This window comes from Bufo gargarizans, unplaced genomic scaffold (genome assembly GCF_014858855.1).
Source record: "Bufo gargarizans isolate SCDJY-AF-19 unplaced genomic scaffold, ASM1485885v1 original_scaffold_1959_pilon, whole genome shotgun sequence".
Lineage (NCBI taxonomy): Eukaryota > Metazoa > Chordata > Amphibia > Anura > Bufonidae > Bufo > Bufo gargarizans.
Genome location: NW_025334584.1, coordinates 138,647 through 210,717, shown reverse-complemented (window position 1 = coordinate 210,717; position 72,071 = coordinate 138,647). Strand labels below are relative to the sequence as shown.

General features: G+C 48.5%; 1 protein-coding gene across 1 annotated transcript; it reads right to left on the bottom strand.

Moving 5' to 3' along the window:
- Positions 1 to 12,448: 12,448 nt before the first annotated feature.
- On the bottom strand, positions 12,449 to 60,192 carry LOC122923814 (inter-alpha-trypsin inhibitor-like). The gene is made up of 6 exons (XM_044274661.1): positions 59,960 to 60,192; positions 22,141 to 22,332; positions 16,378 to 16,557; positions 14,326 to 14,388; positions 14,146 to 14,224; positions 12,449 to 12,656 (listed from the first exon to the last, which is right to left on the bottom strand). Exons 1-6 carry the CDS (start codon positions 60,015 to 60,017, stop codon positions 12,602 to 12,604), a joined length of 627 nt encoding a protein of 208 aa, XP_044130596.1. The 5' UTR covers positions 60,018 to 60,192; the 3' UTR covers positions 12,449 to 12,601.
- Positions 60,193 to 72,071: the final 11,879 nt, after the last annotated feature.

Sequence of the window (72,071 nt, the reverse complement as noted above, 5' to 3'; positions counted from 1 at the left end):
GTACTATCATATCCCCCTGTAAGAGATCAGGGCTGCCAGGCAGCAGGGGGCAGACCCCCCCCCCCCCCCTCCCCAGTTTGAATATCATTGTGCGGCCCCCCCCCTCCCCTGTTGTTAACTCGTTGGTGGCCAGTGTGCGCACCCCCCTCCCTCCCTCCCTCTATTGTTTTAATACATTGGGGCCAGTGTGCGCGCGCCCCCAACCCCCCCCCCTCCCTCCCTCTATTGTTTTAATACATTGGGGCCAGTGTGCGCACCCCCCAACCCCCCCCCCTCCCTCCCTCTATTGTAATAATAGCATTGGGGCCAGTGTGCGCACAACCCCCCCCCCCACAGCCCCCCCCCCCCCGATCATCGGTGGCAGCGGAGTAGAAGATTTTCATACTTACCTGGCTGCTTGCTGCTGCGATGTCTGCGTCCGGCCGGGAGCTCCTCCTACTGGTAAGTGACAGCAATGCGCCGCACAGACCTGTCACTTACCAGTAGGAGGAGCTCCCGGCCGGACACAGAGATCGCAGCAGCCAGCAGCCAGGTAAGTATGAATCTTCTACTCCGCTGCCACCGATGATCGGGGGGGGGCACACTGGCCCCAATGCTATTATTACAATAGAGGGAGGGAGGGGGGGGGGGGTTGGGGGGGCGCGCACACTGGCCCCAATGCTATTATTACAATAGAGGGAGGGAGGGGGGGGGGTGGGGGGGCGCGCACACTGGCCCCAATGCTATTATTACAATAGAGGGAGGGAGGGGGGTGCGCACACTGGCCACCAACGAGTTAACAATAGGGGAGGGGGGGCCCACTGGCCACCAATGAGTTAAAAACAGGGGGGGGGGGTCTGCCCCCTGCTGCCTGGCAGCACCTGCTAGGCAGCAGGGGGCAGTCATGTACACAGTTTTTTTGTATATTCTAACCTGAAGCGTCTCCATCACCATGGGAACGCCTCTGTGTTAGAATATACTGTCGGAAATGAGTTTCACGATGTAGCTCATATCCGACAGTATATTCTAACATAGAGGCGTTCCCATGGTGATGGGGACGCTACAAGTTAAAATATACCATCGGATTGGAGAAAACTCCAATCCGATGGTATAACAGAACTCCAGACTTTACATTGAAAGTCAACGGGGACGGATCCGTTTGAAATGGCACCATATTGTGTCAACTTCAAACGGATCCGTCCCCATTGACTTGCATTGTAATTCAGGACGGATCCGTTTGGCTCCGCACGGCCAGGCGGACACCAAAATGACTTTTTTTTCATGTCCGTGGATCCTCCAAAAATCAAGTAAGACCCACGGACGGAAAAACGGTCACGGATCACGGACCTACGGACCCCGTTTTTGCGGACCGTGTAAAAAAACGTTCGTGTGCAGGAGGCCTTAGGGAAAGGTTCCGGATCAGGGCGGATTGCTCTGCGGTTAATAGCCCCCTCTCTATTTTCAGTAATGGCTCCTCTACGACCTTGTTGTCAGTAGAGTTAGAGCTTGTTCACAACCGCCTTCGGCCATCTGTTCTCATCCATCAGGAGCAGAGACCTTTCCATTTTATGTCCCGTTTGTTTTAGTATAAGGCCTCTTTCACACGACCGTTTTTTTTTTCCGTTTTGCGGGCCGTTTTTTGCGGTCCGTATACGGTCCGTATACGGAACCATTCATTTCAATGGTTCCGCAAAAAAAACGGAATGTACTCCGTGTGCATTCCGTTTCCGTATTTCCGTTTTTCCGTTCCGTTTAAAGATAGAACATGTCCTATATTTGGCCGCAAATCACGTTCCGTGGCTCCATTAAAGTCTATGGGTCCGCAAAAAAAACGGAATGCATACGGAAATGCATCCGTATGTCTTCCGTATCCGTTCCGTTTTTTGCGGAACCATCTATTGAAAAAGTTATGCCCAGCCCAATTTTTTATATGAAATTACTGTATACTGTATTTGCCATACGGAAAAACGGAACGGAACAACGGAACGGAAACGGAACCACAACGGAAGCAAAAAACGGAACAACGGATCCGTGAAAAACGGACCGCAAAACACTGAAATGGACATACTGTCGTGTGAAAGAGGCCTAAAAGTAATAGCCAGAGGCATCCGGCATGCCTTGGAAGGAACGCTCTGCGCAGATGTGAACAAGCACTTAGGCTACATGCACGCAGCCATTCAGAACCTCTGCCGTCTATGGTTCTGTTCACACGGTGTTTTCAGAACCTCTGCGGTCTATGGTTCTGTTCACATTGTGTTTTCAGAACCTCTGCCGTCTATGGTTCTGTTCACACAGTGTTTTCAGAACCTCTGCCGTCTATGGTTCTGTTCACACGGTGTTTTCAGAACCTCTGCCGTCTATGGTTCTGTTCACACGGTGTTTTCAGAACCTCTGCCGTCTATGGTTCTGTTCACACTGTGTTTTCAGAACCTCTGCCGTCTATGGTTCTGTTCACACTGTGTTTTCAGAACCTCTGCCGTCTATGGTTCTGTTCACACGGTGTTTTCAGAACCTCTGCCGTCTATGGTTCTGTTCACATGGTGTTTTCAGAACCTCTGCCGTCTATGGTTCTGTTCACACTGTGTTTTCAGAACCTCTGCCGTCTATGGTTCTGTTCACACAGTGTTTTCAGTGTGAGATTGTGAAACAGCTATTTCTGCATAATGTCTGTACTTGAACTGTCATTTGGCATTCCGGGCACTAGAGGCCACTGTTTTGCAGCTACAGCAGCACACTCTGAGATTTGAATATGCAAAACAGATGATGACTCATGCTGCTGCCTGTGAGTGAACCAGGAAGTGCTGACCTGGCATGGTGGAAGGATTGTGCTGTGAGGGACTGAATCCGATTCCATCCTGGCTTGCAGATGTCTGGCAGTTAATGGACACTCAGAAGAAGGAGAGTAGCTGTTATATCCTTTCTGTATCCAGCTCTTTTGAAAGAGAGGTTGTCCCTGGAAGACCAGTTCAGTGTGTGGACAGAAAACCTCATCATCAAGCAAGGCCGCACGGTTGCTAAGAGGTTGGTGGCCATCCCTGGTAGGCTGCATCCTCGGGCCCAGAACGGACGCAGGGCAGTACACCTGGTTACTGATTGTTATATTGTGTGGCGCCTGAAGTTACAGAGACTAGCTTAGGCCTAGCATTAGTTAGTTAGGATTAGATCGTTTTGCTAGGCTGTACTGTACTGGACTGCAGCGCAGTTATTGACTTGCAGGCTCTGCTGCGTTTGCCATCGGCTAGGGGTGTCCTCTGTAGCGGCACAGCATGACTTGCAGGGTCTGCTGTGTCCATCATCGGCTAGGCCTGTCCAGTGGGCAGGGACATTGACTGTGGGTCCGGGGATATAGCGTTTTCTATGCATGTTTGTATTGTTTTGGTGATGCTTATGTTATTACTCGTTGTCTAAGTAAAGTTTCTGTTCTTGCATATTAAGCTGGTGGCAGTGTCGCTTTCCTTGTCTGTAACTTCGCCGTATCCTGAGGAGCCCACCCCGGTACACGGCTTACAACTTGGCATACTCGGCAGGATACAGCGACCAATATGGACAGGAACGCGGTGTGAGATCGTCCCCCGGCGCCAGTGGTGCCGGATCAGGACCCAGCCCAGGGTGCACAGGCGTAAGTCCAGCTTGCCCCTAACAATATGGCTACCCAGTAGGATGCATCCCTGTAGGGGCACTGCTGCGTCATCTGCCAAAGTATGACAGTAACAACATAACATTGCAGGACTGGACTGAAAGGGTGCGAAGTGCGGTTAAAATGTGTAACCTGACCCCCGAACTGCGGGCCAAGGTTGCATTAGGAGCCCTAGAGGGTGACATCAGGCGTACAGTGATGGTAAGGCCTGACTCTGAGAGAGATACCCTAGAGAAGATATTCTCCCTGCTAGAGAGAGCCCAAGCGGGGCGGGCCAAAGTGGTACAGTTACGGAGTCACTTCTTTAACCGACCCCAGCGAGAGGACAAGACCCTGATGCCATATTTCAATGCTCTACAGGAGACACTGAATGAGATATAACGACGAGACCCTGAGGCTATGGGCGCCTTCCGGAAGGTGGACCGGCTTCTACGAGATCAGTTCATAGTGGGGCTCTCCAATAAATTCTATACAAGATAAATTACAAGAGATGACCCGAGCAATGGCCGATGACATTCTACAGCGTTTATTTAGCCACCGTAGAGAGGGAGGAAGAGCCCATACCTGTGGCAGCGAGAGTGGTGAATAGCGTGCATGTTACAAGGGACCGGCCGGGATCTGAAGAATCGGAGTCCTTAAAGGATGTGGTCCAGGACCTACGGGCGGAATTGAAAGAGCTTCTGCTGGAAGTGTCCCAGATGAAAGTAGAACCGTCCCGGCCTCCGGAACCTGTCCACGCACCTCGTGGCACTCCACCCGGAACAACCCCGGTGAGGGGGCCGGGCAGAAGAGAGCCCCTCTGTTGGGTTTGCCGAAAGTACGGCCATATGGCCAGAGAGTGCCCAGAACAGGTAGCGTCAGAGCCGACGTTAAACTTTCCACCGCTGCAGTAGCTGGGCATCCTTCGGCGGTGCACCAGAAGTTAAGCCCTCTGCGTGAAGAACGTGATCTGTATGCCAGCAGCCCCATATTGGAAGCCGAGCTGGAAGGCCGAAAGGTTTGCTGCATAGTTGATACAGGGTCAGAGTGCACTCTAATGCCTTTGGAGTTCTTTGAGAGGCACTTCGGGCATATGATGGAGCCCGAAGATGGGAGCGTCATCAGGCTGACGGCTGCTGATAATAGAGAGATGGATGTTCGAGGGATAGTCTGGATGCGGGTCCGACTGTTTGGGCAAGACATCGGCAAGAAAGGGGTCGTGCTGGTGGACCATTCGTCCCGGAAAGGAATGGACGTGACCCTGGGCATGAATATACTGAGAGACCTAGATCATCAACTCTATGCCAAGGAAGGGCCGAAGTACTGGCAACGGGCCACCGCACACCGGCCTACCCAGAAGGTCTTACAACAAATGGTGAGGAGCTGTAGCCTGCAAAAGAGTAACCTGTCCGGACGGGCCATTGGAGACGTGAGGGTGCTACGGAGGACTCCGTTGAAGATCCCACCTCGACAGGAGCGAATATTGATGCTGCCAGTGGGGGCTGGACGACGACTGAATGGACTGGAGGTCCTGATCGAGCCCGCTTATCAAGAAGAAACGCAGATTCGCCCACTGGTAGCCCGGGCCCTTGCCGTTGTGAAAGACGGATGTGTGCCTATACGCTGCTGTAATGTTGAGGACTGCGAGTTAACCGTCCCTGCAAACACCCTGCTGGCCAAAGTTTATGTGTCCGAAGGGGGTATCGCTCGACGAAGGGGCTTTACGCTGCAGCCGGATAGGAGATCAGCCTGGACCTATGCTGTGGAGGTCCATTCAAGGGAAACCCTGACAGCGGAGTGGAATGGTCAAGTGATCATGGCCCGTATGGGGGTGGACTGCAGAACCCTGACCCCGGGGGAACAAAAGCTGCTGGAAGACACCCTTGGTGAATTTCAGGAGGCCTTCTGAAGACATGATGAGGACTTTGGGTGTGCTACTGCCATTGAACATGAAATCCCAACCGGCAATGCTGCGCCGATCAGGGAACACTACCGGCAGATCCCACCTAAGATGTATCAGGAGGTGAAAGATATGGTGGCCAGCATGTTGGAGAACTGGGTGATCCAGGAAAGTCAAAGTCTGTGGGCTGCTCCGGTAGTCTTGGTGCGGAAGAAAGACGGGAGTCTCCGGTTCTGCGTGGATTATCGGAAGCTGAATGCTCAGACCGTCCGGGATGCCTACCGCCTTCCGCGGATTGAAGAGTCATTATCAGCCCTAAGCCAAGCTAAGTTCTTCTCAACTCTTGACTTGGCTAGTGGGTACTGGCAGGTGCCGGTGGCCAAGAAGGACAAAGCCAAGACGGCCTTCATTCTACCAAAAGGACTCTACGAGTTCAACCGGAGGCCCTTCGGCCTCTCCAATGCTCCGGGGACATTCCAGCGATTGATGGAACACTGTCTGGGGGACCTCAACTTCGAATCAGTATTGATATACCTGGATGACATAGTGTTCGGGGCCTCCTTTAAAGATCACCTCCAGAAGCTGCGACAAGTCTTGGGACGGCTACGAGACCATGGGGTCAAGATCAAGCCAAAGAAATGCCAGCTGTTCCGACAGCAGATAGCGTACTTAGGACATGTGGTCACCCAGGAGAGGGTAAAACCGGTCTTCAGCAAGGTGGAGGCTGTTCAGAAGTGGCCCCGGCCAAGTACGCTACGTAGGACTGGCCGGCTACTACAGGAGGTTTATACCCAAATTCGCTCATCTGGTGGGCCCGTTAAACGAGTTGCTAAGAGGCACGGCTGGGGGCCCAAAGAAACTCCCCGTCAACTGGGGGCCCCGGCAACAAGAGGCCTTTGAAGCGGTGAAAGAGGCCCTGACCAATCCTGGCTTACGCACGGTTTGATACCCCATTCCTTCTGTATACTGATGGAAGCCTACACCTACATGGTCTGGGGGCTGTCTTGTCCAAAGTCCAGGATGGACGGGAGAGAGTCATTGCCTATGGGAGCCGGTCCCTAAGAGAGTCAGAACGCAACCCTGATAACTATAGCTCCTTTAAACTGGAACTACTGGCATTGGTGTGGGCCATGACCGAATAGTTTGCAGAATACCTGACTGGTGCAGAAGTGATCGTGTTGACGGACAACAACCCGTTGGCACACCTGGAGAATGCCAAGCTCTGCGCACTCGAGCAAAGATGGTTGGCCCGCCTCTCTAAGTACCAATACCGCATCAAGTTCTGGTCCGGTAGGGAGAACGGCAACGCCGATACACTCTCTCGAGTTCCAGTAGGACAGTCGACTCAGAGAGCAGATGAGGAGTTAGAGCAGGCATCTTCAAACTGCGGCCCTCCAGCTGTTGTAAAACTACAACTCCCACAATGCCCTGCTATAGGCTGATACCTGTAGGCTGTTCCGGCATGCTGGGAGTTGTAGTTTTGCAACAGCTGGAGGGCCGCAGTTTGAGGATGCCTGAGTTAGAGGATACTGAAACTCCTGACCTTGGTCGCTTACCTCTGTTCCCGGATGTGGCACATTCAAGTGGGGTGGCGTCTGGAATGACGCTGGTGCTGGGGAAAACGTTGACTGATTGGGAGAGAGTCCAGGATAGTTGCTGGGATTTGTGGAAGGTGAAAGAATGGGTTCGGAGCAAGATCTGGCCTCGGCCAGAAGAACGAGCCCTCTTGACCCCGGAGGGTCAGAAGTTAAGGCAGTGGGACAAGCTGACAATTACTCAGGGCCTCCTGTGCCAGATCACTTACTTACAGTCAGAGCTGCAGTACCGGCAACAGATTGTCATTCCCATGTCGTTGGGACCGGAGGCCGCCAGAGAAGCTCATGAAAAGTGAGCTCATTTCGGGAGCGACAAAACGTTCAAGTGGCTCCAACGGCTGGTGTACTGTCCAGATCTGGCAGACATGGTGGCCGCGGCATGTCTTAAGTGTCGATCCTGTGGGTTGAGTAAGAGTACTGAACAGCGGGCTCCTGTGCAGACCATCCGCACCTCAGCGCCTCTAGAACTTCTGATGATCGATTATGTACAGTTCGGATATTCTACCTCGGGACACTCGTACTATCTAGTTATGACAGATCACTTTACCAAGTATGCGGTGGCTGTGCCCACCAGAGACCAAACCGCAGAGTCGGACGCCAAAGTTGTCTGTAAACACTTTATACAGGTGTTCGGGTGTCCACGGAGGATACATTCTGACCAGGGAGCATGCTTTCAGGGTACTCTATCGAATGAACTGTACCAACTGTATGGGATTAAACGCTCCCGAAACACTCCATATTACCCACAAGGAAACGGGGCGTGCGAACGCTTCAATCGCACCTTGCTTCAGATGCTGCAGACTCTGGAAGACAGTCAAAAAGCCCAGTGGCCTGCATACCTACCTGACTTGATGTGGGCCTATAATAACAGAGTACACAGTACCACTGGATACTCTCCACATATGCTCATGTTTGGATGAGCTGGATAGGAGATTGAAGATCTCTACATGCCTAACCCGATGGAGCCCCCACCGAGAAGTACCACCGCATGGGTGCAGGAGCACCGCCGCCGACTGAGAGCTGTACACAAAGTTGTGGGGGAGCGCCTGGGACAGATGGTACACCCTAACCCAAGACCAGTGCAGAAAGATGGGTATGTCCCAGGTGATCGGGTGATCCTCAAAGCCAAACGGCTTTCAGGAAAGTTGGATGGACGGTGGGAGGCAGTTCCATACACGGTGAAGAGAAGGATAGATGGTGTGTTCAGAACCGCTGCGGTCTATGGTTCTGTTCACACTGTGTTATCAGAACCTCTGCGGTCTATGGTTCTGTTCACACAATTGTGACGAAACCAACCTTGCCACGGTGTTTTGGAGGGGGCTGGTTGCCAGCCTCCTGCCTCAGGATTATGGCCCAGACTAACTTTAAAGAAGACAGGCCGGCCGCACAGCTTAAATCTGTCTTTGGAATTGTATTTTGTTATGTGAGGGTACCCAGATGGCTAGTTTAATTGTATTCGTGTGGTCTGAGTGCCATTCACCTAATGATATGCACTCAGACTTGAGCTATCTGGGAATATATTAAATGTCTGTGGTTGCTGGGAGGGTGTGACATTGTGTGTTTAAATGGTGATTTCTGTCCTGTTGTCCCCGCATGTGTATTGGCGATCTCCCCTTTGTCCTGAGAGATAATTGGATTATCCCTCGGTTGTCTCTGGGGCAGAGAGGAGGAAACCATGATGCATTGTGGGGACGTGTTGTATCTGTTCGGTGTGTCGCAGTCTCCATTCTGGTCCCCTGGGGGCGTGTCCACCAGATGGGGACCTGCATAAATACGGGCGGGTAGCCCTCAATAAAGTGTTCCTGTTTTATCCTTCATCATGTTGAGACTGGTGTTTGGATAACTGATCAAACTGGGGGATTGCTATACGCTGAAGATTTGCTATACTCCCCCTGCATAACTACTAGCTCTTGTAAGAGCTGTTCCTGCTCTCTGGCTGTAGGAGAGGTTCACCCACTGGAGCCTTGTCGTAGGTCCAGCGTGGGTGGAGGACGGTGAGACCCCAACCAAGCTGCGGCGGTTCGTGGGGTCTGCCCTGCGTACGGTGTCAAGTGGAGTGCTTGGAGTCCTCGGAAAGCACTAGGAGCATCTATCGACGGAGGTACCCGGTCGGGGTGCTAGGCGTTCCGTTACATTGGTGGCAAGCAGTGGGATGGCGTCCTAGTGTGAGGAGAAGCAGCTCGGAGACACCGTTCGTGGAGTATATTGAGGGCAACGCTAGTATCCGTACAGCGCCCCTGGCTACAGCAGGATGGAATCGGCTAGTCTTCGGACAGCGTTCTATGACGAGGAGGAGGAGGCAGCCGCGGACTACAGGGATGCAGACAGAAAGGAAGTCTGGTATGATGCCCTGGAAAATGCCCAGTGGCGGCGAGGTGAGAGTCTCCCCAGTTATGAGCAGCGGCTACAAAAGCGTGTGGCGATGCGGATGGGTCTCTTGGGAGAGCAGCCCCTGGATGACTGGGTAACAGAGCTCCAGAACCTGGTATGTAAGGAGCTTTGGCTAGAGGACGCTTACCAGGCCCTAAGGTGGCATGTCATTCAACATTCCCCCTGGATGGCTGAGCATGACAGACCCGAGGGTGAGGATTATGATGGACCTGGGTTACTATGGGATGCCTTGGAGGAGGACATTGATCTTGGCAGCACGGAGGAGTCTAGGTTTTGGGACATCTACGACTACCGGATGGGCATGCATGATTATGCTGACGGAAGGGAGGTGAGCAAAGACATGATCCACCTGGTAACAAGGGAGTGGGAGCTGGAGCAGACCTACCAACACCTGCTCAACTCCGTTCATCCCCAACCTACTCGACAAGTAGAGCCAGATCTGCCCTCCTACAACTGGGAAGACTTGCCGGCGATACCCCCTGCTTCCCTACCAACTCCCAAAGTAGGGAACTTCATCGACTGGTTCTGGGAAGACCTCCCGACGGCAGGTAGAGATGAGACCAAAGTCTCTCCACCGACCCTACAGGGATGCTGGGTAGCCGGCCCAGATCCCCAACTACAGCCAGCATTACCTGGAGTTGAGACAGTCGGTCTGACTCCCCAGCAGCAGTGTGTTGTAAAGAGAGAAGAGACAACCGGTCTCTATCCCCAACCACAGGGGGACAGCACCCCTAACTTCGATGGTGCAGATGGGACCGCGGTCTCTGCAACAGGCCTACCGGGATGCTGGACGGCCGGTTCAGATCCCCCACCAACCCCGCAGGAATGCCAGGAGGAGGAGGTAAGCGATTCCTCCTCTCCACAGCCGATCTGCAACAAGGTCCTGGGGATAGGATTTCCTGACCCCATCCCAGCGGAAGAGCTGGCATCTGGGCAGAGCGCAGTCGGCCTCTGCCCTCCCCTAACCTCTACTCCAGAGCCGGACTTCCCACAGGCTACCCCAGCGGAAGAGCTGGCATCTGGGCAGAGCGCAGTCAGCCTCTGCCCTCCCCTATCCTCTACTCCAGAGCCGGACTTCCCACAGGCTACCCCAGCGGAAGAGCTGGCATCTGGGCAGAGCGCAGTCGGCCTCTGCCCTCCCCTATCCTCTTCTCCAGAGCCGGGCTTCCCACAGGCTACCCCAGTGGAAGAGCTGGCATCTGGGCAGAGCGCAGTCGGCCTCTGCCCACCAAGTACCTACAGCTCCAAGCTGGAGAACCACAAGGCAGCAAGGAGTCGCAGATGCCCACTCAACAGCTGGGGACATACAGAACGGAGCCAGGCCCCAAAATTCAACAGGTCCAGTATGGGGTTGTGGTTGGACTGCCAGACTAACTCAGGTACTGACCGTGAGGTCAGGTATCTGGTTAGTCTTCCCTGGAAGGGGGAGATGTGTGACGAAACCAACCTCGCCACGGTGTTTTGGAGGGGGCTGGTTGCTAGCCTCTTGCCTCAGGATTATGGCCCATACTAACTTTAAAGAAAACAGACCGGCCGCACAGCTTACATCTGTCTTGGGAATTGTATTTTGTTATGTGAGGGTACCCAGATGGCTAGTTTAATTGTATTCGTGTGGTCTGAGTGCCATTCACCTAATGATATGCACTCAGACTTGAGCTATCTGGGAATATGTTACATGTCTGTGGTTGCTGGGAGGGTGTGACATTGTGTGTTTAAATGGTGATTTCTGTCCTGTTGTCTCCACATGTGTATTGGCGATCTCCCCTTTTTCCTGAGAGATAATTGGATTATCCCCCGGTTGTCTCTGGGGCAGAGAGGAGGAAACCATGATGCATTGTGGGGACGTGTTGTATCTGTTCGGTGTGTCGCAGTCTCCATTCTGGTCCCCTGGGGGCGTGTCCACCAGATGGGGACCTGCATAAATACGGGCGGGTAGCCCTCAATAAAGTGTTCCTGTTTTATCCTTCATCATGCTGAGAATGGTGTTTGGGTAACTGATCGTCCCTGGGGATTGCTATACGCTGAAGATTTGCTATACTCCCCTGGCATAACTACTAGCTCTTGTAAGAGCTGTTCCTGCTCTCTGGCTGTAGGAGAGGTTCACCCACTGGAGCCTTGTTGTAGGTCCAGCGTGGGTGGAGGACGGTGAGACCCCAACCAAGCTGCGGCGGTTCGTGGGGTCTGCAGGGCGTATGGTGTCAAGTGGAGTGCTTGGAGTCCTCGGAAAGCACTAGGAGCATCTATCGACGGAGGTACCCGGTCGGGGTGCTAGGCGTTCCGTTACAACAATGTTTTTAGAACCTCTGCGGTCTATGGTTCTGTTCACACTGTGTTATCAGAACCTCTGCGGTCTATGGTTCTGTTCACACAATGTTTTTAGAACCTCTGCCGTCTATGGTTCTGTTCACACAATGTTTTTAGAACCTCTGCGGTCTATGGTTCTGTTCACACAATGTTTTCAGAACCTCTGCGGTCTATGGTTCTGTTCACACAATGTTTTCAGAACCTCTGCGGTCTATGGTTCTGTTCACACAATGTTTTTAGAACCTCTGCGGTCTATGGTTCTGTTCACACAATGTTTTTAGAACCTCTGCCGTCTATGGTTCTGTTCACACAATGTTTTTAGAACCTCTGCGGTCTATGGTTCTGTTCACACAATGTTTTTAGAACCTCTGCGGTTCACACAATGTTTTCTGGTTCTGTTCACACAATGTTTTCTGGTTCTGTTCACACAGTGAATAGCGGCCATCATGTCCTAGTGGTAATTTTCACGGCCAGACTGAGCTGTTCTTAATGCTATTGGGGGATTTTACATACAAGGGGCATTGTGGACCTTATCTGTACCGGGGCTACTATGGAGGGCATTATAGATACTGGGGGCACTGCAGGGGTTGGGATGCTCAAAAAAATTAAACCAATGAAATTCATCAGTTTTTAATATTTTTTTTTTCTTTCACGTCGTGTGCGTGTATCCTTAGGCTTTGGATGCTGGGGGTTATACTCCCATCTGCTGACCCCCGTGGGGCAGGCCCTCAGTGTTTATACAGCAGGCAGCTCACACAAGTTTTTCCCTTTACATTTTATTGTAGAAATTTCTGGTATAAAAGATTTTCATTCCCTTTACTTCATCTCGGTGGCCGGCACGGGCTGGTGCTTCTGCTTCTTTAACTTCTTCCTGTAATGATAGAAGAATAATAAGATGTCACTCGGGGCGCTGCCCGGTCAGAGCCCTCCAGTCACCCCAAACACCGGGCGGCACTGTCAGCAGGAGGGGACGCACCCCAGACAGGGGAGCAGATCAGGAGATAGGAAAGCAAGGCCTGAGGAGGTAGGGTTGCCACCTTTCCCACACTAACACTGCTCTGTGTTATCTGATTATATATATAATCAAGCTTTTGGCTGTTGGGGACACCATGTGTTTCTGCTCAGTTTCAAACTCGGCACCATCTACACCAGGCAGAAACCTTAACCACACAGCTATAGAGCTCAGTGCCAATAAGTAAGAGATATATTCTGGCTATGGCCTCAGTAGGAGTTCCCTGTGTATTATGTATTCATCTATAGCAGAGGTATCATTTTGGCTTCTTTTTAGTAATTGCTGATTTATTTTGTGCCATAAATAATTTTTTGCAGTTCTCAGCCTCAAGACAAACCTACTGCTATTGTGCCAGGATCGGGGATATGGCTGCAGGAGAATCCGCGCGTGGCCCCTGCCTCTTCCCTCCTCTGGCAGTGCCTCTATGTGGCCCCTGCCTCTTCCCTCCTATGGCAGTGCCCCTGTTTGGCCCCTGCCTTGTCCCTCTTCTGGCAGTGCCCCTGCCTCTTCCCTCTTCTGGCAGTGCCCCCTGCCTCTTCCTTGTGGCAGTGCCCCTGTGTCGTCCCTGCCTCTTCCCTTCTCCGTCAGTGCCTCCTGCCTCTTCCCTCCTCTGGCAGTGCCCCTGTGTCGCCCCTGCCTCTTCCCTCCTATGGCAGTGCCCCTGTTTGGCCCCTGCCTTGTCCCTCTTCTGGCAGTACCCCTGCCTCTTCCCTCCTCTGGCAGTGCCTCTATGTGGCCCCTGCCTCTTCCCTCCTATGGCAGTGCCCCTGTTTGGCCCCTGCCTCTTCCCTCTTCTGGCAGTGCCCCTGCCTCTTCCCTCTTCTGGCAGTGCCCCCTGCCTCTTCCCTCCTCTGGCAGTGCCCCCTGCCTCTTCCTTGTGGCAGTGCCCCTGTGTCGCCCCTGCCTCTTCCCTTCTCCGTCAGTGCCTCCTGCCTCTTCCCTCTGGCAGTGCCCCTGTGTCGCCCCTGCCTCTTCCCTTCTCCGGCAGTGCCTCCTGCCTCTTCCCTCTGGCAGTGCCCCTGTGTCGCCCCTACCTCTTCCCTTCTCTGGCAGTGCCCCTGTTTGGCCCCTGCCTTGCCCCTCCTCTGGCAGTGCCCCTGTGTCGCCCCTGCCTCTTCCCTTCTCTGTCAGTGCCTCCTGCCTCTGCCCTCTGGCAGTGCCCCTGTGTCGCCCCTGCCTCTTCCCTTCTCCGGCAGTGCCTCCTGCCTCTTCCCTCTGGCAGTGCCCCTGTGTCGCCCCTACCTCTTCCCTTCTCTGGCAGTGCCCCTGTTTGGCCCCTGCCTTGCCCCTCCTCTGGCAGTGCCCCTGTGTCGCCCCTGTGATCTGGAGGCAGAAGATCAGAACTCACCTCTGAACCAAGTACAGCCCAAGTGTGACGAGAAAAGCGATGCCAAAAATTACTCCAAAGATGACACCGATAATGAGACCTGTGGAGACAGACCACACTCAGGTGAGTGAAGAAATAATCCTCATCAGTACCTGCAGTATGTATAGGTCATGCTCCTCGTCCAGGAGATGATGGGAGTACCTGCATCTGATCCTGAATTCGTGGGCTCTGAGTCCTGAGCTGCATCAAGGGCGCCAGACTTCCCTGGAAACCAGAACGGGAGATACAGGCATAAGTGAAAATTACCCCACGCTCATCTCGTCCACCTCTGACCTCACCCCACACTCATCTCATCCACCTCTGACCTCACCCCACCCTCATCTCATCCACCTCTGACCTCACCCCACCCTCATCTCGCCCACCTCTGACCTCACCCCACACTCATCTCGCCCACCTCTGACCTCACCCCACACTCATCTCACCCCACACTCATCTCGCCCACCTCTGACATCACCCCACACTCATTTCACCCCACACTCATCTCGCCCACCTCTGACCTCACCCCACACTCATCTTGCCTAATTCTGACCTCACCCAACACTCATCTCTCCACATTCATTGAATCTTGCAGTCATTTCTCGGCAGTGATCTCACTCCACACTCTTCTTACCATTCTAACTTCACCGCACCCACACTCCATATCCATGTGACCTCTAAATTATGTTTCACCATTGTTATAATCCCCAGTGATGAGCCTCCACCCTTGATAAAGTCCTCACACCATACTCATCTTACCCACATCGACCTCACTGCACACTAATCTTGCCCACCTCTGACCTCACCCACCATTCTCTTGCCCACCTATGACCTCGCCCCACACTCATCTCGACTTTGACCTCACCCCACACTCATCTTGACTTTGACCTCACCCCACACTCATTTTGCCCATCTGTGACCTCACCCTACACTGATCTTTCCTACCCGTGACCTCACCCCACACTCATCTCGCCCCCCACTGGACCTCAACTCAAACTCATCTCGCTCACCTCTGACCTCACCCCACACTCATCTCGCCCACCTCTGACCTCACCTCACACTCATCTCGCCCACCTCTGACCTCACCCCACACTCATCTCACCCCACACTCATCTCGCCCACCTCTGACCTCACCCCACACTCATCTCACCCACCTCTGATCTCACCCCACACTCATCTCACCCACCTCTGACCTCACCCCACAGTCATCTCGCCCACCTCTGACCTCACCCCACACTCATCTCACTCACCTCTGACCTCACCCCACACTCATCTCGCCCACCTCTGACCTCACCCCACACTCATCTCGCCCACCTCTGACCTCACCCCACACTCATCTCACTCACCTCTGACCTCACCTCACACTCATCTCTCCACATTCATTAAATCTTGCAGTCATTTATCGGCAGTGATCTCACTCCACACTCTTCTTACCATTCTAACTTCACCGCACCCACACTCCCTCTCGGCAAGTGTCCATGTGACCTCTAAATTATGTTTCACCATTGTTATAATCCCCAGTGATGAGCCTCCACCCTTGATAAAGTCCCAGTAATGATCTTATTCTACATTGATGACCCCTTCATCCCTTCTAAGGCCCCGGTAATAACCATATTCTACATTAATGACCACTTCCTCCACTTTAGACCCCAGTGATGACCTCACTGTACACTGATTAACTCTCCATAAAGCCCCAGTGATGACCTCATTCCACATTAATGCCCTTTCACCCTTCCATAATTCCCCAGTGATGACCTTATTCTACACTAATGACCACTCCCTCCACTTTAGGCTTCAGTGATGACCTCATTCCACATTGATGACCCTCCATAAACCTCCATTGATTAAACAATTCTACACTATTAACCCCACCCCCGCTTTTAGGTTCCAATGATGACATCATTGTACATTGATAAGTGCCCTCCATGGGATGTGATTAGTGATGATTGACTTTGATATTGTAACATCTTTAACTACAAATTATCCCTTAATAATTTTTGTCATATGAGCCCCAGGCGCTTCCATGTTTATTAGGCCACATTCACAAAAAGCTGCAGTGACACCATCAAAACTGGACATGGACACAAAGCAGGACCATATGACAAGTCCTTCTTCCAAACCGTCATAGAGTACAATACAACTACTACTCAATGAGGCGGTAGGAAACCTCTAGAGACCCCCCCCCCCCAACCAGCAGAGACAACAGGATGGGCTCACCAGATTTCTTTTTCACCACGCACAGGTTGGTACATTCATTCCTGTCCTCAAATCTGTTCCCATTGCCCTGACAACCTCCATAGAAGAAGGAGTCACAGACATTCCGCTCCTTGTCATAATACCACATGAAGATCAAGGCTAGACATGGACCCTGGTTCTGGGTGAGGTTACACACGGCAGCTACAGAAAAGAAGAACGTACAAGAGGCAAAGGGTTAGTGATGCTACATTGACCACTAATACCTGAATATATCCAGCAGATATCCATTCTGGACCAAGAAGAAACCACATTGGTGCAGAGTGTGTATGGTGTCATAACTGATGGTGGAAATAATCCAAAATTGTCCCTCAGCGCCTACAGATATAGACCCCCCCCCCCCCCACCCGGCTCCACCAATAAAAGACATCTGTAGATATTATCTCTTGGCTCCACCATTACCAGACATCTGTAGATATTGACTTCTGGCTCCACCATTACCAGACATCTGTAGATATTAGTTCTTGGCTCCACCATTGCCAGACATCTGTTGATATTGACTTCTTGCTCCACCATCACCAGACATCTGTTCAGATTGACATCTGGCTCCATCATTACTAGACATTTTTAGATATTGACTTCTGGCTCCACCATTACCAGACATCTGTTGATATTGACTTCTTGTTCCACCATTACCAGACATCTGTAGATATTGGCTCTTGGCTCTACCATCACCAGATATCTGTGGATATTGACATCTGGCTCCACCATTACTAGACATCTGTAGATATTGACTTCTGGCTCCAGAATTACCAGACATCTGTAAATATTGGCATTCGGCTCCACCATCACCAGACATCTGTAGATATTATTCCTGGCTCCACCATTAGCAAATATCTGTGGATGTTGCCTCTTGGCTCCACCATTACCAATCTTCTGTAGATATTGACTTCTGGCTCCAGAATTACCAGACATCTGTAAATATTGACTTCTGGCTCCACCATTACCAGACATCTGTTGATATTGACTTCTTGTTCCACCATTACCAGACATCTGTAGATATTGGCTCTTGGCTCTACCATCACCAGATATCTGTGGATATTGACATCTGGCTCCACCATTACTAGACATCTGTAGATATTGACTTCTGGCTCCAGAATTACCAGACATCTGTAAATATTGGCATTCGGCTCCACCATCACCAGACATCTGTAGATATTATTCCTGGCTCCACCATTAGCAGATATCTGTGGATGTTGCCTCTTGGCTCCACCATTACCAATCTTCTGTAGATATTGACTTCTGGCTCCATCATTACCAGACATCTGTAGATATTGGATCCTGGCTCCACCGTTACCAGACATCTGTTGAGATTTACTTCTGGCTCCACCATTAACAGACATCTGTAGTCAACCATAAATATAATGCTACTGATCCAGTATAGGTATCTGCTGCATATGAAATGAAGTAGAGGTTGGTGCAGAAGCTTCCCTTCCTGGATGAGTATAATGGAGGGTACATGAATGACCCCCCGCTGGCTCTGTAATAATAGTGGTGGTACCATGAATAGGAAACTCCAGAAAACACAACTGTGGCCACAAGCCTAGAGGAACCTTGATATCATTTCATTTTCCATCCATATCCAATATAGCGGTATCACAAACACTGATGGTGCACAGGCTCCAGTTCTTGTTACCAACTGAAGCATCTGTTTCCATATAGGGTAAGTTGATTGGATAAATCTGGTTATGAGGCGCTCATGTTGTTAATATATTCTACTGCCGAAATCCACTAGTTAGATACAAGAGTGTCTGTATTCTTAGCTGTGTATGCTTCTGATCTCTGGTAGTCCACTTTGTATGAGTATTTATATATATATAAGTTAATGTTCCCTGATGGGAGTTTGGTGACTCCTGATGACGCTGATATTCTGTCCGTAACTTATCTTTTCGTTATGCACCTCCCTCCATTGAGAGATTGTGTACTTACTGTTGGTGGGTAGTGGTATGCAGACTGTGGCTGTTACTCTCGTTTACCGCTTACCTCCACCTCCTTCTATTGCTGGCGAGCAGTCCCGCTATTTGGATCGGGATGTTTGATGTGATAGTGCAGCTCTGTGTTGGGGTCCCACTTGGTGCCCGGATCGCACTCAGGCTGTACGGAGACTATCAGGGTTCTTATGATCGTAGAATGAAATGTCGGTGGATCGCTCCATTAATATCTACTGCGGCTTCACAATGGGTTTCGTTCTTCATAAGATCTCCTGGTGCCACCAAACTCCCACCAGGGAACATTAACTTATATATACAGTATAAATACTCATGCAAAGTGGACTACCAGATATCAGACGCATACACAGCTAAGAATACAGACACTCTTGTATCTAACTAGTGGATTTCGGCAGTAGAATATATTAACAACATGAGCGCCTCATAACCAGATTTATCCAATCAACTTACCCTATATGGAAACAGATGCTTCAGTTGGTAACCAGAACTGGAGCCTGTGCACCATCAGTGTTTGTGATACCGCTATATTGGATATGGATGGAAAATGAAATGATATCAAGGTTTGTTATTCTGTATAGATATGTTACAAATTAATATGCATTAGGACACTATATATTTTCTTATATAAATTTTTATCATTTCTTGGGATATTTTATTCTGTTTTATGGTAGTTCTGTTTAGGGGTATATCTAATAAATAACTTGAGTGAGGCCGGACTAGGACTTTAGTGAGGGGAGGCCAACATGATGGGTTTTGGGGCGAAGGGCCGGCCAGCAAAGGGTTAAGGAGCAGTTTGAAGTGGTGGGTCAGCGGGGGTGGGATTTAGGTTTTATAAGGGGGCGAGGTAAGGGATCTGGCACCATTTCAACTTGATGGAGAGCAGGAACTGCAGGCTTACCGGAGCGCTTTAGGATGTCCCAGACAGTGGTGGAGATTTTGCGGCAATTGCGGGAGGCAGCAGAAGCCCGCGGTCCGGGTTGGCTACAGGAGCAGGTAGCAGGCCTGTTGCAGGGGGAAGTGGCGGGTACAAGTGGCATGCACAAGACTGCCACGGTGGGTACGGCCGCCAGCGCGGTTGAGCCCAGAAGAGACCCCAAGGGTTCGGCGCCGGGTCAGGAGAACCTCCAGGGACCCTCCACAAAGGGGGAACAGCAGGCAGACATCTTCAAGGTCCTCCCGGCGTGGTTTAGTGGGACCGTTCAGGGTGGGAGGGCCAGTCCCCCGTCCTCAGCGGCAAGCAGCACGGGTACAGGACCAGGAACTGCGGGCTCCCCCCTCTCAGGGGTGGCTGGGAGGCCCGCTCGGCGTGGGAAAGGAGGCTGTGCACAGTGAGGCCGGGAGTGAGCACAGGCCTCTCCTGCTTGATGGACAGCTTAGTGTTGGTCCCACCCACGTGGAGGAAGAAGAGGGAATCCTGGGTATACGCGGAGCGCATCCAGCATGGCGGAGGCTGGGAGGCAGTGCACCAACGGTGTGACGGCGCCAGGAAGAAATGTACCTGCGGTGTCCAGTGATGAAAGACAGGAACCAGGACCATCGGCTTCGGGGTTCACAGCTCCCGGGCAGCCAGGTGAGACAGCATTGGGGTCACTTCTTTCGCTAGTTAACTGCCCAGGGACAGGCGGGTTTGTGGGCATGGCGGGTTTGGGTTCTGGGGTAGGGGTGTCAGGTGCAGCTCCACTACAGGCTTGGGGTGTAGGAACAGGGGTCAGTGGGGCGGCAGGGTGTTTGGCTTCTAGGGCTGGGGGTTCAGTATTGGTACAGACTCAGGCAGGCGGGGAGGATGACAGGCCCAGGGTGCACGATGCGGCGAGAGGAGAAGTGTACGTGTGCTTTGAAGGCCAATTAGGTGCGCGTTTGAAGCAGAAGGTATGAGGGCTGATTTGGCAAGGGGAGTACAGTTGTGTTCAAAAAAGTGAATAAAGCTCAAAATCCTTCTAATTGCTTTTATTTACCTTAGCGCCCTGCACCCCGTCCTTCCCTTAGCGCCCTGCACCCCGTCCTTCCCTTAGTGCCTTGCACCCTGTCCTTCCCTTAGCGCCCTGCACCCTGTCCTTCCCTTAGCGTCCTGCACCCTGTCCTTCCCTTAGTGCCTTGCACCCTGTCCTTCCCTTAGCGCCCTGCACCCTGTCCTTCCCTTAGTGCCTTGCACCCTGTCCTTCCCTTAGTGCCTTGCACCCTGTCCTTCCCTTAGCGCCTTGCACCCTGTCCTTCCCTTAGCGCCCTGCACCCCGTCCTTCCCTTAGCGCCCTGCACCCCGTCCTTCCCTTAGCGCCCTGCACCCCGTCCTTCCCTTAGTGCCTTGCACCCTGTCCTTCCCTTAGCGCCCTGCACCTCGTCCTTCCCTTAGCGCCCTGCACCCCGTCCTTCCCTTAGCGCCCTGCACCCCGTCCTTCCCTTAGTGCCCTGCACCCTGTCCTTCCCTTAGCGCCCTGCACCCCGCCCTTCCCTTAGCGCCCTGCACCCCGCCCTTCCCTTAGCGCCCTGCACCCCGCCCTTCCCTTAGCGCCCTGCAACCCACCCTTCCCTCAGCGCCCTGAAACCCACCCTTCCCTTAGCGCCCTGCACTCTCTCCTTCCCTTAGCGCCCTGCAACCCACCCTTCCCTTAGCGCCCTGCACCCCATCTTTCCCTTAGAGCCCTGCAACCCACCCATCCCTTAGTGCCCTGCACCCTATCTTTCCCTTAGCGCCCTGCACCCCACCCTTCCCTTAGCACCCTGCACCCCACCCTTCCCTTAGAGCCCTGCACCCCACCCTTCCCTTAGCGCCCTGCACCCTATCATTCCCTTAGCGCCCTGCACCCCACCCTTCCCTTAGAGCCCTGCAACCCACCCTTCCCTTAGAGCCCTGCAACCCACCCTTCCCTTAGAGCCCTGCAACCCACCCTTCCCTTAGCGCCCTGCACCCTATCATTCCCTTAGCGCCCTGCACCCCACCCTTCCCTTAGCGCCCTGCACCCCACCCTTCCCTTAGCGCCCTGCAACTCGCCCTTCCCTTAGCGCCCTGCACCCCGCCCTTCCCTTAGCGCCCTGCACCCCGCCCTTCCCTTAGCGCCCTGCACCCCGCCCTTCCCTTAGTGCCCTGCACCCCGCCCTTCCCTTAGCGCCCTGCAACCCGCCCTTCCCTTAGCACCCTGCACCCCGCCCTTTCCTTAGTGCCTTGCACCCCATCTTTCCTTTAGCGCCCTGCACCCTGCCCTTCCTATAGCGCCCTGCATCCCGCCCATCCTTTAGTGCCCCGCATCCCGCCCTTCCCTTAGCGCCCTGCACACCGCCCATCCTTTAGCACACTGCATCCCGCCCTTCCCTTAGTGCCCTGCACCCCGTCCTTCCCTTAGCGCCCTGCACCCTGCCCTTCCTATAGCGCCCTGCATCCCGCCCATCCTTTAGTGCCCCGCATCCCGCCCTTCCCTTAGCGCCCTGCACACCGCCCATCCTTTAGCACACTGCATCCCGCCCTTCCCTTAGTGCCCTGCACCCCGTCCTTCCCTTAGCGCCCTGCACCCCGCCCATCCTTTAGCGCCCTGCACCCCGTCCTTCCCTTAACACCCTGCACCCCGTCCTTCCCTTAGCGCCCTGCACCCTGTCCTTCCCTTAGCGCCCTGCACCCCGCCCATCCTTTAGCACACTACACCCCGCCCATCCCTTAGTGCCCTGCAAACCGTCCTTTTCATAGCACCTTTCTAGTGCTGGACACCACATCCTTTCCCCCACAGTTCCTGTAGCAGGTACAGGGGTCCCTAGTATGTTGTGCACCACTTTATGGGTGAAAACTCACCTCCAGGGGGGTACAGGGAGCCATATATTGTGGAGCACTTGCTCAGGCATTCCTTCTCACTATTGAAGACGTTGATGCCATTTGTAGAGTCTTTCTGTAGGATCCTTATACAGGTCCCCTGAGACTTGTCATATGTCCACCTCACTTCTGTCCCACTGGGGTCGCCCAACGCCACAACTTCACAATGGTGCTCTGAAAGGATAGAAAAAAAGATTACTTGGAGCAGAGGATGACACAGAGAGAAGGGGACACAGAGAAGAGGGGACACAGAGAAGAGGGGACACAGAGAGGAGGGGACACAGAGAGGAGGGGACACAGAGAGGAGGGGACACAGAGAGGAGAGGACACAGAGAGGAGGGGACACAGAGAGGAGGGGACACAGAGAGGAGGGGACACAGAGAGGAGGGGACACAGAGAGGAGGGGACACAGAGAAGAAGGGACACAGAGAGGCGGGGACACAGAGAAGAAGGGCCACAGAGAGGAGGGGCCACAGAGAAGAAGGGACACCGAGAGGCGGGGCCACAGAGAGGAGGGGCCACACAGAGGAGGGGCCACACAGAGGAGGGGCCAAACAGAGGAGGTGACACAGAGAGGAGGTGACACAGAGAGGAGGTGACACAGAGAGGCGGGGACACAGAGGAGGAGGGGACACAGAGGAGGAGGGGACACAGAGGAGGAGGGGACACAGAGGAGGAGGTGACACAGAGAGGAGGGGCCACAGAGAGGAGGGGCCACAGAGAGGAGAGAACACACAGAGGAGGTCACATACAGAAGATGACAGGAGATGACACAGAGGAGGTCATATAGAGCAGGTCATACAGAGGAGTCACAGAGAAGAGGTGACACAGAGGAGGCCCCAACATCTTTTATAAAGGAAAATCAGTCCACCTTGGACCCTTGATGTCCTCTGTATGACCTATTGCTCATGTCTGACAGTAATAAGGGTAAATGTCACAGAGATGTTACCCGCTGCCTCCGGGAAACAGATTGAATAGGTTGTTCCTTGAGATATAATTGTAATTTTTCCATAGATTTTTCTTCTTTATTGCACTGAAGGATATGATTCCAGGATGGACACTAGTGACAAGATGTGACATGAAGGACCAGCCGATGATGAGGCTTGTGGTGGCCTAAGGTTCTCCTGTCCTGTCATTTACTAAAATGTTTGTGACTGTTTTTTAGTTTACAAAATGCTGTTTTAGACAGTCCTATTTGTTTAGTCACATTTACTACCAAAACTGCCCCTTTTTTTCGAGGCTTTTGTGCCTTGTTCCCGTATTAATTAGGACTTTTTCTAACTTTTGCAGCTTTTTTCTGACCTGTTTATGTAGGTGTGCTATTTTTTGGTGCCTGAACAGTCTAATTTTTACTCCACCCCAGGGCTGGCCGACTTTTCTTTTTTTGATTTCAGTGGTGAAGTGCGACAGTTTTTTTGCATTAAAAGTTGCACTTTCCAGGACACAAGCGACTTTTCTCCACAAAGATGTAACTTTTTTCATGCTCAAATAAATGAGACCAGTGTAAATGAATATGAACCTGTTGTACTGAAAAAGAACCACCAGAGGTCAGACTAAAAGCAGGACACCGAGTCTAAAGCCTCAGTCACACATCAGTGTTTGGTCAGTGATTTCCATCAGTGATTGTGAGCTAAAACCAGGATTGGAGCCTCCACAGAGATCAGGTATAAGGGAAAGATCTGCCCCTGTTCTGTGTTTAGAGCCGCACCTGGTTTTGGGTCAAAACCACTGATGGAAATCACTGACCGAACACTGACTGTGTGAATACGGCATAACTCATCAACAGCTGTGTGTGTTTTAATTAATAAAAAAGACAACTGAAATACATCGGTCTAATTTTAAGCTCGATAAATATGCCCCATTGTCTCTGGACTTTGAAGATGCACACAAGGTCTAAGGTTACTATGCTCAATGCCAAGTGTCTGCTGGAGTCGTGCAAAGCTTGTTGTCTCTGGACTTTGGAGAAGACGCATGTTATGTTCCGGAGCAACCGGGCAGACCTCCAGAACGTCATGCAAGCAGGACACAGGCAGGTAACACTACCACTAAACCAAGTGCACCAGTAGACCAGAGGCAAAACCCAGGAGGGCGAAGAGCCAGTGAGCCCCGTTCTTCACAGAAGAACTGGAACCCAAACAAACTCAGGACATGAATCAGATGACAAATGGGAACCAGCACACAAGCAGATGCCTGGACCCAAAGCGAAACGGAAGGATGGCGGTCGCAGGCTGAGCTGCACAGAGACTAGATGTCCTCCCTCCGGAGAACCCAGGAGTCCGCTCACGAAGGCAGGACATGAAAAGAAGCAGTAGAGCACTGCCAGGCTAGACAAGGAACAGACAGGATCAGAAGCAGTGGAGCACTGCCAGGCTATACATGGAACAGACAGGATCAGAAGCAGTGGAGCACTGCCAGGCTATATATGGAACAGACAGGATCAGAAGCAGTGGAGCACTGCCAGGCTAGACAAGGAACCGACAGGATCAGAATCAGTGGAGCACTGCCAGGCTATACATGGAACAGACAGGATCAGAAGCAGTGGAGCACTGCCAGGCTATATATGGAACAGACAGGATCAGAAGCAGTGGAGCACTGCCAGGCTATACATGGAACAGACAGGATCAGAAGCAGTGGAGCACTGCCAGGCTAGACAAGGAACAGACAGGATCAGAAGCAGTGGAGCACTGCCAGGCTATACATGGAACAGACAGGATCAGAAGAAGTGGAGCACTGCCAGGCTAGACAAGGAACAGACAGGATCAGATGCAGTGGAGCACTGCCAGGCTAGACAAGGAACAGACAGGATCAGAAGCAGTGGGGCACTGCCAGGCTATACATGGAGCAGACAGGATCAGAAGAAGTGGAGCACTGCCAGGCTATACATGGGACAGACAGGATCAGAAGCAGTGGAGCACTGACAGGCTATACATGGAGCAGACAGGATCAGAAGCAGTGGAGCACTGCCAGGCTAGAGAAGGAACAGACAGGATCAGAATCAGCGGAGCACTGCCAGGCTATACATGGAACAGACAGGATCAGAAGCAGTGGAGCACTGCCAAGCTATACATGGAACAGACAGGATCAGAAGCAGTGGAGCACTGCCAGGCTATACATGGAACAGACAGGATCAGAAGCAGTGGAGCACTGCCAAGCTATACATGGAACAGACAGGATCAGAAGCAGTGGAGCACTGCCAGGCTATACATGGAACAGACAGGATCAGAAGCAGTGGGGCACTGTCAGGCTAGACATGGAACAGACAGGATCAGAAGCAGTGGAGCACTGCCAAGCTATACATGGAACAGACAGGATAAGAAGCAGTGGAGCACTGCCAGGCTATACATGGAACAGACAGGATCAGAAGCAGTGGAGCACTGCCAGGCTATACATGGAACAGACAGGATCAGAAGCAGTGGAGCACTGCCAGGCTATACATGGAACAGACAGGATCAGAAGCAGTGGAGCACTGCCAGGCTAGACATGGAACAGACCGGATCAGAAGCAGTGGGGCACTGCCAGGCTAGACATGGAACAGACAGGATCAGAAGCAGTGGGGCACTGTCAGGCTAGACATGGAACATACAGGATCAGAAGCAGTGGGGCACTGCCAGGCTATACATGGAACAGACAGGATCAGAAGCAGTGGGGCACTGCCAGGCTATACATGGAACAGACAGGATCAGAAGCAGTGGAGCACTGCCAGGCTATACATGGAACAGACAGGATCAGAAGCAGTGGGGCACTGCCAGGCTATACATGGAACATACAGGATCAGAAGCAGTGGAGCACTGCCAGGCTAGACATGGAACAGACAGGATCAGAAGAAGTGGAGCACTGCCAGGCTATACATGGAACAGACAGGATCAGAAGCAGTGGAGCACTGCCAGGCTAGACATGGAACAGACAGGATCAGAAGCAGTGGAGCACTGCCAGGCTAGACATGGAACAGACAGGATCAGAAGCAGTGGAGCACTGCCAGGCTAGACATGGAACAGACAGGATCAGAAGAAGTGGAGCACTGCCAGGCTATACATGGAACAGACAGGATCAGAAGCAGTGGAGCACTGCCAGGCTATACATGGAACAGACAGAACCAGAAGCAGTGGAGCACTGCCAGGCTAGACATGGAACAGACAGGATCAGAAGCAGTGGAGCACTGCCAGGCTAGACATGGAACAGACAGGATCAGAAGCAGTGGAGCACTGCCAGGCTATACATGGAACAGACAGGATCAGAAGCAGTGGAGCACTGCCAGGCTATACATGGAACAGACAGGATCAGAAGCAGTGGAGCACTGCCAGGCTATACATGGAACAGACAGGATCAGATGCAGTGGAGCACTGCCAGGCTATACATGGAACAGACAGGATCAGAAGCAGTGGAGCACTGCCAGGCTAGACATGGAACAGACAGGATCAGAAGCAGTGGAGCACTGCCAGGCTAGACATGGAACAGACAGGACCAGAAGCAGTGGGGCACTGTCAGGCTAGACATGGAACAGACAGGATCAGAAGCAGTGGAGCACTGCCAGGCTAGACATGGAACAGACAGGATCAGAAGAAGTGGAGCACTGCCAGGCTATACATGGAACAGACAGGATCAGAAGCAGTGGAGCACTGCCAGGCTAGACATGGAACAGACAGGATCAGAAGCAGTGGAGCACTGCCAGGCTAGACATGGAACAGACAGGATCAGATGCAGGGGAGCACTGCCAGGCTAGAGAAGGAACCGACAGGATCAGAATCAGTGGAGCACTGCCAGGCTATACATGGAACAGACAGGATCAGAAGCAGTGGAGCACTGCCAGGCTAGACATGGAACAGACAGGATCAGAAGCAGTGGAGCTCTGCCAGGCTAGACATGGAACAGACAGGATCAGAAGCAGTGGAGCACTGCCAGGCTAGACATGGAACAGACAGGATCAGAAGCAGTGGAGCACTGCCAGGCTATACATGGAACAGACAGGATGAGAAGCAGTGGAGCACTGCCAGGCTAGACATGGAACAGACAGGATGAGAAGCAGTGGAGCACTGCCAGGCTATACATGGAACAGACAGGATCAGAAGCAGTGGGGCACTGCCAGGCTAGACATGGAACAGACAGGATCAGAAGCAGTGGAGCACTGCCAGGCTAGACATGGAACCTGCAGGATACAGAAACAGAACAGGTACAGAAGATCAGACAAGGCATGGACAAGGATATAACATCAATTCTTTACTAGAGATGTCGCAAATATAAAATTTTCCATTCGCGGACGGTGAACGCGAATTTCCGCAAATGTTCGCAAATGTGCGAACCGGGTGAACCGCAATAGACTTCAATAGGAAGGCGAATTTGAAAACCCACAGGGACTCTTTGTGGCCACAATAATGATGGAAAAGCTGTTTCAAGGGGACTAACACCTGGACTGTGGCATGCCGGAGGGGGATCCATGGCAAAACGCCCATGGAAAATTACGTAGTTGACGCAGAGTGTGGTAAGTTGAATTAATCACATTGCGATTTCAACTTTCTCAAATCCGACAGTACATTCTAGCATGGAGTCGTTCCCATGGTGATGGGGACGCTCCATTAGCACGGAAGTCGGCAGAAGTTCTAAGTTGAAATCGCATTGCGAATTCAACTTAGAGCTGCTGGGTTCCTAATGGTTGTATTGCTAGAATATAACGAAGATTGAGAATATAGCGCTATATCCGTTATATTCGTCAATTCTATCAATATAACCATTAGGAACCCAGCTCTAAGTTGAATTCGCAACGTGATTAATATAACCTGCATTATTCGCATTGCGATTACAACTTAGATCTGAGTTCCTAATGGTTGTGTTGCTAGAATTGACAACGGATACAGCGCTATATTCTCATCTTCGTTATATTCTAGCAAGGAACCCAGCAGCTCTAAGATGTAATCGCAATGCGAATAATATAACCTGTATTATTCGCATCGAATCTAATGGATGCTGTCCAGGAGGTGGGAGGGGCTGCTGCTGATTGGCTGGAATGTGTCTGCTGACTGGGAGGTACAGGGTCCAAGTTTGCTCAATGATGATGTATAGGGGCGGACCGAACATCGCATATGTTTGCCCGCCGTGGCGAACGCGAACATGCGATATTCGCCGGGAACTGTTCGCTGGCAAATAGTTCGGGACATCTCTATTCTTTACCAGGTAACACCACACAGAAAGGCAGATGGCACAACACCCTGGGTCAGCAGCAAGGGGTTACACCCAGCAAGGCTGACCTCAAGCCCCACAGCTCACAGATAGATATAGCTGCAATAAAGAGGGCACCTGATAAGCCTCACCCAGGAACAGACCAGGGAATGTTAACCTCACGAGAACCAGGAGAAACCAGAAGTATAAAACATACAATCGCCAGCATACACAGGATGACTGTAGCCAGTACAAGTTTACAGGCAGCCAGCTTTCATAACAACAAGGATTGACAGAACCGCACCGTGCATCCATACTCAGACGCTATTCACACTCAAGGCCGCAGCCAGCATGCATCACAGAACCAGCATACATGGGACACCCACAGCCAGTACACAAAGCGCATGCAGCCAGCCTGCACGACACCGGTGACAGGAACCACAGAGATATGGATGTGGGGGTTCAGCCTGCAGCCAGTACGTGAGAGGGCATGCAGCCAGCCTACACGGCCACAACTGTCACAGTGAACCGCACTGTGACAATAAACTCAAGTCCATGGTCACTATGCCCAGTGCCTAGTGTCTGTTGGAGTGGTGTAAAGCTTGTTGTCTCTGGATTTTGGAGAAGATGCACACAAGGTCTAAGGTTACTATGCTCAATACCAAATGTCTGCTGGAGGGGTGTAAAGCTCACTGTCTAGGGAAGATGCACACAAGCCTAAGGTTTCTATTTGTGTAATTTGGTCCGAAGTTTAGGAAAACTTCTATTTGCAATGAATCAGAATTTCCTCATTCCTTCATGGTAACGAATCAGTTTTCCTAAAATAGCGGCTGCACTTGTTAGAAAGTGCAAGTAAGAAGCTCGGGAACACTTGATCACCCATAATGATGTACATCCAGCCAATCAGCAGATAGTGAGCCCCTGTGATGTCACATCCCTATAAAAGCCTCATACCGCCTGGTCCCCTCCGTTTCGCTGAGCTTAGGGAGAGTCATGGCAAGCACTAGTAGAAGAATATTGGAGGAGGGAGATTGCAGGGAGACTATAGTAGGATTGCAAGGACAGTGCAGAGAGATCGTATGGAGAGTGCAGAAAGAGTGCAGGGAGACTTATTCTGCATCAGTTTTATTTATTTATTCCAATAAAATGGATGTCATTATTATTTCAGTGCCAGTGTGCCAACCAATACAAACCAGTCTATACCCCTTAGGGTTGCCAGGTCTTAAAGTAGCTCTGTCACTCGGATCAACCCTATTAAACCAGACATACTGCCTGGTAGGGCTCATCATGCTGATTAAAATTGTTCCTTTCTTTTGTCTGTATGATCAACAGCTGCAGAGATATTAGCATTTTATTCATGCAAATGAGAAGTTAGAGCACCAGGAGGGAGGCCTGAACCCTTGGAGCACTGCTTTGTGACACCCCTTGTGCTCTACAGACCCCCCTCCCTTTTATTGACAGGGCTAGACACACTGAGGGCAGAGCTGTGTCCTAGAGATGTGTACTAGCATCTACGTATCATATACACTATGTACTATAGCTTCACTACACTGAGATCTGCTCAGAAAGCTCATCTACATATCACTGCTTTATTCACAGACACAATATATGATTATACAGACACCAGTAATATGTGCTATCTTATAAGTATAGTAAAGACATGTTGAGGGCAGAGCTGTGTCCTAGCATCTACATATCATATACACTATGTACTATAGCTTCACCACACTGAGATCTGCTCAGAAAGCTCATCTACATATCATATACACTATGTACTATAGCTTCACCACACTGAGATCTGCTCAGAAAGCTCATCTACATATCACTGCTTTATTCACAGACACAATATATGATTATACAGACACCAGTAATATGTGTTATCTTATAAGTATAGTAAAGACATGTTGAGGGCAGAGCTGTGTCCTAGCATCTACATATCATATACACTATGTACTATAGCTTCACTACACTGAGATCTGCTCAGAAAACTAATCTACATATCACTGCTTTATTCACAGGCACAATATATGATTATACAGACACCAGTAATATGTGTTATCTTATCAGTATAGGAAAGACATGCTGAGAGCAGAGCTCTGTCCTAGCATCTACATATTGTAACAGCGGCTGCTGTACACCGCTGTTCCCCTGCTCACTGCTGCAGTCCTGGGCTCTGTCTGTGTAAGTACTGTTGTTCTGGGATCTGCTCCACAGTTTCCTCTCAGCCCTAGCCACAGCATGCTTGCTGCTTGTTTCCTGCAGTACTTCTTTAAGGGACGGCGCGTGTCACTTCCTGGGATTTATGGGTTAGGTCATGTGACCTCGCTGACCAATCCAGGCCCTCCTGCACATATATAAGTGGCTCAGCCTTCTTTCCAGATGCCTCAGTGTCAAGGTCCTTGTGTCATGCTAAGGTTCCTGATATCCATTTGTGTTCCTGTGTCTCTGACTCGTACTTGTGTTCCTGGATTCTGCTACCTGTTTGATCCCTGCCTGCTTGCCTTGATTCTCCTGTTGCTGAGCCGGATTGCCTTACCTGTACCTATGCCGCCTGCCCTGACCTTTTGCCTGTCTGACTTCACCTCATCCTTCGGTCCTGGTAACGACTCTGCCTGCTGACAATGCCTGTACTTCTGGTACCTTTCAGGGGTACCTCCTGGTCTGCCTGGACCAGCTGCTTTGTGTGCCTATCCTCCTCAAGAGGTAGCGACCTGGTGTTCCCCTCGGGAAAGTCTATCCCCACCATCAGGGGTACTGTGAAGATCGAGGGGTTCACTTAGACAACGCCCTTAGAGGCGGTAGGACACGTGGCAAAGTGGGTTCACATCCGCTGGTCCGTGACACATATTATATACTCTATGTACTATAGCTTCACCACACTGAGATCTGCTCAGAAAGCTCATCTACATATCACAGCTTTATTCACAGGCACAATATATGATTATACAGACACCAGTAATATGTGCTATCTTATAAGTATAGGAAAGACATGCAGAGGGCAGAGCTGTGTCCTAGCATCTACATATCATATACACTATGTACTATAGCTTCACCACACTGAGATCTGCTCAGAAAGCTCATCTACATATCACTGCTTTATTCACAGGCACAATATGTGATTATACAGACACCAGTGATATGTGTCATCTTATAAGTATAGGAAAGACATGCTGAGGGCAGAGCTGTGTCCTAGCATCTACATATCATATACTCTATGTACTATAGCTTCACCACAGTGACCACTATGCCACAAAGCTATAACATTTCCATGTATAAAAACTTGTTTTTTATGTTTATACACATATCACTGGTGTCTATAATCATACATTGTGCCAATTAATAAAGCAGTGATATGTAGATGAGCTTTCTGAGCAGATCTCAGTGTGGTGAAGCTATAGTACATAGTGTATATGATATGTAGATGCTAGGACACCGCTCTGCTCTCAGCATGTCTTTCCTATAATTATAAGATAACACACATATTGCTGGTGTATGTATAATTATATATTGTATTTGTGAATAAAGCAGTGATATGTAGATGAGCTTTCTGAGCAGATCTCAGTGTGGTGAAGCTATAGTACATAGTGTATATGATATGTAGATGCTAGGATACAGCTCTGGTCTCAGCATGTCTTTCCTATAAATATAAGATAACACATATTGGGGGTGTGGCCAGAAGCCGATGCAGCCATACGTGTGAGCACTGAGCTCAGCTCTCCCTAAGCTCTAAACTGCTCCATCAGCGAACACCCCCACTCACTATGGGGAAGAAAAGAGTGGGGAGGACGCCCTAAACAACATCTGAGTCTTTGGGAGCCTGCCAGTCACAGACACTGGACTAGTACTTACAGAGAAGCACAGACCACATGGCCTCCAAGATGGGGGGCCGACTCGCTCGCCTGCAGCGTCTGAGGACGAGGTACCTCCGCCCCTCTCCCCACATGCAGTGCTTACCACCTCACCACAGCTTCCTCTACAAGGTGAAGGGGCCATGTTTCAGCCCTCAGCAACCAGGCCACACATAACCCTGGCAGAGGTAGGGACACAAACACTCCTGGAGGCTTTTGGAGACCCATGGCCCGCCGGTAGGTAGGAAGCCGCAGTACACAGGCCACATGGAGGATCTGGATAATTGAGGTCGGCGCCATAACATCAGGGTGCTGGGGAATACTGGAGACTCAGGGAGAAGAGGATGTTTGCTCTACCCTCCTTGCTATCTTTAACACCATTTTGGGTCGTCCCCCTGACCACCCTATCCTCAGTGACAGAGCACATATGGCATTACGGCAAAAGTTGCCGGATGCAACACCTCGGGACATTATATGCTATGTTAATGACTGTGACGGTATCATCCGTGTCACCGTCTAGTATTCCCTTCTTCCCTTGAAATAGCACCGCCAAGTAATCCACCGAGCAATAAATCGCTATTATCGCTGGTATCGCCAAATAAGTCCATACATGAGCCCAAGCTGAATGCTAGAAATACTTTAGCTTGCTGCTTTTTCAAGGCTGCTAATCTAGTGCTGCTCTAATCAAGTGCTGATCTGCAAGTGCATTGGAGATATTCAGGAGATACTAAGGAGGTAATCTGGAGGTGGATACAATCTAAACAAGTAAGATTTGTTTGTTTAAAATTTTTTATTTTTTATTCCCCCCCCCCCCTCTTTGCAATGGCAGGCCTGGTTCTGTGCAGGAATTGTTGTGCTTTTATTTCAGGTTCTACTCTTCAGAGGTTTGGATACTGTCTGATCTGTAGACAGCTCTCCATAATGCAACAGGAAATTACCTTTTTGAAATATGAGATTTGTAAATTAACCATTAAGCAAACTCAGACTGAGAACATTGCAATGCCACTGCCACAGAGGCCCCCTAGAAATGGAAGATGGGTTACTGTAGGTTCTGGTAGACTGAGAGTTGTGGATAGAAGACATGTCCCACATTCTGTGGCTCTCCATAATTCATTTGCAGCACTTTCAGAGTGCAAGAGCAACATGGCGGATGGCTCAAGCACAGTGGGTGAGAAACAATCATCTCCCATGCCTAAAGTATGCAAGACTGCAGCCAAAGACAAAAAGGAGAAGGTGAGGACTGATAGTAAGCAACTGTTGGTGGGTGATTCCATCATAAAAGGTGTGAAGTTTGAGGAGAATGGTGTTTGTAAGATGTCTCCCTGGTGCTACCGCTAGCAGGGATAGACGACGGATCCTTAATATTGTTAGGCAAGCAAAACAGGAAAGGGAAGTGGATGTTATTGTCCATCTGGGGACAAACAATCTGGCTTGCAATGAGGTTTCAAGGTGAAAGAAGCTTTTCACACACTTGGAAAGGATATACGGGAGGTTGCATCAACTGTTTTATTCTCTGCAGTTTTGCCTGTGCATAACCTTCAGCATGACAGGAAGATGCGCATTAAGGAATTCAATGTATGGCTTGGTGAATGGTGTCGGAACCAAGGGTTTGGCTTTGTGTCTCATGTTAGCTCTTGTTGGAATGGAAAAGAACTGTACAAGAAAGATGGTTTGCATCTTTCTCTCAAAGGAACGAATGTCCTCGGTAAACAGTTCCAAGTATTTGCTAAGGAGCATTTAAACTAGGAAAGGGGGGCAAAAGAGTGATAATCCAGCAGTCCGACTGCCCCCCGGAACAATGCCAGTAGCACAAAGGTTAAGAAATGACAAGCTCAGATTCTTATCTACAAATGCTCGCAGTTTAGGGAATAAGATCAATGAACTTGAGGCTATAATGGCATCTGAGAATATAGATGTAGTGGCTGTTACTGAGACGTGGTTCAAGGGGAGTAATCACTGGGATATATCAATACCAGGGTTCTCTCTATACAGGAAAGACAGAGAAGGCAAGAAGGGGGGAGGGGTGGCCCTGTATGTGAAAGACAGCATAAAATCTAATTTGATACAAGTTGGCGAGAACAATTTAGAGTCAGTTTGGGTTACCTTGCAGCTTGATAATCATAAGGTAACTCGTGTAGGTGTGATATATAGACCACCTAGCCAAGTCAAAGAATTAGATAATCTACTAGTTGAGGAAATGGCTAAAATGACATTGAAGGGGAAAGTTATCATTATGGGAGACTTCAATCTTCTGATGTAAACTGGAAAACCAAAATAGCTAGTTCTACCAGGAGTACAGATATTCTAAATTCCCTACTGGGATTATCTCTACAACAAGTAGTGGAGGAGCCAACCCGGAAGGAGGCCCTTTTAGATTTAGTATTCACAAATGGGAATTTGGTATCTGATATTACTGTAGGGGAAAGCTTGGGATCTAGTGATCACCAGTCAGTGTGGTTTACTATAAGTACAGTGACTGAGTCACACCACCCAAAAACAAAAGTTTTAGATTTTAGAAAAACTGTCTTTTCTAAAATTAGATTAGTGGTATACGAGTCCCTATCAGATTGGAACAGTTTCATTGGAGTCCAGGAGAAATGGGACTACTTAAAAGAGGCACTATTGAAGGCAACAGATAACTGCATTAGGCTTGTCAGTAAAAGCAAAAAAAAGAAAAGACCACTGTGGTACTCAGCAGAAGTGGCCAAAATCATTAAAAACAAAAAGATAGCATTTAGTAACTAGAAAAGGTACAATTTCTGGGGAAATTGTGTGATGTGTTCTTGCCTCCACCAGTAGCTTACAACTGGAGTGGGTGGAGTAACTGGGTGCAGTGTAGACTCCGCCCACTTTTATACATTTTGACCTTTGTCTTACACTGACCCACCCTGCCGAGTTTGGGTGCTGTGGCTTAAATACTGTGAGAATGACAGCTGTTTAAAGGTTTCTTATTGAAGTCAATAGGGAAAATCTGATTGGTTGTTTGTGGCTCCGCCCACTTTTTAGTATCCCCAAAATGAGATATACATTGGCACAGTCCTCCAGTGACCAACTGTGCCAAGTTTCAGAACCCTGCCATTAACAGTCTAAGAGCAGCGGCAGTTTGAATTTTTCCCATTTAAACAAATGGCTGAAATTTAATTGGCCGTTGTAGACCCCGCCCACTTTTTAAAAATTTTTGACCCCAGTCACCCAATGACCTATGGTGCCAAGTTTGGGTATTCTGGCTTAAATACTGTGAGAATGACAGCTGTTTAAAGGTTTCTCATTGAAGTCAATAGGGAAAATCTGATTGGTTGTTTGTGGCTCCGCCCACTTTTTAGCGTCCCCAAAATGAGATATACATTGTCACAGTCCGCCAGTGACCAACTGTGCCAAGTTTTATTACCCTGCCATTAACAGTCTAAGAGCAGCGGCAGTTTGAATTTTTCCCATTTAAACAAATAGCTGAAATTTGATTGGCCGTTGTAGACCCCGCCCACTTTTTAAAATTTTTTGACCCCAGTCACCCAATGACCTATGGTGCCAAGTTTGGGTATTCTGGCTTAAATACTGTGAGAATGACAGCAATTTAAAGGTTTCTCATTGAAGTCAATAGGGAAAATCTGATTTGTTGTTGTTGGCTCCGCCCACTTTTTAAATTTTTGATTCCAAAGTAATCGATCACCTGATTTCAGAGATTTGAAGCCCCTGACATCAATCATGGCAGCATTTTTCAATTTTCTGCATTTTTTTTTTTCCATATTGAAATCAATGAAAGAAATCTGATTGGTTGTTTTTGGCCCCGCCCACTTTTCAAAATTTTAATCCTAATCCTAAATTGTCCAACTGTACCAAGTTTCGGAACCCTGCCATTAACAGTCTAAGAGCAGCGGCAGTTTGAATTTTTACCATTTAAACAAATGGCTGAAATTTGATTGGCCGTTGTAGACTCCGCCCACTTTTTCATAATTTTTTGAATCCAGTCACCCAATGACCTACGGTGCCAAGTTTGGGTATTCTGGCTTAAATACTGTGAGAATTACAGCAATTTAAAATTTTCTCATTGAAGTCAATAGGGAAAATCTGATTGGTTGTTTGTAGCTCCGCCCACTTTTTAATGTCCCCAAAATGTGACAGAAATTTTCAGGTTGACCCCATGACTAAGTGACCCAAGTTTGGTGAGTTTCACTCCGAAGCTGTATGAGTGACAAACGTTTGCATTTTTCCAATAAAACTCTATGGGAGAAAAAAAGAGGTTTTCGGGGGCCCGCCCCAGGGGCCCGGAGGGTGGGATCGGTTAACCAAGCACAAGCAAGATACTCGGGTATGTGCCGACCAAGGGTGCAAAGTTCGGTATTGATACTCCTAAATCTGTGGGAGGAGTAGCAATTTGAACGTCTCATTGTAGTCAATGGGGAGAATTTGATTGGTTCTGTGTGGCCCCGCCCACATTTTCGGGTCTCCGAAATGTGCTAACAAATTGCGCGTTGACCCCATGACTAAGTGACCCAAGTTTGGTGACTTTAGTTTAAAATCTGTGCGACTGGGAGCGATTTGAAAATTTTCCCTGTCAAAGTCAATGGGAAAAACTTGGATTTTGGGGGCCCTGTCCCAGGGGCCCGGAGGGTGGGATCGGGTAACAAAGCACAAGCAAGGTACTCGGGTGGGTGCCGACCAAGTGTGCAAAGTTTGGAATTTGTACTCCTAAAAATGTGGGAGGAGTAGCGATTTGAAGGTCTCATTATAGTCAATGGGGAGATTTTGATTGGTTCTGTGTGGCCCCGCCTACATTTTGGGGTCCCCGAAATGTGCCAAAAATTTTCGGGTTGAGCCCATGACTAAGTGACCCAAGTTTGGTGACTTTAGCCTCAAAGCCTGGCGAGTGGGAGCTATTTGAAAATTTACCCTGTCAAAGTCTATGGGAAAAAAGGGGGCTTCCGGGGCCCGCCACGGGGGCCCCGGGGGTGGGATCGCTCCACAAAGTAATAGCAATCCGATCGGGCACAATCTGCACGTTTTGGTAAATTTTTGTCTATGTAGTGTAAAAACTGTGGGAGGAGTTAGGGTGGCAAATTTGGCTATAATAAGAAGAATAACTAGAAAAGGTACAATTTCTGGGGAAATTGTGTGATGTGTTCTTGCCTCCACCAGTAGCTTACAACTGGAGTGGGCGGAGTAACTGGGTGGAGTGTAGACTCCGCCCACTTTTATAAATTTTGACCTTTGTCTCACACTGACCCACCCTGCCGAGTTTGGGTGCTGTGAGAATGACAGCTGTTTAAAGGTTTCTTATTGAAGTCAATAGGGAAAATCTGATTGGTTGTTTGTGGCTCCGCCCACTTTTTAGCATCCCCAAAATGAGATATACATTGGCACAGTCCTCCAGTGACCAACTGTGCCAAGTTTCGGAACCCTGCCATTAACAGTCTAAGAGCAGCGGCAGTTTGAATTTTTCCCATTTAAACAAATGGCTGAAATTTGATTGGCCGTTGTAGACCCCGCCCACTTTTTAATTTTTTTTGACCCCAGTCACCCAATGACCTACGGTGCCAAGTTTGGGTATTCTGACTTAAATATTGTGAGAATGACAGCAATTTAAAGGTTTCTCATTGAAGTCAATAGGGAAAATCTGATTTGTTGTTGTTGGCTCCGCCCACTTTTTAAATTTTTGAATCCAAATTAATCTATCACCTGATTTCAGAGATTTGAAGCCCCTGACATCAATCATGGAAGCATTTTTCAATTTTCTGCATTTTTTTTTTTCCACATTGAAATCAATGAAAGAAATCTGATTGGTTGTTTTTGGCCCCGCCCACTTTTCAAAATTTTAATCCTAATCCTAAATTGTCCAACTGTACCAAGTTTGGGGAACCTGCCATTAACAGTCTAAGAGCAGCGGCAGTTTGAATTTTTCCCATTTAAACAAATGGCTGAAATTTGATTGGCCGTTGTAGACTCCTCCCACTTTTAAACATTTGAATTCTAGTCCCCCTATTAACCGAATATATTAAGTTTAACAACCCTGCCATTAACAATGTTGAAATGGCAGCAATTTAAAAATTTCTCATTGAAGACAATGGGGAAAATCTGATTGGTTGTTTGTAGCTCCGCCCACTTTTTAATGTCCCCAAAATGTGACAGGAATTTTCAGGTTGACCCCATGACTAAGTGACCCAAGTTTGGTGAGTTTCACTCCGAAGCTGTATGAGTGACAAACATTTGCATTTTTCCAATAAAACTCTATGGGAGAAAAAAAGAGGTTTTCGGGGGCCCGCCCCAGGGGCCCGGAGGGTGGGATCGGTTAACAAAGCACAAGCAAGATCCTCGGGTATGTGCCGACCAAGAGTGCAAAGTTCGGTATTGATACTCCTAAATCTGTGGGAGGAGTAGCAATTTGAACGTCTCATTGTAGTCAATGGGGAGAATTTGATTGGTTCTGTGTGGCCCCGCCCACTTTTTCGGGTCTCCGAAATGTTCTAACAAATTGCGCGTTGACCCCATGACTAAGTGACCCAAGTTTGGTGACTTTAGTTTCAAATCTGTGTGACTGGGAGAGATTTGAAAATTTTCCCTGTCAAAGTCAATGGGAAAAACATGGATTTTGGGGGCCCTTTCCCAGGGGCCCGGAGGGTGGGATCGGTTAACAAAGCACAAGCAAGATCCTCGGGTATGTGCCGACCAAGAGTGCAAAGTTCGGTATTGATACTCCTAAATCTGTGGGAGGAGTAGCAATTTGAACGTCTCATTGTAGTCAATGGGGAGAATTTGATTGGTTCTGTGTGGCCCCGCCCACTTTTTCGGGTCTCCGAAATGTTCTAACAAATTGCGCGTTGACCCCATGACTAAGTGACCCAAGTTTGGTGACTTTAGTTTCAAATCTGTGTGACTGGGAGAGATTTGAAAATTTTCCCTGTCAAAGTCAATGGGAAAAACATGGATTTTGGGGGCCCTGTCCCAGGGGCCCGGAGGGTGGGATCGGGTAACAAAGCACAAGCAAGGTACTCGGGTGGGTGCCGACCAAGTCTGCAAAGTTTGGAATTTGTACTCCTAAAAATGTGGGAGGAGTAGCAATTTGAAAGTCTCATTATAGTCAATGGGGAAATTTTGATTGGTTCTGTGTGGCCCCGCCCACTTTTTGGGGTCCCCGAAATGTGCCCAAAATTTTCGGGTTGACTCCATGACTAAGTGACCCAAGTTTGGTGACTTTAGCGTCAAAGCCTGGCGAGTGGGAGCGATTTGAAAATTTACCCTGTCAAAGTCTATGGGAAAAAAGGGGGCTTCCGGGGCCCGCCACGGGGGCCCCGGGGGTGGGATCGCTCCACAAAGTAATAGCAATCCGATCGGGAACAATCTGCACGTTTTGGTAAATTTTTGTCTATGTAGTGTAAAAACTGTGGGAGGAGTTAGGGTGGCAAATTTGGCTATAATAATAATAATAATATACTTGTGAGATAATAGTATGTGGTCTTGCTATGCAAGAACACATAATAATATATATGTGAGATAACAATATGTGGTCTTGCTATGCAAGAACACATAATAAGAGCTTACAACTGGAGTGGGCGGAGTAACTGGGTGGAGTGTAGACTCCGCCAACTTTTGTACATTTTGACCTTTGTCTCAAACTGACCCACCCTGCCGAGTTTGGGTGCTGTGGCTTAAATTCTGTGAGAATGACAGCTGTTTAAAGGTTTCTTATTGAAGTCAAAAGGAAAAATCTGATTGGTTGTTTTTGGCCCCGCCCACTTTTCTGAATTTTAATCCTAATCCTAAATTGTCCAACTGTACCAAGTTTGGGGATCCTGCCATTAACAGTGTAAGATCAGCGGCAGTTTTAAATTTCCCCATTGAAATAAATGGCTGAAATTTGATTGGCCGTTGTAGACTCCGCCCACTTTTTAATAAATTTTTGAATCCAGTCACCCAATGACCTACGGTGCCAAGTTTGGGTATTCTGGCTTAAATACTGTGAGAATGACAGCAATTTAAAGGTTTCTCATTAAAGTTAATAGGGAAAATCTGATTTGTTGTTGTTGGCTCCGCCCACTTTTAAATTTTTTGAATCCAAAGTAATCTATGACCTGATCTCAGCGATTTGAAGCCCCTGACATCAATCATGGCAGCATTTTTCAATTTTCTGAAATTTTTTTTTTCCATATTGAAATCAATGAAAGAAATCTGATTGGTTGTTTTTGGGCCCGCCCACTTTTCAAAATTTTAATCCTAATCCTAAATTGTCCAACTGTACCAAGTTTGGGAAACCTGCCATTAACAGTCTAAGAGCAGCGGCAGTTTGAATTTTTCCCATTTAAACAAATGGCTGAAATTTGATTGGCCGTTGTAGACTCCGCCCACTTTTTCATTATTTTTTGAATCCAGTCACCCAATGACCTACGGTGCCAAGTTTGGGTATTCTGGCTTAAATACTGTGAGAATGCCAGCAATTTAAAAGTTTCTCATTGAAGTCAATAGGGAAAATCTGATTTGTTGTTGTTGGCTCCGCCCACTTTTTAAATTTTTGAATCCAAAGTAATCTATCACCTGATTTCAGAGATTTGAAGCCCCTGACATCAATCATGGCAGCATTTTTCAATTTTCTGAATTTTTTTTTTTCCATATTGAAATCAATGAAAGAAATCTGATTGGTTGTTTTTGGCCCCGCCCACTTTTCAAAATGTTAATCCTAATCCTAAATTGTCCAACTGTACCAAGTTTGGGAAACCTGCCATTAACAGTCTAAGAGCAGCGGCAGTTTTAAATTTTTCCATTAAAACATATAGCTGAAATTTGATTGGCCGTTGTAGACTCCGCCCACTTTAAAGCATTTGAATTCTAGTCCCCTATTAACCGAATATATTAAGTTTAATAACCCTGCCATTAACAATGTTGAAATGCAAGCAATTTAAAATGTTCTCATTGAAGACAATAGGAAAAATCTGATTGGTTGTTTGTAGCTCCGCCCACTTTTTAATGTCCCCAAAATGTGACAGAAATTTCCAGGTTGACCCCATGACTAAGTGACCCAAGTTTGGTGAGTTTCACTCCGAAGCTGTATGAGTGACAAACGTTTGCATTTTTCCAATAAAACTCTATGGGAGAAAAAAAGATGTTTTCGGGGGCCCGCCCCAGGGGCCCGGAGGGTGGGATCGGTTAACAAAGCACAAGCAAGATCCTCGGGTATGTGCCGACCAAGAGTGCAAAGTTCGGTATTGATACTCCTAAATCTGTGGGAGGAGTAGCAATTTGAATGTCTCATTATAGTCAATGGGGAGAATTTGATTGGTTCTGTGTGGCCCCGCCCACATTTTCGGGTCTCCGAAATGTTCTAACAAATTGCGCGTTGACCCCATGACTAAGTGACCCAAGTTTGGTGACTTTAGTTTAAAATCTGTGCGACTGGGAGCGATTTGAAAATTGTCCCTGTCAAAGTCAATGGGAAAAACGTGGATTTTGGGGGCCCTGTCCCAGGGGCCCGGAGGGTGGGATCGGGTAACAAAGCACAAGCAAGGTACTCGGGTGGGTGCCGACCAAGTCTGCAAAGTTTGGAATTTGTACTCCTAAAAATGTGGGAGGAGTAGCAATTTGAAGGTCTCATTACAGTCAATGGGGAGATTTTGATTGGTTCTGTGTGGCCCCGCCCACTTTTTGGGGTCCCCGAAATGTGCCCAAAATTTTCGGGTTGACTTCATGACTAAGTGACCCAAGTTTGGTGACTTTAGCGTCAAAGCCTGGCGAGTGGGAGCTATTTGAAAATGTACCCTGTCAAAGTCTATGGGAAAAAAGGGGGCTTCCGGGGCCCGCCACGGGGGCCCCGGGGGTGGGATCGTTCCACAAAGTAATAGCAATCCGATCGGGCACAATCTGCACGTTTTGGTAAATTTTTGTCTATGTAGTGTAAAAACTGTGGGAGGAGTTAGGGTGGCAAATTTGGCTATAATAATAATAATATATATGTGAGATAACAATATGTGGTCTTGCTATGCAAGAACACATAATTATAAAAAAAAAAAAAACGAGGATGACAGACAAATTTATAAGATTAGGCAGAGAGAGGCCAAACAAGTTATAAGAGCTTCTAAAGCACAGGCAGAAGAGAAATGAGCTCAGTCAGGGGAAAAGGCGATAAGACATTCTTCAGATACATAAATGAAAAAAGGAAACTAAAACAAGGAATTACAAAATTAAAAACAAAAGAAGGAAGGTATATGGAAGAAGATAAAGAACTAGCTGACTGCCTCAATGAATACTTGTGTTCAGTCTTTACGAAGGAAAATGAAGGAAAAGGACCTCAGTTAGGAAAGAAGACTAATGAATCCTTTGACGCATGTGTCTTTACAGAGGAAGAGGTTCTAAGTCAGCTGTCTAAAATTACTACAAATAAGTCACAGGGGCCTGATGGGATACACCCAAAGCTATTAACAGAGCTCAGCGGTGAACTAGCAAAATCAGCATTAACAGATTTATTTAACCAATCACTGGCAACAGGAGTCGTCACAGAAGATTGGAAATTAGCAAATGTTGTGCCGATTCACAAGAAAGGTAGTAGGGAGGAATCGGGCAACTATAGGCCAGTAAGCCTGACATCAATAGTGGGGAAATTAATGGAAACCATACTTAAGGAGAGGATTGTGGAACATCTAAAATCCCATGGATTGAAAGATGAAGAACAGCATGGGTTTACTTCAGGGAGATCATGTCAAACTAATCTTATTGATTTTTTTGATTGGGTGACTAAAATAATAGATGGAGGAGGTGCAGTAGACATCGGTTATCTGGACTTTAGTAAGGCTTTCGATACTGTCCCACACAGAAGGCTTATCAATAAAGTGCAGTCTTTGGGCTTGGACTCCCATATTGTTGAATGGATTAGGCAGTGGCTGAGGGACAGGCAACAGAGGGTTGTAGTCAATGGAGTATTTTCAGACCAAGGTCTTGTTACCAGTGGGGTACCTCAGGGATCTGTTCTGGGACCCATATTGTTTAATATCTTTATCAGCGAAATTGCAGAAGGCCTCGATGGTAAGGTGTGTCTTTTTGCTAATGAGACAAAGATTTGTAACAGGGTTGATGTTCCTGGAGGGATACACCAAATGGAAAAGGATTTAGGAAAACTAGAGGAATGGTCAAAAATCTGGCAAATAAAATTTAATGTGGATAAGTGCAAAATAATGCACCTGGGGTGTAAAAACCCAAGAGCAGAATATAAAATCAGTGATACAGTCCTAACCAGAGTATCTGAGGAAAGGGATTTAGGGGTCATTATTTCAGAAGACTTAAAGGTAGGCAGACCATGTCATACAGCAGCAGGAGATGCTAGCAGAATGCTTGGGTGTATAGGGAGAGGCATTACCAGTAGACAGAGGGAGGCGCTCATGCCGCTGTACAGAGCACTAGTGAGACCTCATCTGGAGTATTGTGCTCACTACTGGAGACTAGAGTTGAGCGAACACCTGGATGTTCGGGTTCGAGAAGTTCGGCCGAACATCCCGGAAATGTTCGGGTTCGGGATCCGAACCCGATCCGAACTTCGTCCCGAACCCGAACCCCATTGAAGTCAATGGGGACCCGAACTTTTCGGCACTAAAAAGGCTGTAAAACAGCCCAGGAAAGAGCTAGAGGGCTGCAAAAGGCAGCAACATGTAGGTAAATCCCCTGCAAACAAATGTGGATAGGGAAATGAATTAAAATAAAAATTAAATAAATAAAAATTAACCAAAATCAATTGGAGAGAGGTTCCATAGCAGAGAATCTGGCTTCCCGTCACCCACCACTGGAACAGTCCATTCTCAGATATTTAGGCCCCGGCACCCAGGCAGAGGAGAGAGGTCCCGTAACAGACAATCTGTCTTCATGTCAGCAGAGAATTAGTCTGCATGTCATAGCAGAGAATGAGGCTTCACGTCAGCCACCACTGCAACAGTCCATTGGCATATATTTAGGCCCAGCACCCAGGCAGAGGAGGGAGGTCCCGTAACAGAGAATCTGTCTTCATGTCAGCAGAGAATTAGTCTGCATGTCATAGCAGAGAATGAGGCTTCACGTCAGCCACCACTGCAACAGTCCATTGGCATATATTTAGGCCCAGCACACACACAGGCAGAGGAGAGAGGTCCCGTAACAGAGAATCTGGCTTCATGTCAGCAGAGAATCAGTCTGCATGTCATAGCAGAGAATGAGGCTTCACGTCAGCCACCACTGCAACAGTCCATTGGCATATATTTAGGCCCAGCACACACACAGGCAGAGGAGAGAGGTCCCGTAACAGAGAATCTGGCTTCATGTCAGCAGAGAATCAGTCTTCATATCATAGCAGAGAATCAGGCTTCACGTCACCCACCACTGTAAGAGTCAATTTTCATAAATTTAGGCCCAGAACCCAGGCAGAGGAGAAAGGTCCCGTAACAGACAATCTGGCTTCATGTCAGCAGAGAATCAGTCTTCATATCATAGCAGAGAATCAGGCTTCACGTCACCCACCACTGTAAGAGTCAATTTTCAAAAATTTAGGCCCAGAACCCAGGCAGAGGAGAAAGGTCCCGTAACAGACAATCTGGCTTCATGTCAGCAGAGAATCAGTCTTCATATCATAGCAGAGAATCAGGCTTCACGTCACCCACCACTGTAAGAGTCAATTTTCATAAATTTAGGCCCAGAACCCAGGCAGAGGAGAAAGGTCCCGTAACAGACAATCTGGCTTCATGTCAGCAGAGAATCAGTCTTCATATCATAGCAGAGAATCAGGCTTCACGTCACCCACCACTGTAAGAGTCAATTTTCAAAAATTTAGGCCCAGAACCCAGGCAGAGGAGAAAGGTCCCGTAACAGACAATCTGGCTTCATGTCAGCAGAGAATCAGTCTTCATATCATAGCAGAGAATCAGGCTTCACGTCACCCACCACTGTAAGAGTCAATTTTCATAAATTTAGGCCCAGAACCCAGGCAGAGGAGAAAGGTCCCGTAACAGACAATCTGGCTTCATGTCAGCAGAGAATCAGTCTTCATATCATAGCAGAGAATGAGGCTTCACGTCAGCCACCACTGCAACAGTCCATTGGCATATATTTAGGCCCAGCACCCAGGCAGAGGAGGGAGGTCCCGTAACAGAGAATCTGTCTTCATGTCAGCAGAGAATTAGTCTGCATGTCATAGCAGAGAATGAGGCTTCACGTCAGCCACCACTGCAACAGTCCATTGGCATATATTTAGGCCCAGCACCCAGGCAGAGGAGGGAGGTCCCGTAACAGACAATCTGGCTTCATGTCAGCAGAGAATCAGTCTTCATATCATAGCAGAGAATCAGGCTTCACGTCACCCACCACTGCAACAGTCCATTGGCATATATTTAGGCCTAGCACACAGGCAGAGCAGAGAGGTCCCGTAACAGACAATCTGGCTTCATGACAGCAGAGAATCAGTCTTCATATCATAGCAGAGAATCAGGCTTCACGTCACCCACCACTGCAACAGTCCATTGGCATATATTTAGGCCTAGCACACAGGCAGAGCAGAGAGGTCCCGTAACAGACAATCTGGCTTCATGTCAGCAGAGAATCAGTCTGCATGTCATAGCAGAGAATGAGGCTTCACGTCACCCACCACTGTAAGAGTCAATTTTCATAAATTTAGGCCCAGAACCCAGGCAGAGGAGAAAGGTCCCGTAACAGACAATCTGGCTTCATGTCAGCAGAGAATCAGTCTGCATGTCATAGCAGAGAATCAGGCTTCATGTCAGCCACCACTGCAACAGTCCATTGGCATATATTTAGGCCTAGCACACAGGCAGAGGAGAGGTTCATTCAACTTTGGGTAGCATCGCAATATAATGGTAAAATGAAAATAAAAATAGGATTGAATGAGGAAGTGCCCTGGAGTCCAATAATATATGGTTATGGGGAGGTAGTTAATGTCTAATCTGGACAAGGGACGGACAGGGCCTGTGGGATCCATGCCTGGTTCATTTTTATGAACGTCAGCTTGTCCACATTGGCTGTAGACAGGCGGCTGCGTTTGTCTGTAATGACGCCCCCTGCCGTGCTGAATACACGTTCAGACAAAACGCTGGCTGCCGGGCAGGCCAGCACCTCCAAGGCATAAAAGGCTAGCTCTGGCCACGTGGACAATTTAGAGACCCAGAAGTTGAATGGGGCCGAACCATCAGTCAGTACGTGGAGGGGTGTGCACACGTACTGTTCCACCATGTTAGTGAAATGTTGCCTCCTGCTAACACGTTGCGTATCAGGTGGTGGTGCAGTTAGCTGTGGCGTGTTGACAAAAGTTTTCCACATCTCTGCCATGCTAACCCTGCCCTCAGAGGAGCTGGCCGTGACACAGCTGCCTTGGCGACCTCTTGCTCCTCCTCTGCCTTGGCCTTGGGCTTCCACTTGTTCCCCTGTGACATTTGGGAATGCTCTCAGTAGCGCGTCTACCAACGTGCGCTTGTACTCGCGCATCTTCCTATCACGCTCCAGTGCAGGAAGTAAGGTGGGCACATTGTCTTTGTAGCGTGGATCCAGCAGGGTGGCAACCCAGTAGTCCGCACAGGTTAAAATGTGGGCAACTCTGCTGTCGTTGCGCAGGCACTGCAGCATGTAGTCGCTCATGTGTGCCAGGCTGCCCAGGGATAAGGACAAGCTGTCCTCTGTGGGAGGCGTATCGTCATCGTCCTGCCTTTCCCCCCAGCCACGCACCAGTGATGGACCCGAGCTGCGTTGGGTGCCACCCCGCTGTGACCATGCTTCATCCTCATCCTCCTCCACCTCCTCCTCATCCTCGTCCTCCTCGTCCTCCAGTAGTGGGCCCTGGCTGGCCACATTTGTACCTGGCCTCTGCTGTTGCAAAAAACCTCCCTCTGAGTCACTTCGAAGAGACTGGCCTGAAAGTGCTAAAAATGACCCCTCTTCCTCATCCTCCTCCTCCTCCTCCTGGGCCACCTCCTGTTCCATCATCGCCCTAAGTGTTTTCTCAAGGAGACATAGAAGTGGTATTGTAACGCTGATAACGGTGTCATCGCCACTGGCCATGTTGGTGGAGTACTCGAAACAGCGCAACAGGGCACACAGGTCTCGCATGGAGGCCCAGTCATTGGTGGTGAAGTGGTGCTGTTCTGTAGTGCGACTGACCCGTGCGTGCTGCAGCTGAAACTCCACTATGGCCTGCTGCTGCTCGCACAGTCTGTCCAGCATGTGCAAGGTGGAGTTCCACCTGGTGGGCACGTCGCATATGAGGCGGTGAGCGGGAAGGCCGAAGTTACGCTGTAGCGCAGACAGGCGAGCAGCGGCAGGATGTGAACGCCGGAAGCGCGAACAGACGGCCCGCACTTTATGCAGCAGCTCTGACATGTCGGGGTAGTTGTGAATGAACTTCTGCACCACCAAATTCAGCACATGCGCCAAGCAAGGGATGTGCGTCAAACCGGCTAGTCCCAGAGCTGCAACGAGATTTCGCCCATTATCACACACCACCAGGCCGGGCTTGAGGCTCACCGGCAGCAACCACTCGTCGGTCTGTTGTTCAATACCCCGCCACAACTCCTGTGCGGTGTGGGGCCTGTCCCCCAAACATATGAGTTTCAGAATGGCCTGCTGACGTTTACCCCGGGCTGTGCTGAAGTTGGTGGTGAAGGTGTGTGGCTGACTGGATGAGCAGGTGGAAGAAGAGGAGGAGGAAGCCGAGAAGGAGGAGGTGGCAACAGGAGGCAAAGAATGTTGCCCTGCGATCCTTGGCGGCGGCAGCACGTGCGCCAAACAGCTCTCCGCCCGGGGCCCAGCTGCCACTACATTTACCCAGTGTGCAGTTAGGGAGATATAGCGTCCCTGGCCGTGCTTACTGGTCCACGTATCTGTGGTTAGGTGGACCTTGCTACAGATGGCGTTGCGCAGTGCACACTTGATTTTATGGGATACTTGGTTGTGCAGGGAAGGCACGGCTCTCTTGGAGAAGTAGTGGCGGCTGGGAACAACATACTGTGGGACAGCAAGCGACATGAGCTGTTTGAAGCTGTCTGTGTCCACCAGCCTAAATGACAGCATTTCATAGGCCAGTAGTTTAGAAATGCTGGCATTCAGGGCCAGGGATCGAGGGTGGCTAGGTGGGAATTTACGCTTTCTATCAAATGTTTGTGAGATGGAGAGCTGAACGCTGGCGTGTGACATGGTTGAGACGCTTGGTGACGGAGGTGGTGGTGGTGGTGTTGGTGGTACATCCCCTGTTTGCTGGGCGGCAGGTGCCAACGTTCCTCCGGAGGCGGAGGAAGAGGCCGAGGCGGCAGCAGCAGAATAGGCCGAGGCGGCAGCAGCAGAAGAGGCCGAGGCGGCAGCAGCGGAAGAGGCCGAGGCGGCAGAGGCCGAGGCGGCAGCAGCAGAAGAGGCCGAGGCGGCAGCAGCGGAAGAGGCCGAGGCGGAAGAGGCCGAGGCGGCAGCAGCGGAAGAGGCCGAGGCGGAAGAGGCCGAGGCGGCAGCAGCGGAAGAGGCCGAGGCGGCAGCAGCGGAAGAGGCCGAGGCGGCAGCAGCGGAAGAGGCCGAGGCGGCAGCAGCAGAAGAGGTAGCAGGGGGAGCCTGAGTGACTTCCTTGGTTTTAAGGTGTTTCCTCCACTGCAGTTCATGCTTTGCATGCAGGTGCCTGGTCATGCAGGTTGTGCTCAGGTTCAGAACGTTAATGCCTCGCTTCAGGCTCTGATGGCACAGCGTGCAAACCACTCGGGTCTTGTCGTCAGCACATTGTTTGAAGAAGTGCCATGCCAGGGAACTCCTTGAAGCTGCCTTTGGGGTGCTCGGTCCCAGATGGCGGCGGTCAGTAGCAGGCGGAGTCTCTTGGCGACGGGTGTTCTGCTTTTGCCCACTGCTCCCTCTTTTGCTACGCTGTTGGCTCGGTCTCACCACTGCCTCTTCCTCCGAACTGTGAAAGTCAGTGGCACGACCTTCATTCCATGTGGGGTCTAGGACCTCATCGTCCCCTGCATCGTCTTCCACCCAGTCTTGATCCCTGACCTCCTGTTCAGTCTGCACACTGCAGAAAGACGCAGCAGTTGGCACCTGTGTTTCGTCATCATCAGAGACATGCTGAGGTGGTATTCCCATGTCCTCATCATCAGGAAACATAAGTGGTTGTGCGTCAGTGCATTCTATGTCTTTCACCGCTGGGGAAGGGCTAGGTGGATGCCCTTGGGAAACCCTGCCAGCGGAGTCTTCAAACAGCATAAGAGACTGCTGCATAACTTGAGGCTGAGACAGTTTCCCTGGTATGCATGGGGGTGATGTGACAGACTGATGGGGTTGGTTTTCAGGCGCCATCTGTGCGCTTTCTGCAGAAGACTGGGTGGGAGATAATGTGAACGTGCTGGATCCACTGTCGGCCACCCAATTGACTAATGCCTGTACCTGCTCAGGCCTTACCATCCTTAGAACGGCATTGGGCCCCACCATATATCGCTGTAAATTCTGGCGGCTACTGGGACCTGAGGTAGTTGGTACACTAGGACGTGTGGCTGTGGCAGAACGGCCACGTCCTCTCCCAGCACCAGAGGGTCCACTAACACCACCACGACCATGTCCACGTCCGCGTCCCTTACTAGATGTTTTTCTCATTGTTATGGTTCACCACAACAACAAATATATTATTTGGCACAATGTATTGTATTCAAATTCAGCGGGATATAAATTTGAGGCCTAGTATTTAGGCGCTGGGTGACCGGTATGGATTTAGTGACAGAATTAGACTTGGAAATGCACAGAAGCGTGTGTGTGAAGTTATTCTGAATGACCCAATGTGCACCTTGAATATTATATACCCTTTTTGGGATAGATTTCAAATAGCTCTGATATAGCAGGAACCACTAAATTATGAAATTGCTAAATTGGGAATTGTACTTCAACCCAGAACAAAAAATGTGCTTTGACGGGCACTAAATAACTTTCCCAGCTACAACAGGACAACGGTAACGAGAGATTTAGAGGGATTTAAATTTGAGGCCTAGTATTTAGGCGCTGGGTGACAGGTATGGGTTTAGTGACAGAATTAGACTTGGAAATGCACAGAAGCGTGTGTGTGAAGTTATTCTGAATGACCCTATGTGCACCTTCAATATTATATACCCTTTTAGGGATAGATTTCAAATAGCTCTGATATAGCAGAAACCACTAAATTATGAAATTGCTAAATTGGGAATTGTACTTCAACCCAGAACAAAAAATGTGCTTTGACGGACACTAAATATCTTGCCCAGCAACAACAGTACAGCGGTGGGTAACGAGAGATTTAGCGGGATATAAATTTGAGGCCTAGTATTTAGGCGCTGGGTCACCGGTATGGATTTAGTGACAGAATTAGACTTGGAAATGCACAGAAGCGTGTGTGTGTGAAGTTATTCTGAATGACCCTATGTGCACCTTCAATATTATATACCCTTTTTGGGATAGATTTCAAATAGCTCTGATATAGCAGGAACCACTAAATTATGAAATTGCTAAATTGGGAATTGTACTTCAACCCAGAACAAAAAATGTGCTTTGACGGGCACTAAATAACTTTCCCAGCTACAACAGTACAGCGGTGGGTAACGAGAGATTTAGAGGGATTTAAATTTGAGGCCTAGTATTTAGGCGCTGGGTGACAGGTATGGGTTTAGTGACAGAATTAGACTTGGAAATACACAGTAGCGGGTGTGTGTGAAGTTATTCTGAATGACCCTATGTGCACCTTCAATATTATATACCCTTTTAGGGATAGATTTCAAATAGCTCTGATATAGCAGAAACCACTAAATTATGAAATTGCTAAATTGGGAATTGTATTTCAACCCAGAACAAGAAATGTGCTTGAACGGACACTAAATAACTCGCCCAGCTACAGCACTAGGGACAGATTTAGCTGGATATAAATTTGAGGCCTAGTATTTAGGCGCTGGGTGACCGGTATGGATTTAGTGACAGAATTAGACTGGGATATGGCCAAAAAATGAACAGACTATTGCTGGTTAAATGCACTTGGTGTGACAGCTTCACCCTGATGTAGGCTTTAGCCAAAAAACAACCACACCATTGAGGGTTAAATGCACTTGGTGACGGGCGCAGCTTGCCCCTGATTTTGTATATGGCCAAAAAATGAACAGACTATTGCTGGTTAAATGCACTTGGTGTGACAGCTTCACCCTGATGTAGGCTTTAGCCAAAAAACAACCACACCATTGAGGGTTAAATGCACTTGGTGACAGGCGCAGCTTGCCCCTGATTTTGTATATGGCCAAAAAATGAACAGACTATTGCTGGTTAAATGCACTTGGTGTGACAGCTTCACCCTGATGTAGGCTTTAGCCAAAAAACAACCACACCATTGAGGGTTAAATGCACTTGGTCGCAGCTTGTGCTGGCGCACCACAAGACACAAAATGGCCGCCGATCACCCCAGAAAAATGAGACTGACAAACGGTCTGTGCAGCCTAAAGACAGTGAGCAATTGAGGATCAGCAGCTCAATGGTCCACAGCTGCAGATCGATCAGTTAATCAAGTCCTTTGGAGGAGTTAATCTGCCTAATCTCGCCCTACTGTCGCAGCCGCAACCTCTCCCTACGCTAATCAGAGCAGAGTGACGGGCGGCGCTATGTGACTCCAGCTTAAATAGAGGCTGGGTCACATGGTGCTCTGGCCAATCACAGCCATGCCAATAGTAGGCATGGCTGTGATGGCCTCTTGGGGCAAGTAGTATGACGCTTGTTGATTGGCTGCTTTGCAGCCTTTCAAAAAGCGCCAAGAAAGCGTCACAAAAGCGCGAAGAAAGCGACGAACACCGAACCCGAACCCGGACTTTTACGAAAATGTCCGGGTTCGGGTCCGTGTCACGGACACCCCAAAATTCGGTACGAACCCGAACTATACAGTTCGAGTTCGCTCATCCCTACTGGAGACCATATCTCCAGAAGGATATTGATACTTTGGAGAGAGTTCAGAGAAGTGCTGCAAAACTGGTCCATGGATTGCAGGATAAAACTTACCAGGAAAGATTAAAGGACCTTAACATGTAGAGCTTGGAAGAAAGACGAGACAGAGGGGAGATGAGAGAGACGGCTAAATACATAAAGGGAATCAACAAGGTAAAAGAGGAGGGAATATTTAAAAGAAGAAAAACGGCTACAAGAGGACATAGTTTTAAATTAGCGGGGCAAAGGTTTAAAAGTAATATCAGGAAGTATTACTTTACTGAGAGAGTAGTGGATGCATGGAATAGCCTTCCTGCAGAAGTGGTAGCTGCAAATACAGTGGAGGAGTTTAAGCATGCATGGGATAGGCATAAGGCCATCCTTCATATAAGATAGGGCCGGGGCTATTCATAGTATTCAGTATATTGGGCAGACTAGATGGGCCAAATGGTTCTTATCTGCCGACACATTCTAGGTTTCTATGTTTCTACTGGAAGGCACCCACATTCAAAAATACACTTTCTTTTATCCCCTGCTCCCATGCAAGGGAGACACCCACAACAAACATACATTAACCCATAACACAAAGGTTACAACCCACATAACATCCTCCCCTCTGCCTGTGATATAATTATGGTACAATGGTTAACATAACTATCCCAGGCAGGACAATACACAGTGTCCTCTGTCCTGGAGACAACCGAGGTGTAATTCCATTATCTCTCAGGACAAAGGGAAATCGCCAATACACATGGGGAGACAATAGGACAGACATCACTTACTCAAATATACAATGTCCCACCCTTTACAATACACATAGACATTTAACACATCCCAAAATGGCACTAATTAGACCAGGAATTCAAAAGTTAGTACAAGTCTCTTGGGCCTGGCTGTACTCATGGCTTTTCTGTCCAAAACCGGTTCTACACAGTCTTTTGTCCTGGAGACAATTGAGAAGTGATCCACTTATCTCCCAGGGACAGAGGCCAGACTCCATTAGCCACATGGTAGCAAAAGACAGCAAAATACATGAACTTATATAACTATGCAGCTATTACATAAAACCGGTGCATACAACATGGGACCGTAATCACAGGGTAAGAGGCTGGCAAGTAGTCCTCTCCAAGCACTCGTGGCAACCTCAAAAGAGTAGAGTTTGTCACAATGACTTTAGTCAAAAAGATGATATCATGGTCGAAAGCACGCTCCCTACATCATGTGGATTTCCAGGGGACTACAGTATTTCTGTTCCAAGATCTGTCCTGGATTACTCTTAAGAAAAGAAGGGCAATAAAACCATTGATGGATCTTCTCTACAAAAACTGAATCCCCTATAGGTGGGGTTTTCCCTTTAGCCACTCGGCACAAAAAAATGAAAATTCTGCAGTCCTGATGAACCCTGAAGATCCATCATATTTTTGTGCTCGATTAGCTATTTCCCCTCCAGAGCTACCTGATTGGGAATCGCCAGTCCACCTTCCTCCGATTCCAGAAACCTGGATCTCCATTGGACCCTGTAAAAGACATCTACGACTATCTACTACTGAGAGCTGAACCGTGTCCTCCTCATGGACAGACTCTTGACGGGTCACTATACTAACTCTAGTTTACTGTTTTGCACTTTTTCTTCCTTAAGCAGGTTCTTATGCTTTATAGGGGTGTTCACTTTAGGCTCCTTTCGTCTATGGAGTTCTGGGGAGGTGGACTCTCTCGTCTCTGGTTGAGGTTCAGCGGCTCCCTCTGTTCTCCCCTGAGTGAGTTCAGTACTTTGAGTCCTCCTTGCTTCAGTCTGCCTAAACTCCATAGACATAAGGGCTTTGGTTTTACAATTTTTTTTATGTTACAATCAGTTTTTTTTAGATTGTTTTACTGTTGACTATATCAGTCTGTCTATGGCTCTATACAACTCTGTCCTCTCTCTGTGTTCTATGTTGGGTCCTGTGCTTTGCTATCACCGCCAGGAGCAGCCTGGCAACTGTTTTTAGGGATTCCCCCTTATTTATTTTGGACACAATAATATGCCACCTTTTTTAATATGTTTCCATGGCTAAGATTATGTCTTTAAATGTCAAGGGTCTGAACTCGAATCTTAAGAGATGCATTACCCTGCGGGAACTCCGTAGATCCAAAGCTGACATTGTTCTTTTACAGGAGACACATCTGACATCCCAGGGTCCCTTTGCTTTTGCAAAGCACTGGTTCCCCAGAACTTACATGGCTTGGGCTGGTTCCAAGTCTGCTGGAGTTTAAATTTTGATCTCCAGATCCTGCCCACTACAGGTTGACAAGGTAGATGCTAACCCTTTAAGTCGATACCTCATTCTACAAGGTACTCTGTATGGTGTCGGATTGCAGCCCTGCAAGGTCTACGCTCTCTTTTTTCCTCTCTCCTCTGATCAGGGGGCAGTTGAGCTAATAGGGGGAAACTTCAACATCCCTTTTTCAGAATGCTCTATTAGGCTCACTACACCCCCGACGCCTCCGTCCAATCAGTGTAAACACCTTTCTAGAGGCTTCTGTAAGCTTATCCATCTGCACTCTTTCTATGACCTCTCCTAGAGTGGTCAACCCTTCTGCCCGCCAATATACATTTTAGTCCCATCCTCATCTTAAATACACTATAGGATCGATTATTTTTTTGGCAACGTTATGGCCCTCAGGTCCTTAACTGACGCATCTATTGCCCCAATGACATGGTCAGATCATGCCTCAATATTTTTAGAAGTATCCCTTCCTGCCCCTCTAAGACACACCCACTGGAGACTGAATGACACTCTGCTAGCTAACCCAGTGATTTGTGAGGAGCTGAGCTCCTCTTTTTCACAATACTTTGTGTAAAACACCCCCACTTCCCCCTCACCAGGTATCTTTTCGGAAGCACATAAAGCAGTGTGTTTCGTGGGATGGTCATCTCTCTCTCCCCCAGGTTAAAAAAACTATAGAGAGGCTCAATTTCGGGAGTGTATGCACTCTCTTCGGAAGGCGGAAAGAACCCTTGCCTCCCACTTCACGATACGGGTATTGAGTCAAATAATCAATCTGCGCGCCCGCCTCCGGTCCCTAGCCCTGTCCACCACTGACTGGTTAATCCGCTACGCTAGACAATGTTTTTTTTGCCTATGGAAACAAACGCACACCCTGCTGATCCAGCAGTTAAAAAAGTGTTCAGCGGCCTCTACCCCAAACGCTATTAAAGATCAACAAGACACACTCCCATACCACCCCAATTCTATAGCTAACCTGTTCTGCACCTACTACACGACTCTGTATTCCCTTCCCTCTACTCTTCCTGCCAATGAAACACAGTGAAACGCATTTCTGGGTGACTTCTTCTCAGAATGCCATTGCCCACTTAAACCAAGTCATCACAATAGAATAAATTTAAACAAGTATTGCAAATATGTAAAATCGCCTGGCCCTGATGGACTTTCATATAATTACTTTAAAACAATTGGAGAATTGCTAACTCCCCACATGGCCATACAGTTTAATGGGTTTCTGCGAGGAGATAGAATCCCTGACACTATGCTTGGTTCTCACATAACCGTCATCCCCAAACCCGGTAAAGATCCCACCGACTGCTCGAGCTACCAGACCTTAAAATATTTACGAAGTTATTAGCGAATAGGCTGAATTTCTGGCTCCACCATCTGATCCATAAAGATAAGGTGGGTTTTGTTCAGTTCTGCCAGGCAGGGGATAACACCAGAAAGGCCATTGACTTGATACGCCCGGCAGACAGAGGAGAATTTAAGGTCCTTCTACTCAGCTTAGATGCGGAAAAGGCCTTTGACCGCTGTAAGAAGGAACAAGGGGCCGTCATTGACGGAAGATACATGTCACCGAGGTTCCTGGCCTTGGTGAGGTAAGAACCGGGTTTTTTCTCTGAAGTGTCAGTTTTGCAGTTGCAGTCTGACACTTCAGCTGTTAGTGTGGCTGTAAAGCCGATCTGCGCCGGTTCTTTTTGGGAGCAGCCAAAGAGCAGGGTGGGTGACTGTTCCCCACAGTTCCAGGCCAGGTGTTGGCTCGGATATAAAAACCCAGCCAGCACGTTCAGCTGGTGTGGATTATCCTCCATGACAGAGAAGCTGTGGAGTCTGTGTCTTGAGACACTGAGGCATCTATTTGTGAGAGCCGCATGCTGGGGAAACAGGCCTCTATAGCCTGCTGTGGACTGCGGGTGGAAATCTGCTGACCAGGTGAAGGCTTTTTACATTGTGGACTTTGTGTGGTGTGAACAGGCACCAAAACTGAACACTGTTACTTTTGGCTTGTGTCTTCCTATGTGTGAATAAACACTGAACTTTGCTTTACAACCTTGTTTTTGCCTCTGTACTGCGTCCGCCTACCCTGCCTACACTACACCATTTTGGCTTTAGAGGTCCATTTGTGTATGGTTTATGGAGCCTGTACTCCTCTCCGGCAGCAGTGGTCAGGCTGCCACATGCCCACTCCCCCCGTCTCGATCTATAATGGGACATGGCAGGGGTGCCCTCTTTCTCCCCTCCTGCATGTACTCAGTATCGAACCCCTGGCTGCTTTATTAGGCAATAGCCCAGACATTCAGGGAATCCTGGTCAGGGATAAATCATTTTCCATCTCTTTCTTTGCCCACGATGTTCTGCTTACCTTAATTAACCCTTTCCTTTCCTCTCCCTTCCCAATCTGCATGTGTTTCTGAACAGATATGGCAAGTTATCCGATTATAAACGTAATACTACTAAGTCCGAGGCGCTACCGATTAATATACCCCCTGAAAGTCTTCATCTCCTCCAAGCTTGGTCGTATAGCGGCCATAAAAATGTCTATTCTCCCAAAATACATGTACCTCCTGGGAAGCTCTGGGGTGGAGATGGTTGGACTGTGGACGGCTGTAGGGTTCTATCGCCTTGTCGACCTGAAGGACCCTCTCTCTGCCTGGATCCTGACCTTTGAAGAGCTTCAGACCAATTTCTACTTGCCGAGCACTTTAGCCTTTAAATATTGTACAATACTTCATTTTTGCTGGAGTGTCTCGGGATCGACTGAACTCCCAACCTTCCCTCTTTCGAACACATAAGTGCCTGAGGCCCCTCTTCTAAGGGTCTAATTTCTGATATATAGCAGATCTTGACCTTTTCGGACTTCACAGTAGATTACAAACATTCATACATGCAAAAGTGGGAAGACTGGCTACAGAGGTAGCTCTCCCCAGACATATGGAGAACTGTGTGGAGACCGGCATATTCTAGTTCTACCTCCAAACCTCACAAGGAGAACCAGTTGAATATTCTAATGTTCTGGTGTCACACACCAGAAGTACTACATGCTATGAACCCAGGATTGCTAGATCTCTCTTGGAGATGCTCCCAACCGAAAGCCTCTCTATTCCACATCTTTTGGTCTTGCCCAATTATAGATCCATTTTGGTTACAGGTCATTAGATTAGTACACGATATCTTAGATGTTCATATCCCTATAGACCCTCTGACACTCCTTTTGAATGTAGTACCAGATAAACTAGGGGGCCATGGTGCCAGGCTACTTCTCCACATACCAACTGCAGCCAAGTGCTTGATTGCTCTTCATTGGAGATGTCCTAACCCTCCTATAAGTTCTGATCTACACACCCAGATACAGGACACTAGATCCTTGGAACACTCGGTTGCGCTCCAACGGAACACAACTGCCAAATTCCAGAAATGCTGACATGCTTGGGACACTCGCAATCCAGTTGGAAAGACGGAAAGACTCTGTTTCCTTTTATATAGATTTATTTATGTTTGCGTTTCTACACACCTGGTTTGACTGTTCTGGACCGCTATCATAATAATAACTGTTTAGAAACAAAAAATGTTAAATGAAATTAAATATAAATTGAAAAAAAATAAATGATAACACGGATTACTGGTGTCTTTATAGTCATATATTGTGCTTGTGAATAAAGCAGTGATATGTAGGTGAGCTTTAGATAAGGTTACTAGGCTCAATGCCAAGTGTCTGCTGGAGTGGTGTAAAGCACGTCATCTGTCCTCACCTTTTACATTACACTTCCACCTTTGTGGTAACAGTTTGGGAAGGCTCTTACATTATTCCTTCAGAGCCCCCAAAAACGTGTGGAAAACCTTCCCAGAAGAGTGTGTGTGGGGTGTTATGGCCATTTTACACATCCATGCTTATAGAATAGAGGACCACATAGAGCGTAGGTGTGCAGGTCCCCCGCACTATTTACCACATGTGCCCAGTCATGTGATCACTAAGCCACACCCATTGTGTAAACAAGCTATAAAATGGCAGCTGGAACTAAGCATGATGGGACATCAGACGTCCTCTCCTGACCGTTTACAGGAGGATTCATCTGGGTAACATTAGGTGATAACTGGACCTTTCCTTTTATGACTGGAATTTATTGACAAGTCCCAAGTCCACCGACATAATGAGTCTCAGATACAGGGTGAGTCATTCATACTGGGTGAGTCATTCATACTGGTTGAGTTATTCATACTAGTGGATTCACAAAAAAACATTTGAATCCCAGATACTGGTTGAGCCATGGATACTTGTTGAATCTTGAATACTGGTTGACTCCCAGGGACTTGACCACCAGTCGGCCAGGAAACAGTGGAGTGCGCCAGTGCTCACAGTTTCAGTAGCTCCCATTGCAGTGCATGGTAGATACGGAAACAGCGTAGATTGGCAAGTGATACCATTTACGCAGCTCTCATGCACCACTACGGGAGTTACACCGAGCACTGGTGCACTCCACTACTTCCCGGCCTAGTAATGCGATATGACCCAACAGCTTTGAGTCGTGGTTGCTGGTTATGTCTTGCATACTGGTTGAGTTACAGACACTGGCAGAGTCCTGGTTACTGGTTATGTATAGGGTGCGGTTATTTATCAGATACTTGTTGACTCACAAACACTGGCTGATTCCCGGTTACTGGTTATGTACGGGACACTTTTTGAGACACAGACACTGACTAAGTCCCGGTTACTGGTTATGTTTAGGATACTGGCTATCTATAAGATACTTGATAAGTCACAGACACTGGCTGAGTCCTGGTTACTGGTTATGTATAGGGTACCCATCTATAGATATTTTTTGACTCACAAACACTGGCTGAGTCCCAGTTACTGTTTATCTATAGGATGCTTGTAAAGTCGGAAACACTGGCTGAGTCCCGGTTACTGGTCATCTATAGGATACCAGTTAAGTCACAGATGCTATATGAGTCCCGGTTACTGGTTATCTATCAGATAATGATTGAGTCCCGGATACTGGTCATCTATATGATACCAGTTGAGTCACAGATGATGGATGAGTCCCGGTTACATTGAGTCACAGACACTGGCTGAGTCCCGGTTACTGGTCATCTATAGGATACCAGTTGAGTCACGGACGCTGGATGAGTCCCTGTTACTGGTTAGATACTGATTGAGTCACAGACACTGGCTGAGTCCCGGATACTGGTCATCTATAGGATACCAGTTGAGTCACAGACACTGGCTGAGTCCCGTTTACTGGTTAAGTCATAGATACTGTCCCAGTAATAAAAGTCACTGGTACATGGTGACTCACAGACGATACTAGACAGACAAGAGCTGAGAAAATCTCCAAAACAAGAAACAGGAAGAAGCTTCTAAAGTGAGAAATGGATCCAAGACCCTTCTGATTATTGACCTCAGTACCGGACCTCAGATAATCCGGCAGATTTAGCTGGAGTCTCCCACCATTGCGAGTAGCCTCCAGATTCGGGCATCACTAGTTCTAAAGAGTGCAGATCGGGACACACAGGGCTGTTCTTAGAGAAGCAATGCTTAGCTGTGGCCTTCACATCCAAGGCCCCATAGAAAGGACGTAGACAGACTGAAAGTGGAAGGAAGATAAGACGATAAGAAGCTGGAGAATGGTGGAGTCTTCTTACCTTGTGCTCTTGTGACACTGGCCAGGAACAGTCCCAGGAATATCCATATGGAGCTCATTCTCTTTGAAGTAAGGTTCAGTACCAGGGATGGTAATGGTGTCTGTATTGTCCCAACCACAGCTCAGCTTCCCTAGACTGATGAGGGAGGAAGACTCTGTCCTGCTGGTCTCTGGGAGAAGAATGATCTTTGGATCTTGTGTGTGGAGCAGATATAATGTCCTTCCTGATAACGAGGCGGAAGACAAAAGAGGAAGATTTATGAGGCTGATTCATGTACAAAGATAAGAACCAGTCCCTGACACCAGCAAAGAGGAGAGGCCACCACCCTCACCTGCTGGGAGGGAACAGGATTCAATGTGTGACACCATGAGATGTATTATCACATTACCTGGTATTATATACTGTATCATATTATACATTATCACATTACCTGGTATTATATACTGTATTGTGTTATTATATGTTATTATAGTATCATATTATCTGATGATAGTATATACCGTATCGTATTATATATTATCACATTACCTGGTATTATATACTGTATTGTATTATCATAATATCTGATGATAGTATATATTGTATCATATTATATTACCTGTTATTATATACTGTATCCTATTACATGTTATTATATTACCTGATATTATATACTGTATCGTATTATATATTATATTATCACATTACTTGATATTATATAATGTATCATAACACGTTATATTATCTGATGGTATCATATACTGTATAGCTACAGGAGTGGGGGTTACATGACAGGAAGGGGTTGCAAAGTTTTTTTGGGGGGGAAGTGATATTTAAAAATGTTCTGTGGGGCCCAGTTATTACTAGTTACACCACTGCCTACAGTACTACCAGATGGTAACAAACATGGCAGATAATGGTGCCCCCCACAATTACACGTGGTGCTGGTCTTGAGATTTATGGACATTTGCCTGTTCCCCCTATGTAAAGTCATCAACTTCTCACTTTATTTCACTTTAAAGGGTTAGCTTGCCCTGACTTATACGGTTTAATACAGTGTAACAGTGTAACTGCATTTTATATGTTTGTTGTCATATATATCCTGTTTATTTGCACTGTATCTGCAAGGCTCTGTGGAAAGGGTTAATGAATACTGAGAGACTTTGGGGACTTTCTAGCTCATAATGAGAAGCTACCATAAGGGTTAAATGGGTTCAGCCATGAACCCAGACCTCAGCTCCCCTTCACTCTTCTAGCATTGTTGGGGCAAAACCCCACCTCCATGATTGTCGGGGTCCCAATTGAAGTGTCCTTATGAGCGCTCAGAGAGCGGACACAGACACACTGCTGAATCCGATTCTCTCTCTTTTATTACACACAAGCAGACATCTTTATAACACTAGAGATAATCATAGACACATCTGGCCTCCGCCGAGGGGGTGGAAATCAAAACTAATGATTTAATGGGTTATTCATAAAAGGCAATACTTCCGCACCATACTAACAGAGTTACGTTTCTGCAGCATCTTATCTCAAGATTAGCATTCTCCAGCAGCACATCCCTAACATAGCTCTCTCTTGTATGTCAAACTCTGATCATGGGGCGGCTACCTCGGCCTTGCAGGAACATTTGATCTACACACACAGAGACTCCCTACATCCTGCCAGCTGGCTCATTCATTTTCAACATATTCACAAGATGGAAGAAATACTCATACAAAATGGGTTCTCATCCCTCACAGCATCTAGGAGCATTTCCTTGCTCCGATTCCCCCCTTTCCTTGCGTTGCATTGCTCAGGGCAAGGCCTGTTTGTTGTGAGCAGGTGACATGCCGGGCTTCACATCAGTATGCTAGGTGGAGACTTCCATCTGGAAGGAGCCCAGTGACATCACCGCAACAAATGGGTGGTGTATAGCACTGTTCTGGGCTGTCTTAGTGGTGCGTATCACTACTGTTACCCAGCATAGCATTGGGGCCACCCCAAACCTGGCCACTGCATCCATTCATTCATGATGGAAGTAGGACTGGATCCATGATGTCCTGGACATACTGAAGGATAGTCCGTGCTCTCTTCAGCAATATCAGACAGGACCAGACATGGCAGATAGTGTCTCCACACTATGATAGCAGTAGGACTGGATCCATGATGTCCTGGACATACTGAAGGATAGTCCGTGCTCTCTTCAGCAATATCAGACAGGACCAGACATGGCAGATAGTGTCTCCACACTATGATAGCAGTAGGACTGGATCCATGATGTCCTGGACATACTGAAGGATAGTCAGTGCTCTCTTCAGCAATATCAGACAGGACCAGACATGGCAGATAGTGTCTCCACACTATGATAGCAGTAGGACTGGATCCATGATGTCCTGGACATACTGAAGGATAGTCCGTGCTCTCTTCAGCAATATCAGACAGGACCAGACATGGCAGATAGTGTCTCCACACTATGATAGCAGTAGGACTGGATCCATGATGTCCTGGACATACTGAAGGATAGTCCGTGCTCTCTTCAGCAATATCAGACAGGACCAGACATGGCAGATAGTGTCTCCACACTATGATAGCAGTAGGACTGGATCCATGATGTCCTGGACATACTGAAGGATAGTCCGTGCTCTCTTCAGCAATATCAGACAGGACCAGACATGGCAGATAGTGTCTCCACACTATGATAGCAGTAGGACTGGATCCATGATGTCCTGGACATACTGAAGGATAGTCCGTGCTCTCTTCAGCAATATCAGACAGGACCAGACATGGCAGATAGTGTCTCCACACTATGATAGCAGTAGGACTGGATCCATGATGTCCTGGACATACTGAAGGATAGTCAGTGCTCTCTTCAGCAAATGAAGTCTGGACATTTGTAGACATTTGCCTCTTTCCTCTATGCAAAGTTATACACTTCTTACTTTATTTCACTTGAAAGGGTTAACTTGCACTGTTTAATATTGTGTTACTGCATTTTATATGTTGTGATATATATCCTGTTCATTATCACTGTATTTACATGGCTCTGTGGAAGGGGTTAATGAATTCTGAGAGACTGTTAGGACTTTGATAATGAGAAGATGTTAATTTATCACAGCTGTCATAGAAGTTTATAGAAGATCATATTTTGGATTGAAAGCGCCAGGTGTTGTTTACCACCAAACCCAGACAGACTGACCTTGTGAATGTCTGGTTTTAGCTCTGATTTATGTCTGGAAACATATTTTTGTCTGGAAAACCTGCTGTGTCATTGCCATTGAGTGTCATTGAAGCTGTAATGTAAGTCTATGAGAGACGGAAACTGTTACATTGTATCTGTTTGTGCTGAGCTTCTCCACTCCACCCCTCCCGTACAGTGACTGAACTCAAGACGTCCTGATGCCTCCTGAGCGGATCGCTCTTCATTCAGAATGCATGGGGACAAAACTGAGCCCCGAGGACAGAACTCAATAGCGTAAAAAACTGATCAGTTCTATCCTAATGCATTCTGAATGGAGAGCGATCCATTCATGGTGCATCAGGATGCATCAATACTGTCCCTCTTACGTTTTTTGTCCGGAGAAAATATCGCGGCATGCTGCAGTTTTATTTCCGGCCAAAAATCCTGAACACTTGCCGGAATGCCGGATCTGGCATTAATTTCCATTGAAATGTATTCGTACCGGAACCAGCATTAAGTGTTCCGGCAAAACGGATCTGGTTTTCCGGATGACACAGGATAGACGGATCCGGTATTTCAATGCATTTGTCAGATGGATCCACATCCAGATCTGTCTGACAAATGCCATCCGTTTGCGTCCGGATTGCCGGCAGTTCTGGCGACGAAACTGCCTGCCGGAATCCTCTGCCGCAAGTGTGAAAGTACCCTTACATGCTGCCTGCAGAACATCTCATAACAGCCTGCCTGCAGAACGTCTCATCACAGCCTGCCTGCAGAACATCTCATCACAGCCTGCCTGCAGAACGTCTCATCACAGCCTGCCTGCAGAACGTCTCATCACAGCCTGCCTGCAGAACGTCTCATCACAGCCTGCCTGCAGAACGTCTCATCACAGCCTGCCTGCAGAACGTCTCATCAAAGGCTGTCTGTAGAACATCTCTCCACACGCTGCCTGCAGAACATCTCATCATAAGCTTCCAGAACTTTTTTTTTTTTTTTCATTTGAACAGAAAATCAGCAGCTTTTTCCCCAAACCTGACGTTGCTGGTGCTGCACATACTTCTCGGAAGGGTGCAATACCCGCACATTTTATTATCGGCACATGATATCTGTGCATGAACACGCTGCATTGTACGGCAATAACGCCCCCCCCCACCTCTGCCGAGCATTTTTGTTGTTTTTAAGGGTATTTCCGCCTCAGCAGTGACGCCATTTTACTGCCTGACAAACAGAATGAAGACATTGATGCCTGCGATTACACACTGCTTACTGCAGTTCTGTGGGGCGCTCCGTGTGAGTGCTGTACATGTCACACGTCTGGCTGTGGTGACGGGGAATCCAAACTTCAGTGTAATTCAAGAGAAAAAGAATACCGAGATAAACGCCGCACATCTATAAAAGTGTCACATTCATTGGAGACAACGGACACAACAAAGATTGGGTTAAAAAAGGGGTGCCAGCAGAGCCTGGCGATACGCGTCGTGTTTCCTGACCACCCGCGTACCTCCACCAGGTCATCTTCAATGATAAGTATTTAGCGATCCACTAACTTCATTGTTGATGGATCACATGCATTAGACTTCTCTGCCCATCTGTATGTGCGGGGGTTGCTCATGGTGTTGGGGTGAGTCAGGCGGGCACGTTACACGATTGTTCACATGGCCCAGATTCATTGTATACAATGTTTTTAACCCAATCTTTGTTGTGTCCGTTGTCTCCAATAAATGTGACACTTTTATAGATGTGCGGCGTTTATCTCGGTATTTTTTTCTCTTGAATTACACAGGGCGTTTTATACCGTGTGCCGGCACTCTTACTTTAACTTTGATGTGCCCCCGTTCTCTTGGATTATACGAATCCAAACTTCAGTTGTGGGGACATTATTTCTGACGTCTAGTTAAAGAACTGTCTTTTTTTTGTGATTCTTTGTATTTGACTGCACATAATCTCAATAGAAGTTCTATCTCATAGGGAACACTGTAAAAACACAACCCATTACCTATTGTAAATAGAGTTGAGCCGACACCTGGATGGACGGGTTCGGCAGGTTCAGCCAAACTTGAAAAAAAAATGGCTCTAAAATAGTTCTGGAAAGGGCTAGAGGGCTGTAAAATGCATCAAAATGTGCTTCAGAGCATGAGAACTGTCCTGCAAACAAAGGTGGATCGGGAAATGAATAAAAAAAACATAAATTACCTTAAAAAAAATTAATTTGGAATGATGTAGGAGGAAGAGGTTGAGGTGGCGGTGAATGGGTGGATGTGGCCGTGTAGGCTCACGTGGCGGTCTAGGTGGAAGTGGCGGCGAAGGAGGAATAGGCAGCCAACACAGATGTGTGTTATTTAGCATTTTTACATAAGGGTATCCCCCAAAATATTGGGACATATAAAAAAAAAAAGGAATAAGTGTCACTTGAGTACAAGAATAGATGTTTGATGGTGGTATAAATGTCTAATCTGCACAAGGGACGGACAGGTCCTGTGGGATCCATGCCTGGTTCATTTTTATGAACGTCAGCTTGTCCACATTGGCTGTAGACAGGCGGCTGCGTTTGTCTGTAATGACGCCCCCTGCCGTGCTGAATACACGTTCAGACAAAACGCTGGCCGCCGGGCAGGCCAGCACCTCCAAGGCATAAAAGGCTAGCTCTGGCCACGTGGATAATTTAGAGACCCAGAAGTTGAATGGGGCCGAACCATCAGTCAGTATGTGTAGTCGTGTGCACACATACTGCTCCACCATGTTGGTGAAATGCTGCCTCCTGCTAACACGCTCCATATCAGCATTTGGGGTCAGTTGTTGCGGCGAGGTGACAAAGCTTTTCCACATGTCGGCCATGCTAACCCTGCCTTCTGAGGTGCTGGCGCTGACACAGTTGCGTTGGCGACCTCTTCCTCCTCCCCTGCCTTTGCCTTGGGCTTCCACTTGTCCCCTGGCGTCAGTTGGGAATGCTCTCAGGAGCGCGTCTACCAGCGTGCATCTTCCGATCACGTGCCACTGACGGAATTAAGGATGTTACGTTGTCTTTGTACCGGGGATCCAGCAGGGTGGCCACCCGGTAATCAGCACACGTTAAAATGTGGGCAGCTCTGCTGTCGTTGCGCAGGCACTGCAGCATGTAGTCGCTCATGTGTGCCAGGCTGCCCAGGGGTAAGGACAAGCTGTCCTCTGTGGGAGGCGTATCGTCATCGTCCTGCCTTTCCCCCCAGCCACGCACCAGTGATGGGCCCGAGCTGCATTGGATGCCACCTCGCTGTGACCATGCTTCATCCTCATCCTCATCCTCCTCCACCTCCTCCTCGTCCTCCTCGTCTTCCAGTAGTGGGCCCTGGCTGGCCACATTTGTACCTGGCCTCTGCTGTTGCAAAAATCCTCTTTCTGAGCCACTTCTAAAAGACTGGCCTGAAAGTGCTAAAAATGACCCCTCTTCCTCCTCCTCCTCCTCCTGGGCCACCTCCTCTTGCATCATCGCCCTAAGTGTTTTCTCAAGGAGACATAGAAGTGGTATTGTAACGCTGATAACGGCGTCATCGCCACTGGCCATGTTGGTGGAGTACTCGAAACAGCGCAACAGGGCACACAGGTCTCGCATGGAGGCCCAGTCATTGGTGGTGAAGTGGTGCTGTTCTGTAGTGCGACTGACCCGTGCGTGCTGCAGCTGAAACTCCACTATGGCCTGCTGCTGCTCGCACAGTCTGTCCAGCATGTGCAAGGTGGAGTTCCACCTGGTGGGCACGTCGCATATGAGGCGGTGAGCGGGAAGGCCGAAGTTACGCTGTAGCGCAGACAGGCGAGCAGCGGCAGGATGTGAACGCCGGAAGCGCGAACAGACGGCCTGCACTTTATGCAGCAGCTCTGACATGTCGGGGTAGTTGTGAATGAACTTCTGCACCACCAAATTCAGCACATGCGCCAAGCAAGGGATGTGCGTCAAACCGGCTAGTCCCAGAGCTGCAACGAGTCCCAGAGCTGCAACTAGATTAGGTGGACCTTGCCACAGATGGCGTTGCGCAGTGCACACTTGATTTTATCGGATACTTGGTTGTGCAGGGAAGGCACGGCTCTCTTGGAGAAGTAGTGGCGGCTGGGAACAACATACTGTGGGACAGCAAGCGACATGAGCTGTTTGAAGCTGTCTGTGTCCACCAGCCTAAATGACAGCATTTCATAGGCCAGTAGTTTAGAAATGCTGGCATTCAGGGCCAGGGATCGAGGGTGGCTAGTTGGGAATTTACGCTTTCTCTCAAATGTTTGTGAGCTGGAGAGCTGAACGCTGGCGTGTGACATGGTTGAGACGCTTGGTGACGGAGGTGGTGGTGGTGGTGGTACATGCTCTGTTTGCTGGGCATCAGGTGCCAACTAGAGATGTCGCGAACATAAAATTTTCCGTTCGCAAACGGCGAACGCAATTTTTTTAAATGTTTGCAAACGGGCGAACTGGGCGAACTGCCATTTACTTCAATAGGCAGGCGAATTTTAAAACCCACAGGGACTCTTTCTGGCCACAATAGTGATGGAAAAGTTGTTTCAAGGGGACTAACACCTGGACTGTGGCATGCCGGAGGGGGGTCCATGGCAAAACTCCCATGGAAAATTACATAGTTGACGCAGAGTTGGAGTTTAATCCATAAAGGGCATAAATCACCTAACAATCCCAAAAATTTTTGAACAACGTGGTTTAAAACATCCAGTGTGTGTATACGATCAGGTATGATGTTGTATCGATCAGGTAGTGTAAGGGTTACGCCGCTTCACAGACATTGACAGACCAAACTCTCCTTTTAATGCACCGCAAACAGCCGCAAACTTCCCATTGCACAAGGTCGGATACCAAGCTAGCCGTGTCCCGTTGATGTCATTGAAGGTCTCTTCCTCCACCAGCCACGTACAACACCAAGGGTCCCCGAAAGGTGAATTGAATTGATTTTTCAAACGGGGAGATGGTTAAAAAAACGCTGGCTCCCTCTCCTTTGTTTGAATCCACGGTCACTGCGTCTGCGCCGTGCAATTTACTGTCACACCCGATATGAGTGGTATTTTCTGTAGTACTATTCTCATCAGTTTAATCCCTGTTACGTCCCATATCAGGGTGGGATTGCCTTTTGTGAAAAAAAAAAATTGTCCGGGTACCTTCGCCTGCCTTCACAGTGACAGACCAAACTCTGATCCACCAAACTGAATTGATTTTAGGAACCGGGAGATGGAAAAAGCAGCTTGGTCGGTCCTCTTACTCCCAAGTTGGGGCACTGCGCGTGCACGGGGCAATGTGCTGTGACACCCTATATGAGTGGTGTCCTAACTAGTCCTATTCCTATCAGTTTAATCCCTGTTACGTCCCCTATCCGGGAACGTGTGTCGAATTGATTAACCATTGTCGAATTAACGAACCATTACGACATCCTGAAATAATTTAGTTCTGAGCTTTGTACTTGCTTTGTATTGGAATTGATGGGGATTTTTTAAATTGTCTGCATTATTTCTAATAAACTATTAAGAGACTTTATTATGATTTTTTATTTTATGTATTAAAAACCCATACAACCCAAAAAATAAAAAATAAAAAGAAAACATTACCAACACACTTATAGAGGTGATTGCTTCATTGTGATACGCAAGCCCCTTCACCAAAACAAGGTAACGATCACGAAGGGGAATTGACACTTGTATGTGCCTTTTTTTTTTTTTGCAGCCACAGTGCATCACCAGAGGCCAGAAAAATTAGACACGTATGATGTTTTCCAGGCAGAAAGGTGACTAAAACATTGCGGCTTGAACCCTAGTTGGTGGCGGAGAATTCACGAAGTCATCCGGTATGCAGACATTAAATACAGCAGCGTGGGGACCATTTTGAGGCCAAGGCATGTCATCAGGCCTTTTGTTAGTCAAACGTATCCCCCACTGTCAGTCCCTTCGGGATCCATGCCTCATTCATCTTAATGAAGGTTGTGGCGAAACCAACCTCGCCACTGGGTTTTGGAGAGGGCTGTTTAAAAGCCTCTTGCCTCAGGATTATGGCCCATAGTAACTGTAAAGGAGAAGACAGACCGGCCGCACAGCTTAAATCTGTCTGTAGAATTGTATTTTATGTTATTATGCGTTCGTGTAAATTGTATGTTATGTGAGGGCACCCAGATAGCTAATATTATTGTATTTGTGTATTCTGAGTGCCATTCACCTAATGATATGCACTCAGACTCGAGCTATCTGGGGATATGTTAAATGTCTGTGTTTGCTGTGGGGGTGTGCCATTGTGTGTTTGGGTGGTGATTCCTGTCCTGTTGTCTCCACATGTGTATTGGCGATCTCCCTTTGTCCTGAGAGATAATTGGATTGCCTTCGGTTGTCTCCGGGACAGAGAGGAGGAAACCATGATGCATTGTGGGGATATGTTGTATCTGTCCTGTGTCGCAGTCTCCCTTCTGGTCCTCTAGGGGGCGGGAACGATTGGTTGCTGTATTTACATTGTGTGTGTTGTAAATTACTGATTGGTTGTATTTCAAAACCCTGTGGGCGGACCTGTATTTGCAACAACTGTAATAAAAACCAGGCTGGGTGTGCCAGCACGTCAGACTACTGCTGACCCTCAACACGGAGCCTTGTCTCATTATTGGGGGATTCCCTGTATGCTGTTAGAGACTGATTGCCAGGAGTGTAAGCTGACTGATACGCTTTTCCTGTTCGTCTGCCGGCAGCTATTCACGAGGTTCCAGTTTGGAGTGCTATTTTGTATCCAGTTCGGGAGGTTGGTGTTCTGCAGTAGCTGTGCCTGTCTCTCAGAAAGGGGCATATCGCCTGAACGGATTTTAACCCCTTGTCTGCTGAAACGGTCCGTTACAAAGGTGAGGTAATAAACACTTTTATGACCGAGGCGACTTCTTTTGTCAGTGACAATGCCTCCTGCTGCACTGAAGGTCCTTTCTGACAGGACACTTGAAGCGGGGCAGGCCAGGAGTGCTATCGCAAACTGGGATAGTTCAGGCCACAGGTCAAGCCTGCACACCCAGTAGTCAAGGGGTTCATCGCTCCTCAGAGTGTCGATATCTGCAGTTAAGGCGAGGTAGTCTGCTACCTGTCGGTCGAGTCGTTCTCTAAGGCTGGATCCCGAAGGGCTGTGGCGATGTGTAGGACTGAAAAAGCTCCGCATGCTCCTGTCCTTGCCGCCGTGGTCGTGGTAGGAGGAGGATTACTTTCACCTCTTCCCCAGTTAGATTCCCGTTGTGCTGTGACATCCCCCTTATACGCTGTGTAAAGCATATTTTTTAGTTTGGTTTTGAACTGCTGCATCCTTTCTGACTTCCGGTAATTTGGTAACATTTCTGCCACTTTCTGCTTATACCGGGGGTCTAGTAGCGTGGCCACCCAGTACAGGTCGTTCTCCTTCATCCTTTTTATACGAGGGTCCCTCAACAGACATGACAGCATGAAAGACCCCATTTGCACAAGGTTGGATGCCGAGCTACTCATTTCCCGTTCCTCCTCCTCACTGATGTCATTGACGGTCTGTTCTTCACCCCAGCCACGTACAACGCCACGGGTCCCAGATAGGTGACAACAACGAGCACCCTGGGATGCCTGCTGTGGTTGGTCTTCCTCCTCCTCAAAGCCACATTCCTCCTCTGACTCCTCTTCCTCACACTCCTCTTGCAGCGTTGCCGCAGGTCCGGCAAGCGATGATGACAAGGCTGTTTCTGGTGGTGATGGTGACCACAACTCTTTCCTCTTCACGCTCATCTACAGCCTGATCCAGCACTATTTGCAGGGCACGCTCCAGGAAGAAAACAAATGGGATGATGTTGCTGATGGTGCCTTTGGTGCGACTGACTAGGTTTGTCACCTCCTCAAAAGGACGCATGAGCCTACAGGCATTGCGCATGAGCGTCCAGTAACGTGGCAAAAAAATTCCCAGCTCCGCAGAGGCTGTCCTAGCACCCCGGTCATACAAATACATGTTGACGGCTTTATCTTGTTGGAGCAGGTGGTCGAACATTAGGAGTGTTAAATTCCAACGTGTCGGGCTGTCGCAAATCAAGCGCCTTACTGGCATGTTGTTTCGGCGCTGAATGTCTGAAAAGTAGGAACGCCTGAAATGGCCGTGTAGGAACGACTGAAATGGCCACACACCTTCCTGGCCTGCGTGAGGACGTCCTGTAAGCCTGGGTACTTAGACACAAAGCGCTGTACGATGAGATTCAACACATGTGCCATGCACGGCACATGTGGCAACTTGCCCAAATTCAATGCCGCCAACAAATTGCTTCCATTGTCACACACAACTTTGCCGATCTCTAGTTGGTGCGGGGTTAGCCACTGATCCACCTGTGCGTTCAGGGCGGACAGGAGTGCTGGTCCGGTGTGACTCTCTGCTTTCAGGCAAGTCAACCCCAAGCCGGCGTGACACTGTCGTATCCAGGATGTGGAATAGCCCCTGGGGAGCTGGGGAGGTGCAGTTGATGTGCAGCCAGACGCCGCAGCAGAAGAGGACTCAGCCGAGGAGGTTATCAAAGAGCATGGAGTAGAGGAGGTGGCAGTAGGCCTGCCTGCGAGTCGTGGCGGTGTCACCAACTCCGCTGCAGAGCCACGCATTCCATGCTTGGCAGCCGTGAGCAGGTTGACCCAATGCGCAGTGTACGTGATATACCTGCCCTGAACGTGCTTTGCAGACCAGGTATCAGTGGTCAGATGGACCCTTGCCCCAACACTGTATGCCAGAGATGCCATGACTTCCTTTTCAATAACTGAGTAGAGGTTTGGGATCACCTTTTTTGTGGTGTCCCAATAGCGCCAAATTTTTTTTAAGGCCTCAGGCTCCACCAGCTGGTATGGTAAAAGCTGGCGGGCTAAGAGTTCCGTCAAGCCAGCTGTCAGACGCCGGGCAAGGGGGTGACTCTGTGACATTGGCTTCTTACGCTCAAACATTTCCTTGACAGACACCTGACTGTGGGCAGATGAGCAGGAACTGCTGAAGGTGAGAGG

Bases quoted from the DNA above. Each gene is read 5' to 3' on its own strand.
- LOC122923814 (XM_044274661.1), bottom strand. From the start codon at position 60,017: ATGAGCTCCATATGGATATTCCTGGGACTGTTCCTGGCCAGTGTCACA. The intron at 22,333-59,959 runs GTAAGAAGACTC...CTATCCTTTCAG, and splicing joins CAGTGTCACAAGAGCACAAG to AGCACCATTGTGAAGTTGTG. The intron at 14,225-14,325 runs GTACTCCCATCA...CTGTCTCCACAG, and splicing joins GAATTCAGGATCAGATGCAG to GTCTCATTATCGGTGTCATC.